Raw genomic sequence first — 60,948 nt, 5'->3', positions numbered from 1 at the left:
CTTATAAATTTATTTAAAAAATGTTAAACTCATAAAAACTGAAAAAATAAATAGTTCCCGTGAATTGTGAAGCTGTCTAACTTTCAAAATTTATCTAAAAATGATGATCACAAAAAAGTTGAAAAAATAAATGCTAAATAGGATGAAGAAATTAAGCAAAAATGGAAAGAAAAAAAAAAGTTAAGCAAAAATGGAAAGAAAAAAAAATGCTAAATAGGATGAGTGATTGTCTAACTTATAAATTTATTTAAAAAATGTTAAACTCATAAAAACTGAAAAAATAAATAGTTCCCGTGAATTGTGAAGCTGTCTAACTTTCAAAATTTATCTAAAAATGATGATCACAAAAAAGTTGAAAAAATAAATGCTAAATAGGATGAAGAAATTAAGCAAAAAGGGAAAGAAAAAAAAAGTTAAGCAAAAATGGAAAGAAAAAAAAAATGCTAAATAGGATGAAGAAATTAAGCAAAAATGGAAAGAAAAAAAAAGTTAAGCAAAAATGGAAAGAAAAAAAAAAGTTAAGCAAAAATGGAAAGGAAAAAAAAAGTCGACCACAGTGGAGTCGAACTCGCAACCTTTTGATCCGAAGTCAAACGCGCTAATCCACTGCGTCATGCGGTCTTATTGTGTACGTTCCTACAAACTTTATATCTATTGGTATATACATTATCTAACTAAGTTACACTGATACAGTCGGATAGTGAGGGCCCAAAACCATTTGTGGCCCAACATAAATTCTTATTTGGATGATAAAATGTTCAAACGACAAAAATCTATCCCATTTTAGGGCCTACAAAATTTCATCTTTCAATCAATTTTCCACACAAGTTGAACTGAATCCCACCACTAATTTCATTTTCAACATATTGATATGCACAAAAGAAAATGTCAATTTGTATGCACAAAAGGGAAGTAGAATCATACGTATTTCAGAACTTCTGAGTCAAATGGTACAAGATCTCTAAAATAAGCTTATAATCTACTTAAACAGGAAACTCTAAATGTCAACTATGAATCTTTTTGCTGGGATCTATCCTTTCTCCTTCGTTGGGTATTCCTTCTACCTGAAGCTGCAGCTTTTCTCCCCTGTTGGGCATCAACTGCCGGTTTCGAAGAGTTCATTCGACTCATCAGCCTCAGTATCTCTCCCTTTGCAGAGGCCAGCTCTTCCTCTAGTCTCTTTCCTCTCTTTGTCAAACTCTCCCTTTCTTTCCCGAGTTTCATGACCAGGTTGTGGGCATCTTCCAAGTTCACCCGAGATTCTTCGGAAACCTGTTTCTGCACAGCAATGAAATTATATAGCTTATCTTTCTCAACTTCCAGGCTAGAAATCTGAGAATGTGCAAGCTCTAACTCTCTGGAAAGCATCAATGCGTGCCGATTCACATCATTGAGGAACTTAGTAGCCTCTTCTAAATCTGATTCAAGACTTTTTCGTGCTTGTTTATCTCTCGAAATTTGGGTCTCGAGATCCATCAACTCTTTCTTCAGAGAAGATATAGTTTTCCTTTCGTTATCCAGATCAACAGTTGTGCTTTCTGCTTTCCTAAGGGCATCAGTGAGTTCCACCTCCAAGCTATTGCATTTCTGCAATGCGGCAGATAATTCTGCGGACATAATTTGCAGTTCTTCGCTTGATTTACTGAAAAGATCATTTGCAGAACTTAGTTCTTCGGACAAGATTTCTGCACCACGTTTAGCTTCCTCTAGTTTCATGTGTAATGATTCTCTTGCTTCCCTAAAATCGGCCTGGACTTTACAGACCTCTTCTTCAAGCTCCAAACAAAATCTTCTCAACTCTTGCAATTGTTTAGCAAGGTCAGAAGTTTCATATTTTGATTCCTCCAAAGTAGCATGTGTGATTCTAAGCTCCTCTTCCAGAATCTTCATATTTCCTAATTCTATGTTCAACATTTCTTTTAAAGTGTCCCTCTCCTGCGTCAAAGCAGATATTAATACTTCATCTTTCTTCTTGCCATCCAACAAGATCGTAAGTTGTTCTTCAAGCAGATGAATCTTTCCTTCTCTTTCTCCCAAAAGCTTTGCATCCGAAGTTGACTTCTTTTCCATGGAGGACTTGAAGTTGTTATGCTCCATTAAAATGGCATCAAGCTTCTTTTCAGATTCATCTTTCTCAGCCAGTAAAAGGGATAATTCTGCATCCAATTCCTGCACGATCTCATACTTCAGTTCCAGCTCCTCTTGATTTCTCTGAATTACATCCTTCAATTGCTTGTTCTCGGACTCCAAACTAGGTAGATGATCCTCCAATTGCTGATATATGGAGCTGAGTTGATCCAGCTCTCTATCTTTGTCAGCAAGTCTACAGCTAAGATGCAAAATAGTATCTTCTTTATCCTTGATATCCAGTAAAAGCAAGTCGATCCTTTCTTGCAAGAATCCTACAGAATGCAGCTTCTCCTTTAGCTGTTGTTGGAGTTGCGTTTTCTCACTCCCAGCATTTTGAACACAGTGTTCTAGGTTATCAACTTCGATGGTAAGCTCTTCGACTATGTTTTGCTCCTTTTGCAATTCTTGACCAAGGTTTGTTATGGTATATGATGCCATTTCCAGTTGATTAACTAAAGACTGCTGCTCAGCTTTCACTTTTCCAAGTTCCTTATTTAGACATTCTTTCTCATTTATTAGTTCTGCCTTAAACTTTTTCTCCAGAGAAATAATAGCAGCTTCTTTTTCCTTGAGCATATTTTTCATCTGCACCCCAGAGAGAGAGAGAGAGAGAGAGAGAGAAGCATATAAACCAACAAAAATCTGAATTATGGATAGCACAACATTCAGGAACGTAAAATCTGAATTATGGTGCTCGAACAAGGAAGGCCAGTGAATCATAAAAAAGAATCTAACTAAAAAATTAGTGGGCTTAGAACAAGACACATGAGGTCAGTACAGTGATTGGGACACAGAAACTAAGAGAGCTCATGTAGAAAGATTCCCAATCTTAATGGGGGAGAACGACGACACTAGAAGAGTCTAATCATTTCTGGCGTCTTGAGGCAATGCTAGACATGGAAACATGAATATGATATGTGCATTTTATCTCAGTATGATGAATTGATGATTATTCCTTATCAGTTTTAATTAATAGGGATTATGACATAATGAGTTAATTGTTTCTTGATTTTGAGCTCTGTAGCTTGGGACATAAAGTTTCTTCAAGGAAGGAAAACTCCTGGCTGTAAACCTTTATCGACTCTTAGTTTCACTTTGATGATGTAGGTTCTTGAAGATGAAGTTCCATTTAATATATTAACGAACATATCTCAAGCCTTTTATCTCTACCTCTCTAAATCTATGTCATAAAAAATAACAATATAAATCTATTAAAATTACTTACGTGTTCTATAGTAGCATCTGAAATGGCCTTTTCCTTCCTCTTTGATGCAAAAAGGGCAGCAAGAATTCCAGATCCCAGAATACCGAGTACATTGAGAATGGAGAAGAAGGGGTGACCTGATGGACGTTCCTGCCCCGATAGCTGTGCACGTGAAATGTGCACATTAGCATGCATGATAGTATATAGATGACATACAAAAACGAGAATCAGATACCAAACCAGCAGTGCATAATCATTTTCATTTTATAGTTGGATGCAGACCTCTTCATTTTGATTCAGATGTGCTGCCGCCAATTCATTACTTTCTGAAATAGAAAAGCTGAAATTATCAGTGATGGCTCAAGAAAAGGGTTTACACTTTAGCATTATCTGAATTTACAGTATTAAACATTGTTAATTGTTTAAGCATAGGTAAGCAGTACGGTGAATAGGAAGAAGAGAATCCTGAGTAAAGAAAGATTTTAAGAAGGATGCAAAATCTTTGTAGTTGGCTACATTAATTTTCCTAGCATGCTACTGTAGCTCAGGCATAAAGAACTACGGGTGTCGAGAGTGTCTTTACATAGCTCCGCAGCTATATGGTCTCTACCAATCACTGAAACGTAACCATAATAACATAGGCCAACTGCATATATATGAGTAAATATCAAATACAATTAGAAGCTGCTTAAATGCAGTTGGAACAAATTTAACTGCCTCAATACTGTATATGCCTACGAGCCCATCTTTAACCATTGATTCTCTGATTGGCTTAAAAGGGAAAATTTCAAAATGGTGTAGTGAATATAATACTATCAGTTCTACTTGATTTGAGGGAAGATTTTCAGGTAATAATCTTTCACACACACTCTCCAATCAAGCAGAGCACTCTTGGCTTTCTTTTTGCTGGGACTATGGTGATTGATTATACATGAAAACTGACAAGAAATTATGCTGACGAGCTATTTTCTATGAATGTTAGAGTTTATTTGAGTATTGAACTAAGAATGGACTTTCTAGCTAGAGTGTCAAACTGTTTTCTACTTGGTTGAAACTCGAAAGCTGCTTGGTTATCACAAACAAAAGGAAAAGACCAAAACAATCGGAAGGGAGGGACAGAGTAGGTTGAATTAGACAGAGCACAAACCAGATGATAGGAAAGCATCAAATTGCTTCACACAAGCAGCTATAAGTGTGTACCAACCAATACCGTATAGCAGGCATTTTTATAACATGTCTCTAAGTATCCAAAAATGGCTATAACAACGCAGGCATTTTTACAATACCGTATAGGCAGTTAAAGTGGCTGAGATGTATAGTGTGCAAAGGGAAAAATGTTGTATCGAAGGATGAATTAATTACACTTAAAGCGTTTATTGAGCTGCAACTCGGAACCATCTAAATTGAGCATAACATGAAACATGGATAATTGAAAGCTAAAACAAACGCACTCAGGCTATAGTTAGGTCACCTTCCTCTCCTACAAATCAGCGATATTACCACCTTCACCAATCAGTATGAACAGAAAGCACAATAAGTAGCAATTAAGTAAAGCAAAAGCATAGCCATAAAAAAACATTAATAACTTGACAAAGAAAATCAAACTAAGTGTTAGTGTTACATAAGAAAGAGGGAAACGAAGAAACACAGAGAGAGACACCTGCATCGATTGCGTGAGCCCTGAATTTGAGAAGGCGGATAACGGCAAAACCCATGACAAGGGCCACTCTCCTGGAGCAGGAATGGGAATGGGCTCTCTGTAGATGAGCCGTGGGCATCGCATTCTTTCCTCGAGAGGGGGCGATTCTCAACGAGCAACATTTGGAAGAAGATGGGGTGGTGTGGCGGAATTGGTAGGGTGCAAAGCTAGAATTCCCGGCTGCGGAGCTCATTGTTTTGGTGTTGAGCGATCAGCAAACAAATATGAATATCTACTTCCACATTTGAATTTGAGTGAGAAGAGAATCAAACACTATTTTTGGGGTTTGAGTGAAGTTGGTAAATCAAGGTTTGACTTTCCCTTATTTCGTGCTTCCAAATATTCCAATTTCATAGCTTCCAACCTATATTACTAAAAACAGTGCATAGTGATGATATCTTCATTTTTGGAATATCAAAGCGTATTTTGAGTGTCTAAATGTTAGATATGTCGGTAATTGCATGGAATCCGTGAGAATTTAAAGTTTTTGTATATTTACAATGTATACTTTGTCACGATGCATATATGTGATCTCTATACTAGCAACAATATATAGGGGTCACAAATATGTGTCACACAACTATAGTTTCTAAATATGTAGTTCACTCTTTTATAAATAAAGATAAATTGATGGAAGAATAATGAAGTTTGATAAAATTCTGGTCCGTCCATCAATTTTAAAAATCAGTCATGCTTTTAGTTAGTCATGACGAAAAATTTAGATGAAATTATACTCCCCCTGTCCCTGAAATTTTGTCATATTTTTCCATTTCCGTCCGTCCCACAAAATTTGTCAAATTTCACTTTTTACCATTTTTGGTAGTGGACCCCACATTCCATCAACTTAGTCTCACTCACATTTCATTATAAAACTAATACTTTAAAAGTAGGATCCACGTCCTACCAACTTTTTCAACTCACTTTCCATTACATTTCTTAAAACTAATGTCCGGTCAAACTATGACAAAATTTGGGGGACGGAGGAAGTATATGACATTAATTTAAAGAAATTATTCATAGATGTCATCACCAGTGAGTTAAATGACACCACCTATTCATAAATAAAGTAGTGTTTGTTTGATAGAAAACATCATGTATCCGACTACACTTTTTTGTCAAAAAATAATTTTCATTTTTTTAATTGTGGAATACTAAAATTCACTGATACTACTATACTACATCAGTGTCACTAATCATTCCAAGGTTAGCGTCTTTATCCTTGACCCCGCAATAGTTCACAATAGATGGTCCATTTTCTATTTGGTTGTGAATATTTATTACTTTTACATGAAAATTGAGTAAGAGACCTTGAGTGATGATACAATCACATGTAAGTGAGAATATTTGGACACTTTTATTCATATCAATTAAAGAGCAAAAACAATATAATGAAAAAAAAATCAACCAAAATTAGGAAATAAGGTTATATAGATACACACAACTAGAATCATGTTTTTAGTATCTACCCTAACAAGTACATTATGAGACAAATGAAAATGGTAATTAAGTAAAAAATGAGATTCATTAATTATTCGATTTAAATTTTGAGAAAACACTAAATTTTTTAAAAATATGTGACCATTAACTCAATTGTCAATGCAAGTAAAGTAATTGAATACTCCCTCCGTCCCACTTTATGAATCTCGGTTTTACATTTTAGTTCGTCCTACCTAGAATAATTCGTAAATGATACTAATAGACCTCATATTCTACTATCCACATTCTACTCATATTCTATTATAAAACTAATGTATAAAAATAAAATTCACATTCCACCATTTTTTTACTAACTTTCCTTTTACATTTCTTAAAGTTGTGCCCACTCAGTAGGTCTTATTTGAATAGTCGCCAAAGTCAATGGATCGGAGAGCAAGAAAGCTTCTTAACAATGAATTAACTTTACACAAAAAATACTCTAAGGTGCAAAAATGAAGTTGCATATGCAATGAGGCATGAGCTACATTGCTCAGATAAAATAGTGAAATCTACATTCTTCTCCATTTCAAAGATTGAATACTCACCAAAATCAATCTGCTCTTCAGCACACTTCATCACCTTCTTGTACCAATCCCTCGTCACGCAAGCTTTCAAACGACACTCATTGCAGCAGAATAGATCATCCCTAAATCAACAAAAAAAATCCCTAAATAATATTAACACATAGATTGAAAACTAGGGTTTCCTCTAATCCAACAATATAAATTAAATACATATATATTAAATAATCTTGTGTTAGGTTACATACATGTGCATGTAGGTCGTTCCCCGATCCCAGAGCGAGGTGGTGCATTCGTAGCAAATCTTGGAGTAGTCTAGCTCGGAAGATTGTTCTTCCGAGCTACCAATAGGAGGAGGATTGGGGAATTCGAGGATGCAGTCGTTGAAGCGGTGAACCACTTCTAAGGTAGGGTGATTGTAAGTTGTGCGCGTGTATTCCCCCATTCTTTGCACATAATCTAGGGGTAGGAAGCTCGCGGTGTCGTGCACACGGTCATGGGGAGTGGACTTAGGGTTTGGTGTTGCGGGGACGTGCTCCCACGCCCACGGCAGCAAAAGCCGTGGGTGGAGAGGAGGCACGGTGGTACTAATCCAATCGTTGGATTGCTTCCACGTGCGGGTGAATTGTCGCCGGACGCGTATACGTTGCTCGAGGGCATTTTGGTAATTTTGGCGATGGATTGCATCAAATTCCGAGTGCTGAAAACAATGTGATCTTCGTCGAATGGTGTGTCATCGAAAGCCAATAGCCCTTCTTTTTTCTGCGTTGATATGGAATCCGTTGAAGAAGATGATTCATTGTTGTGCACGAGATTCATTCAAGGCTGGATGTATTGAACTTGAAACCATCCGAGAATTGGTTGCTACGAGTGCAGCTGGAATGCAAGACCACCAAAGATCGTACAGAGACGTGGTGGCACAAGGAAGAGTGAAGCAGATTTGATTATGCTTTCCGTTATGATTAAGAGGTTAAACTTAGATTAAAGATTAGTTTTAGATTGTTCAAATGGAGTGTATAAATATGGAATGTTGTTTGGATAGAATTAAGGAATGAATACACTGCTCTATCCCTTTCTATTCGGAGTAATCCAGTTATACACTTTCTTCTAAATGAATTCTTGCGTTTCCTTTCAACTTCTAACAATTCTCTCTAAAAAATATTTGTATTTATGAGTTTATCTGCATAAATGAATTTTCTCTTCTGATATCTCAAAATGGTTCACAAATTGCATCTTTTATAGCTGAATGCAAAGTGAAATAACTGCATTAGTATTATTTTTCAATAAAAAGAAGAAAATAAAATGAGAAGAAACCAAGGAATCTTCTTTTTGTGGGGGATGGCATGTTTAATTACAAACTGCCTAAATTAAAGCACCATATATTTATGAGAGGGAGTTGATTTTTGTGATGTGTGAAGGAATACTCACATGGTTAGCATGAGAGAGGAACTATTTTGGTTGATAATCATTATGCGTCTAAACGAAGAAGACCTAAGCACGAGTTCATTTTATTTTATTTTATTTTTTAATTTAAATGAAGTGAATGAGGAATTATTTTATAATTTAAATGAAGTGAATGAGGAATTTGAGTGACAGGTAATTTCAGGATTATTCTGCTGATCTGTTTTGCAGAAATGGAGATAAGTGCAGATAGTGAAAGTTGAAACTTTGCCGTATAAAGACAGAAATTAAATATGCAAATTCATGCGACAAAGCATTCTAATGAGCATCCTATGCAATTGAATAGTATAATAAATATACAATTTAAATTTATTTTCAAAAAGTTATTGTGCATCATATTATACTCCCTCCGTCCCCTAATAGGAGTCGTTGTTTGACCGGGCACGAGTTTTAAGAAATGTAAAAAAAAGTTGGTTGAAAAAGTTAAAGGAATGTGGGACCCACTTTTTTATATTGATTTTATAATAAAATGTGAGTGGAGTGAGTTAGTGGAATGTGGAACCTACTACCATTTATGGTAAAAATGAAGAGTGACTCTTAATGGGGGACGACCCAAAAAGGAAATTAGCGACTCTTATTCGGGGACGGAGGGAGTATAACTTTCAAAAAATTTAATTTTTCAATAAACTTTGAACTTGATAAATTGGATTTCAAGTCATCAACACTGTCATTTTAATGTTTCGATAAAATAAAAATGGGAGGCACCTCCAGACACTCAGCACAAGCCCTTTTTTAAGAGTCAAAACGAGTGTACAACGTCTCGCACCTATAAAATAAAATAATATAATTGAAAATATATCTATCAAGCATTTTCCATGCAGATAGATCAAATCTTAACCCACCACCAACTCCCAAATCCGCAGATACAAAAATACTGCTAACAAAAAGAATGTTTGCTGATGATTTATGCAGAGCTTGGTCCGTTCTCAGGGTTATCTGTTTCCATGGGCTCCGCATCAGGCTGTGGTGCTTCGTTTTCAGATCCAGCTTGGCCGTTCTCTGTCCCTTGTGGGGATTCACCTCCAGAAGGTGATGCGGGTGTTGGCTCAGGAGTGGATGGTTTGGCCGCTGGCTTTGGCTTCATCATTATCGGCCTGCAAAACCTGTCAACAGCGCATATCGTTTTCTTCAGAAACCATAAATCAAAGACACTGTATCCACCAACTATTTATGACTTCATTCTCTCAAGGTACCTGTCAAGAGAGTCGGCCTTCTTCCTAACATCAGCAGACAAAAGAACAGGCGGCATGTGCTTTGCAAGTGTGTCCTGGTGTTGTTGCTTCTCTCTGATCCAAGCTTCAGCTTCGACACATTCACTCAGAACCTGGAGAGTGGAAACACAAACTGAGTCGAGTGTTCACACCACAGCTTCCAAAAAAGCACATGGGCGTGTGGGGAAAGGGAAACACACCTTTTGTCTCTCAGCCAGGTCAATGTGATCAAACTTGGAGTCATTCGACATTGCAGCTTCCCTGTAACTGTTGATGCAATTAATAAACTGGTCGATCACAGTTCCTCTCTCTGAATGCTCCTTGAAGCGCTCCTCGATGGGATCACCTTGCTAAAGGAGGAGACACCCAAAAAATTGTAATTTTCATCTTCTAGATGTAGGAGAAAAGAGGGGGAAAGAACAGATTAACTACACAAAACCCACCTTCTTGAGCTCATCCAGCTTAGCAATATATACTCCTTTTGTTTCGTCCTCACCATCCTCATACAACCAATCTTCTACCTCCTGGAGTCTAGAAATAAGCTGCTCTCTATCAGACTCTGTCACAAACTCGTGATATTTGTCATGAAGCTGCAGTCAGAAAGAATGGTTAGAATCAGAATGTTGTGGTTGTCAGCAAAGATGAAGATTCCTGCATACCTTGTTCCGCATGTCATAAACATAGGCCTCTACAGCATTCTTTTTATCTTTAGTTTCTTCCATAACTCGATCCTGCAATGCCATCTCGAACTCCTTCTCCACAGCTTTTTGCACATCAGAAGCAGCAAGACCTCCATATATAATTTCTGATACAGGCACGGTAGTTTTCTTAACCTTCTTCTTTGGTGCCTCCACCTGATGAAATAAAATCAGGGGTAATGGTATCACTCTACAACCACTTGCGTATAATAGGGCGATGGATACCAACAATAGTTATTAACAAGGTGCCTAGGTAGCGGGAATAAAGCTTGGGTGTCGTGAGCTAAATGCAAAACAAAAATCGAAGCATTTCCATGGATATCTCAATGCAATCTGCTAGCATATGGACACATCAACTATGACTTAGTTAACCCAAATCAACCGTACTCAGATATCAACTATCTTTTAAATTTGTTTATTGAGAACCCGTTCCATAAGTACCATAAAAAATATATCTATTGAAAAACCTAAATATATTTCACAGTTTATTGAGAACCCGTTCCAAAAGTACCATAAAAAAATATATCTATTGAAAAACCTAAATATATTTCACAGTTTATGAACATATGCTCAATCATCATCACTAGGAAAATTATCATTCAAAGCTAACCTTATCCGTTTCCATTTGAGATGTCTTATCTCCTGATTCTGAGACACCATTTTCAGCTCCAGGGCCATCCATCTTAGCATCTTGCATATTTACATCAGTTTCTGTGCTGCTGGGATGAGTATCATCTGTTTCCATCTTGGTCCCCTCTTTAGCTGGCTCTTTCACAACTGGAACCTCCACCTCTTCCTCTTCTAAGAGCTGCAGCAAGGTATACCGATTAATATTTCAAGGTTAATAAGGACATTCTCTTCCCCACAGGAACTAGAATCGAAGGGGTGACCTTAAGCTTAAATATCACAGTAGACCAATTGTCAATTGTCTTTCCCCCATGTCTTTGTGATATAAGAAAATAAGTGCAAGAAATAGAAAGCACAATAGTTTGATCTACAACATAAAATCGACAAAAATTCCGAGCTTGTGATATCAATATATATGGAAGGATATACTGAGATAAACATTGGAATCTTACCAACGCAGACTCAACAGAGACGATGCCATGAAGATTCAGACGCACTTTGACCTTCAACTTTGCCCTTTCACCTTTTGCAGACTGGAAAGGTCCAATCTGCACCCCAGTAAGAGGATATGTCATATGCTGAATGCTAAGTAAAGGAAACACATGTAATAGTATGGAAAGAATTCATAACAAGCTACCGTGTAGGTACTAATTTTTGCAGGTGCCTGCAATTCACTGGCATCAGCATATTGTACGTCTATAGTAAAGGTGCCAGATCTGTAGAAAGTCAACGCCTTAACACTAGGTAGGGGATTACCCTTGGGGAATACGACAGTGCTCTGCTGGTTATCAGCTGCTCCATTTTGTGTATCAGGAGCAGTTCCTTTCCATGACAAAGCAATGGAAAATGGAAAATTCTCATTAACCTACACAAGGGAAGAGCATACATAAGTAGTCCATTTATGTGACAATTGTCCAGAGATCATCCCACCCTGCAAAGCTAGTAAGAACCCAGACATTTCAAAAGCATAAGATAAATGTTAGGGTACTACAGAATCATATCACCAAAATTGTTTAACAAGTTGTTGATGACAAGTACAATGATGAGCCATGTGAAAGAGGACTAAGGAAATATTCTTGACTATTCAACATAACCCCAGACCCCAATAGATGGAGTGAAGTTGCAGGATCATTGAATCACCCAATGTCATATTCCCCAGTGTTGCATTTCGTCAGCATATAAAATAAAGCTCTCAAAACGATTAACGGCAGCCATATTACCAATTCATTTCTCTCAAACTTTTTCCTTTTAAATTAGGCTTCAAAAAAGTTGTTTTGGATCCGCATTAAAGTTTATAGAATGTGAGGTAAAGAAAAGGAGAAATACATAAAGATCTTCAGTATAATGGCAAGCAGATTCCTACAGAAATATTTACCTGGAAATCTCTAACTTTAAATGTGGGGCTGAGAATAGCACATTGCAGAGCACTGCCTTTCGCCACACATTCACTAGCATTCATTGTTCTCCTAGGCTCCTTTCCAAAATACTCAGTCAAAATTTTAATAATAGCAGGAACTCGAGAGCCTGAACCAACAACTTCAACAGAATGTATATCCTGGGTGGTCAGTCCAGCATCAGCAAGAGCCTTCTCCAATGGCTGTTTCACACGTTCCAAAATTGGAATGCTAATCTGCTCAAACTCATCTCGCATGATAAAACCTCTGACATCCTTCTCTTCCATTAAGCATTCAATGTTCAGAGGTGCCTCAGGATTTGCACTAAGGACCTTCTTCAACTTCTCGCAAGCAGCACGCAATCTTAGGCAAGCCCTTGCATTTTGATAGACATCAATCTTGTATTCATCCTTGAATTTTGCAGCAAAATGTTGGAAAAGCACTTCGTCAAAATCCCTTCCACCCAAACACCGATCATAAGAATGAGCCAGTATCTTCAGCTGACCCTTCTTGAAGGCAGCAATACATACTTGCATACTGGCATGACCAACATCGACAAATGCAACATTCATTGGTTCATTTTCAGGTAGGTCAGTCTTGTAAATGCCATAAGCTAAGGCAGTAGCCGTTGTCTCATGAATGAGATGAAGAGGGTGCAAACCAGCAATCGTTGCAGCATCTATAACAGCTCTTCTCTGCAGGTCGGTGAAGTAAACAGGTATCCCAATGCAGCAGTCTACGACAGCAGCATTCAAGTTCTTTTCAGCAATGATCTTCAAATCAGAGAGTACCATTCCTAATAGCTGAGTAGGTGTGAAGGTCCTTTTTTCCCCCAAATACTGAGCATGAATCAAGGGATATCCATCAGGCCCTTCGGAGACTGAAAAAGGCAGCGATTTGATATCCTTCTGCAACTCGGGATCTGAAAATTTACGTCCAATGAAACGCTTTATCTGCGATATTGTATTTTTAGGATTCATCATACTTGATGCAGCTCCTGCTGTACCAAGGAATCGTTGCTTCTCGCCAAAACATACGATAGCAGGAGTTTCACGCTTGGACTCATCGTTAAGCACGACATCGATTCCTCTTTGCCTTGCAACCGCAACAACACCACTTTCGTTCCCAACATCAAAACCTACCACACTCATGTTTGCGTTAAAACTTGAAGTTTCAGCAAAGTCCTTCCGCAGCACGACACGTGTTCACCTGGATCATTATTCATTAAAATTTAAATTTGGAGTCACCACCATAAACGACAACAACACGTATGTACCAGCATTAATTACCACGAACCCTTGGTATTTATTAATCGAAAAGTTGCAATAATCTGATAGCCAACGAATAACAAACAAAAACTATACTAACAGTATGTAGCAATCAATCTAAAAATAGCAATAATCTGAAACCACTAACAGCAAACATTAAAAGAATCGCAAACAAGTTTACCTTTTCCACTCTTGGCCCGATCAACATTTCATGCACACATTGACGTATCAGACAACTTAATTTATATATTAATCAGCAGATATACCACTCAATCAAACAAAAAAACAAACAAACAGAACGCGATTAAGGCCACTATACATCGTAAAGACAATCTCAAGCTCTAGAGCCTAAAAACCAATCACTCCATCCAAATTGAACTAAAACAACCCCACAGCAAACGAAAACGCCATAGAAATGACACAAACTCAATCGAACCTAATGAAGTGAATCCACAAATACACATTTTCACTAAACATAATAACATAACATATGCGCCAAAAAGAAAACAAGAAAATCGATTAGATCTAAAAATAAACAACGATGCAACATCAGCTATCACAATTCAATGGGGAAAAGTACCTGAGAGCAGATCGAGGCTCCGCGCAGAGAAATTTGAGGGATTTTCTCTTTCTAAAAGATACTGTGAGAGAAGAAGAGCATAAAAATAGAAAATAGAAAATAGAAAATAGAAAATAGAAAATAGAAAAACATATATAGGTGGAAAATAAGAGAGAAGGTTCGAGGGTTTGCGTCATTTCTCAAGTAATTAAATTAAATCAAAAAACAAAAATGTCTTCGTGATACTGCCGCTTCTAGAAACATCTACTCCATGCTTTATTTTTATGAAACACGTAAATAGAAATTGACCTCCGTTGGGCTATATTTTTTGGGCTTCGAGTTTGAACGCATAAAACGTGATTCATGTTTGCGAATAAATAAAAACTTAATTAAAATGTTTTACTACTTGTTAACATGCAATTTTTCATATAAATATATTTAACACACTAATTTATTTAATTAGGGTTATGATTTAGGGTCTAGGATATTATATATGTGAAAATACTCCATTAATGAGTTTTTGCATGTTTTAGGTTGGGGATATAGGAGTTGTATTATGTATATTAGTATTAATTATGTCCATGAGCTTTAATTGTGGTTTATACTACGATTTATTAGGATGCATTTACTTTGAGTTATTAAACATGTAAGGGATGGATAATTTATCACTTTATAAGAAAAAATTAGAAATTTAAATACTGTTGTATAAAATTTTGAGCAACGTTTTTTCATTGGGTAATTAAGTATTATACATAAGGAAGGTATTATAATTTTATACTGTAAGTCTGTAACATTTTTAACCTATAATATTTTTAACCTATCGGTAATTTCAATTACTATATTGTTGAGGGCTATAATATTTTTAACCTATCGGTAATGCACGACGAGTCCTGGGTATATAATATTTCAAAACGATAATTATATTTATATCACATTTCCATTTATTTCATGTACTTTTATACTGAAACAAAATTGCAGCCATATCATCATATAAGATTGCATGAGCAATAAATAGTCGCACGACGTAATACCCAAAAATGGATTTTTCTACGATATTAAACCTTAGGAAATTATGAGTTATCGAATTATAAGGATATTTAGATTATGTTATTTTTATAACCAAATAGAGGTTTTAGAATCATATTAGAGTAAGACATAATTTGATTTTAGTAATATTGACAAATTGATTTATATAACATAATACGATTAATTTAGCATATAAATTAATCTTGTGCTATATATATGTCACGCATAATTAATTTAGGCATATTACTTGAGGTAAATAAATATTTGATGTTTAGAGGCTAATTATGAGATTAAGTTTCACTACAAGGGATAAGTTAGTGATTTTAGAGATTAATTAACTTTATTAAATCTTTTATTTAAAATATTTGCTACACACACAAAATATCATAGGTATTTGGCAGGTAATATTAATTAGATGAATGAATATATGGTCAATAGAATCTGAAATCTTATACGTAAAACACAAAAGATTTGATTGGACACATTCAACGTAACAAGGATAAATATAAAATTAATATAGAAATCTCAAATATATCATACTCAATACCCGACCCGTATGTGAATTCGGGTACCCTAATACCCGATGCGGGTACGGGTACCAAAATATCATAAACCCGAAATTATTATATTTCAAATTTATTCTTTTATATAAATTATATTGTGATGAGAATAGAAATTATTAAAAATAACACAATATTAGTACTATTTATTGACTATTATTGAAAGTCTAAACTTCAATTCTAAACTTCTAATATTTTAGCTTTCTCTATATAAAATAGACATTAGACAAATAGACACTACTTAATTTTAAAATAAAGAATTTTTTGGCATAAATTGAAACATAAAAGAGATTAAAATAATTTTTTAAGAAATTAAATGAACATGTAAATAAAATGTAGAAAGCATAACTATAAATTTTCAAAAGATGAAAAGTAAGAATATAAATAATGCAACATGAACATAACACATATGTAAAGAACTATTAAAGTCGAGATAATAGAACAATAAAATGTCAAAGCAACCTATACTAAATAAAATTATTTATCACAAATACATAATTATTCGGGTTTAATCGGGTACCCTAAATCCAAAAAATTCTAACATTAACAACCCAAACCCGTACCCAAACCCATAATTTCGGGTTTCAGGTCCGTCGGGTATTGGGTCGGGGTCGGGGTCGGGTATACCCGAAACCCGCTGATAAAATTTGCAGGGCCTATCATTTATACTCGCTGCGTTCATTGAAAAAAAAACATTTTTGTGATTTTATTTCGTCAACAAACATTTTTCAATTATGTTAGCTATAATTAAGAAGAGCCAATTTTCCATTCACAGTAGTATTAATAATATACAAAGAAATCTCCGTCATTCAGCGGAGGCAGACTAGCCGGAGAATCGCCGAGTTCTGTTTCAAAAACACGATGACATCCACGAAAGCTTGCAGAATACGCCTATGAGATTCCTTATCGTTCATATCGAAATAACAAAACATCAGCTCTTCTAGAAACTTCCAATCCACACTCCGATTAAGCTCGATCCTCGCCTCCACCATCTCCAGAATCGACTGCCGCAACACATCGTACGGATCCGGCGAGTCGATCAGCAGCATGATCAAATCCTCCGGCGCCAAGTCACCTCCCTCCGACGTCGACGTAGGGGAGGCGGAGACCATGTCGTCAGTTTTAATTTGCGAGCCGGATTGGTCGCAAATCTGCCCCGATCCGCTGAGATTGTTCTGTAGCAGCGGAAGTGAGCTTCCTTCTTCGTACTCCTCTCGGTAGAGCGATATGAAATTCTCGAATAGGATTTCGTCGCCGTCGTCTTCCTTCTCCTTTACGGAGGTGATCTTCGGTTTGATAGGGCTTGTGAGTTTTGAGAGGTAGTTTTGCAGCGTTTTAGGGAATGGCTTTCGCATTTTATCCTTCTTACAAAAAATAACATATGGAAGTAACATTTTTTCCATTTTTACAAAAATAATAACATTAATTTAGGTTAAGAAAGAGTTTGGAATTAGAGAGTCGTCATAGACTCATATATATAGTGAGATCTTTTTCGATGATGAATAATCAAAATTAATTAAGACTTAAGAGGGGATAATACTGTCAGCGGCACTAAATTATGAAGTAAGTAAGCAACTGTAATGAGAATTTATACTGTATATCTATTGTGAGAATTTCGTCAATACTCCTTTTCTGCTTTTTATACAATTATGAATACCTATAACTGTATTATTTGAGAAACTGAATTAATTTACAAACATACATACAATGAGCTAGTTAAAATTTAATCATGACAATTTAAAATTATGGAGTATATTTATATGCATCTGATTTATATGTTTTAAATGATTATAGCTATCTAAATCACTGGATTTCAAAATAATGCGCCCATTCTTTGAAATAAGTAGTACTATAATAAAGTACAATTATTTACTATTTATTTCTACTAGCATATAGTATACCCATAATGTTAATTAGGGATAATAGCCATTTAAATCATGAAGTTTGGCAAATTTTATCCTATTACTTTTAAAATTAAAATATTAAATTATAAATTTTAATTTTTCTTTATTGTCCTATTTGAAAAATATAGCTTGAAAACTAATTTGAAGGCGTATTTGAAATTACATTGATTCGAAATTGATAATTGATGGATCTAGTCCGGAAATGCTATACTATTTTTATGCATGTTAATATATAGTATTTGTGAATGATGACATTCACATTAGCGAAAGATCATTAACCAAGGATGGAACCACAAGTAAGCTGATGCTAAGATTAAATTAATAATAATATTATTATAATTTTAGTTTTAATTATAATATCTTTATTAAGGTTGCATTCTCAAAAAAACACATGCATGATATCTTTATTTTTTAATCTCTTAGTATTTCTTAGACTTTTAGTCTATAGGCGTACGGAGTAGGAGTACTAGTTTGTGATAATTTTTTAAAATCAATTCATTTTGTTTATATTTTAACTGCCCATATATACAATACTATTAATTTATGTGTATTTAATTGCCAACATACCATACTTATAGCTCGAAATGGCCTTCAAATTAGCATAAAATGATTTATATACAACTATAAATGACATTCTAAATAAGAGATGTTATAGTATGTTATTTTATGACATTATTTTCGAATAAAGATGACATTCACATTAGCGAAAGATGCCATTTTTTTCTTACACGAAGTCGTTACAATTTTTTTCTTAACTTAATTTTTAACTTAGACTCTTCACCACATTTCATGCATGCATTACATCTCCTCATCCAAATCTCCATTATCCACCGGCGGCAGACTTTCCGCAGATTCGCCGGAGATCTGTCTCAAAAACACGACCACATCAACGAAAGCACGCAGAATATGCCTACGAGATTTCCTTTTATTCATATCGAAATAGCAAAACAGCAGCTCTTCTAGAAACTTCCAATCCACACTCCGATTAAGATCGATCCTCGCCTCCACCATCTCCAGCATCGACTGCCGGAAGGCATCGTACGGATCCGCCGCGTCCATATGCAGCACCGCGAAATCCTCCGGCGCCAAGTCACCGCCCGCCTGCTCCTCCGATGTCGACGAGGCCTCGTTCGTAGGGGATGCGGCGGCGGAGGAGGAGAACATGTCGTCGGTTATCCGCGAGCTCCTCGACGAGCCGGTTTCCACGAAAAACCGCCCCGATCCGCGGAGCGAATCCAGCGGAACCGACCTTCCTTCTTCGTACTCCTCTCGGTAGAGCGATCCGAAGTCCTCGAATAGGCTTTTGTCGACATCCGACAGATCACCGCCGTCGCCGGCGGTGATCGACGGCGTTTTCTGCCGTCTCAGGGGGGATTGTTTGCTAGGGCTTGTGATTTTTGAGAGGTAATTTTTCAGCGATTTTGGGAATGGCGATGACATTTTTTCTTTCTCCCAAAAAAAAATTAAATTATAAAAACTAAAAGAGTTTGGAATTAGAGACTAGTCGTCATATTTATAGTTAGATTTTTGGAGATGGTGAATAAAAACAATTAAGAAGATATAATATTGTCAGCGGCATTAAATTATGAATGAATTACACTACATAATAATAATTGACGTTTTTCTATTGACCAAAAATATAGATAGGTAAGTAATTGTAATAGTAATATTTACTGTAAATGATTTGTTAAAATTTCGGAAATATTCCTTTGAATATCTATGAATATCTATTTTATTGTTTGAGAATTTGAAATAATATACGGAGACACATACAATGTGAAATTTAATTATGTCAATTTAACACTCTATGCATGTGATATTATATGTTTTGAATGATTATAGCTATCAATCTGATTTCTGAATGTGCTCACTGGATTTCAAAATAATGCCCATTCTTTGAAATAAGAATCATATGCTATACAATAATAAAAGAAATTATTATTTATTTCTACCAATGTACCCGTAATATTTATAACCCCCCGAGGCCACGAATGGTATTGGGGGTGGTACCCTGGGTACCCGTACCCGATTTAAGCCAAATTTGTTTTTCCAATACCCGCCCCATAACATATCGGGATTACTCGATACCCGTGTCGGATATCCCGCCCCATAACTTGACTTGTTAACAATTATAACATCCTTTTAAAGTCTTAGTTATGTTATTTTGGTATGTTCGTCAATAAATATTTTATTTTATTTTTATTATAAGTAGTAAGTAAATTTTATATTCTATAAATTTATTTTTCTCATATTCTCATAAATAGTAAGTAAACGTCTCACTAATATTTTCAATTCCCATTTCCCACATTTCTTAAACATATGCTACTCACTTCTGTTTGCATGGGCTTGGTCCCTTAATAGAGTTTTTTTGTCCTGACGATTTGGGATTTTCCCAATAATTTATAGGTCCAATATTACTTCAGTTGGAAATTGTTGAGGAATAGACTTTGTTTTCTTATTTCCATTATAACTTCAAAATCTAATCAAATGAGAATCGGTAAGGATCCTAATCCACTGATCCTAATTCATTCCTACTTCACACTCCAACAAAATAAAATAATCTTAAAAATATGAACAATTTAATAAGTGATGGTGGGTCCATTTTAGTTTGTTGTGAGTGTGGAGTATGAATGAATTAGGATTAGTGGATTAGGTGATCCTCACCAGAATACTGCTCCCTTAATGGCTAATGCCCTATTTTAACTTGGTGTTTGTATTCAAACATTGAAACACATGTTACATAACTACGTCCAAATATTTGGTTCATTGATACTGAAATAACTAAACCTCAAGTCGATAACCTCAAAAACAAAGTATCATCATACGTTTATAAACAGCAGTTGTAGATACTTGCAATTAATTTAATTTTAAAATACGTGATACCCAATTTCCCATATTAAAATTAGAAAATCTGTGGACGTATTTGGAATCACAATTATTCGAATGTGATAACTGATAATCGATCGATCTAGGAATACTAATTTGTTTGATTTCATTTCATGAAACAACCGATTAATTCCGCCAATTTAATTTAATTAAACCAATATCAATTTGCAGAGGTAACGGGTCGGATCCAGAATCTGGACACAACCATATCCAAATCTTCTTCATTTTCCGACGTGATTCATTTAATTTTTAAATCAAATTAAAAATTATTTGATAGTCACGAAACTTAATCCTAATTTTAATTTTTAACTAATCTCAAATCAAGCATTTAAATACACGGTACACCCTAGCTCTCGCTCTATGCGTGGTGATAGCCTAACAAGTTTGTTGTAACCCATTAAACTTAAGATTAACGCATCTACTCCCTCCCACAATAATTGTCAATCTTCTTCATTTCAGTCCGTCCCACAATAATTGTTACACTTCATTTTTACCACATTCCACTAACTCACTTCACTCACATTTTATTATAAAACCAATATAAAAAAATGGGTCTCACATCCCACTAACTTTTCCAATCAACTTTTTTTTATATTTCTTAAAACCTGTGTGCATAATAAGAATGACAATTATTATAGGATGGAGGGAATAACTAATAACAATAATAAATAGAACCACAACAACAAAACTGAATATGTGGTCACATTTCACCGATAACCATAAAGACAATAACACAAAAAGTAGTACTCCCTATTGATGTGGATCCATTTCTTTCTTCTTGTTGTTTTTTTCTTCTTAAGTTCGTGAGAATGTGAACTTCGCCAACTACTACTATAGTATAGTAGTTGTGTAATGATAATTTTGTCGGTGAATCCTAGCAGCAAAGATGGTTTTTTTAGATGTAACTTGTAAAAGAGTAGGGGTAGTGCAGTTCATGACTTCATGGTGCTGAAAAGAATTCTAAAGTGATGGTCCATTTTAAGTGTTTGTTAATACAGTTTTGTTGGAAAGTTTGATGCTACTAATTAATGTATTAGGAGTTAGCCTTTCTCTACTTGATGGTTTGGTATGATTTGACATAAATTCTTTCTTGTCTAAAACTTGCAATTTGGGTCCTCTTACAGTGTGTGTGGCACTAACTTCACTCATTGCTTTCCACCACAATTTGTTGGATTTGGGGCATAATACATAAAATCTTATCCTCAATGTGGTGCGTGCTTCAGAGAATGTTCTTTGCCTATTCACCATTATAGAATTCATGGGTTCCATCTTAAAACCAATTGGTGATAAGAGGAGAGACTCATGAAACTTATATAGTGGATTAAACTCTTTGTGTACATCAATGTGAGATATTATTATATTCATTTTTTATATTTCAATTGCCAACACCCTCCCTCAAACCCTTCAAGGTGAATCTTGGAGGGGTTGGATTTTTTTATGATCGATTGGACAATCGGCCCAATCCACCCTCCCTCAAACCCTTCAAGGTGAATCTTGGAGGGGTTGGACTTTTTTATGATCGATTGGACAATCGGCCCAATCTTTTTTTCGATCGGTTGGACCACTGGCCCAAATTTTCAGCACAGTTATACTGCTGGGTCAATCATTTTTTTCGGTTTCAGCCCAGATCTACTGCTGGGTCAGTTAAATATGACCCACAGTCGGCGACCCGCTCTGATACCATGATAGAAATCCATGGGTTTCATCTTAAAACCAATTGGTGATAAGAAGAGAGGTCCATGAGAATTATATAGTGGATTAAGCTCTTTGTGTACGCCAATGTGAGATATTATTATATTTATTTTTTATGTTTCAATTGCCAACCCACCATAATGCCAATTAGGTAAATTGAGCCAAAATTAGCATAGTTAGTGTTTGATTACAGTCTTAAATGCAAAATATCAAGTCATCAATAAAACTGCAAATCGGTTGAGCATTTAATCCTACAGAACATGCCACCAATTCATCCTCTTTGATTTTGACAATGGCACATCACCAGTTTTTGATAAAGACACATTGAAGAATAAAAATTCAGTGATCCAGTCTAACTAATTGTAGTTGCAAAAACCACTTCTCTCTATTTCTTTCTTTTTCTTTTTCGACTATTGTGATTGGTTGATTCTAACCTTATACTATAAAAATACTAGTTTAAGGAACAGTAAGATCCAAATTAATCCAAATAAAAAATTCAAAATATAAGAATTATATTTTGGTAACCGTAACAGTAGGATGTCCCAATAGGATATTACATTGAAATGACATTATAAATAACACAAACATAATAATATAATTAACCTTTTCAGCCATCCACAAAAACAACAAGTTGAAAAGGAGTAATGAAATTTCAATCAAATATAGTACTCCCTCCGTCCCAAGGCAGATGACCCCTTCCTTGGATGGCATAAAGTTTTATGCAATTTTATTTTGTGTGTTGAGTGGAGAGAGTAAAATAAGAGAGAAAGAATAAAGTAGAGATAAATGTGTTTCCATTTATAAAAATGAGTCATCTTGGATGGGACAAACAAAAAAAGAAAGTGTCATCTTTAATGGGACGAAGGGAGTATATAATTATCTCATTTATGATAGCTTGACTTCTAACAAGACAACTTGCATTCATATCTGATACTATGATTTACTCCCTCCGTCCCGTGCTACTCGCACGTTTGCTTTTCGACTCATCACAAAGTCCTTACACTATTTATAATTTAAGTTAGAATTAATGCATTTAATTAATATGTTAGTTTAAGTTAAGAGCTCTTTTATTAAATGATGTCTCATTACACCTAAAATTCTTTTTTAATTACACAAAAAAATCAATCCCAAATTTACGACCTAAAATGAAAAGTGCGAGTAGTATGGGACGGAGGGAGTACTATAATTATGAATCTCCTGATTTTCTTGAGTTCCACATGGAAGGTACATGGTTGTGTATAAACATGGATTCAGTCTGCAGACCGATAAAAAAACACATTTATATAGCTACTTGTTATCTATATTATGCAAAATGATCCTAATAAACTAATTAAGCTCATAATTTTGTAATTCAATTATATGTATTATATATAGTCCATATTCTTCACCATATATTTAATTCCTCCACATGTATTTGTTTGCAAAATCCTGCCACCAACTTACAAGTTTAATATAAACCCATGTTTAATGATTCTCAATCATTGAAAGGAATGATTAAGACAAGAAAATGCAGGGTTTACTTACATATATCAATAGACAGGAAAATATTTACCTAGATTTACATAGATTAGTGACGAAAGTGCAGCAAGTAAAAAAGATGTATCGATGTATTGATGAACATATGCATGAGTAAATATAAAATTTTTATTAGCCAATACATGATTCCAACAGACAAGTCCTTTGGTGATGCAATTAGAGCATCAGCAATGGAGGAGTCAAAACCGCGACCCCGATTTTTCGCCGACGCAGGTTCTGACGCCGAACCATTGCGACCGGCGTCGGCGAAATCGGCGTCAATTTCGGCGTACCCATGCCGATTCGTGTGGTGACGCCGGTTCTAACGCCGATCCTCACGGCGCCATTGTAGGCCCCGGATCGGCGTCAGAATTTAATTTTTTTTTTCGAAGACACTATATATACCGCTCTGGACGTCATTTTTGAGGCTCATATTCGACTCCAAAAGGATTTAATTGAAGAGTTGTGGGCGCGGATGATTGGAAGACATTAGTTTTTATTTAAATTTATGTAATTTTTTTAAATGTATTTTTTTAAAAATTATTGTACTTTTTGAAATTTTAATAGTATTATTCAATTTTCCTGTATTTATCTCGTACATTAAATTCCGTATGTTGCTACAATTGTAAATTAAATTTATATAATTGTTATTAGTGATGTGGATAGGCTATGTGAGGGCTATTTGATGTCCAGTTGCATGTCCAGATGATGTGACAAGAGGATTTTAGTGCTTGATGATGTGGCAGTGAGAATGCTATGTGAGGGCTATGGGAGGTCCTAGACCATTGTGGATGCTCTTAGCAATCAAAGGATTTTGATCGCAAAGCATTTTATTCAAAAACTATAACATTAATTTCTTTAATAAAATATTGTCACAGAATTTATCATTGACGACCATCCATCTATTATCTATCTATCAATAAACACTATTTTAATTCAAATCTCATATGGTATTTAAACCTCACCCACTCCCAACAACCTAAACGGAAAATTAAATTGCATACAATGAACCAACTTTCAATCACCGAATTCTTAAAAAGGGAAAAATTATGATCAGCATTTAAATGGACTAACCAACACTAATTAATTAATTCGACAAAAAGGGAATCCAATGTGAATAATAATAGTACTATAAATTTAATTTTCCATTACCGTTACCACCCAATTAACAATTCAGTTTCAATACTATTTAAGTCAATCGTTTCGGCTGATTTCACTCTCTTGTCTGCAAACGCCCCACTAATATTCAGTAATTGCAGATCGACCCCTCTGAAATTTAATCAACCATTCCTAATTGAATTTCTATTATAAAAAACATTACTATGAATAAAGATCCAATATCTAATTTGGTTGGTTTATTCTTTACACATTTTCATATCCTTTCAATTCCTTTTGATGAACAAAAAAACTATTAATAAATACGAGATCTTAATTACCTTATACTTGAGTTTTAATCAATTATTAACAAAGAAATTTTAGTATACAAAAAAGTTTTTAGTAAATTATTTACATTTCATACAAAATTAGTTAACTCTAATATCTTGCCCCCTAATTAAGATGAATTAAATCCACAAGCGAAAACTAAAATCCCAATCCCAATCCCAATCCAAACTTTCTCCACATTACGCAAAACTTAGATGATTCGATACTCAATTAATTAATCATTTAAAAACTCACTTAGTTTAATCACAATTTTTTAAATCCAGCAACATACTTTAATCTTGATTCGATCTGCCTGTGTAAAACACTTGGTTGCATCAACATCAACACAATTATAAAACGTCAACATGGTTCCAAATAATCAAGGAATATCAAATTAAAGCATGTAATATAACACAAAAAAACAAGAAAAATGTAGATTCCCATACCAAACTTTTTTTTTATTATTATTATTTCTTGGATGGAAAAGTGATGAAACTAAACCATGAATCTAGGATTATGAAGGATTCTTGATGGAACGGCAAAACGAGCGGAGAAGGATGTAAAAAGAAGGTGATGATCATCGGCGGAAAGAGGGCCTTGATCAAAGTTTTGTGAGTAAGAATGTGGATCATAGGTGAACCTCATTGAGTTAGAACAACCAAAGATTCTCTTCTTCTCTTTCCTGAACTTCCTCCAAATCTGCCTCCAAATGGGAGCTTTTGATCTTCTTGCACCAGCGTTGTAGTGCGCGAACCGGTCGTATTTTAGGCTCGAGTGGGTTCTCGGCCAGCAGGCATTTTCATGGCTCAACCAGGGCTCTTCATCCATTCTTGAATAGTCTCTCTGTGTGTGTGTGTGTGTGTTTAGTGAGTGGGGAATATATAGTGAGTGATGAGTGTGGAGATAGGAATTTGGCTCTTTTTCTTGTTACTATGTATATGTGATCCTTGGTATTCAATGAATCTTATGTTTGGTTGGTTATGTGCAATATAACATTAATGGATGAGAGTGGCACATGACAACTTTTGAGGGGTAAAATTGGCAATTACTCAAGCTATCTCATGCCTTGAGTGAACTTTGAGCATGATCAAATCTTGTATTGGTGTATCCATTTTTAACACATGGAGATTTTTTTTTGTGTGTTACATCTTGAATTCTATAATGATCGTTCTCGTAGTTAGTATTTTCTATATAAATAGATTGTTTTCTTTATACGTAGGTGAAGGGTTTTTGGAGTTAACAAACACATTTCATTTTAAGGCAATTTTACAAAAAAAATGGTGTAAAGTATCAATCTATGTGACTCTTACTGGGGTCCATTTTCCTTATTGCAACAGATCAATTAATATTGTGAATGACTAATTGTTAATCAAAATTTGATTTTAAATGTTAATTTTTTTTCCATTTTTATCATTTTTAAGAAAGTTGAATTGTTCAAAAAAAAAAGGTTGAATTATATATGATTTTGATTTTATTATGTTAATAACATACAATAAATTCTAAATTGACTCATTTGTTTTTAATCATTTATCGAAAGTTGACTCATTTGTTGACGAATTACTAATGTTTTGGGGTATGAATAAAAAGATGAGTGGAATTAAATGAGAGGTTGTCTCACCATTGACCAATCATGATATATATAATTATAACTTTTGTAAATATTGTAAAATTAAATGTAGACAATTTCGCTGTTGTAAATTTGTAATCACGACATTAGACGGTTAGAGAGAGACAGAGGGGAAGGATACTTTGTCCATTTTTACAGCAAAAATTGGTATATAAATTAATGTATCAACATGTGACTCTTATTGGGGTCCATTTTGCTTACAGATCAATTAATGTTGCGAATGACTAATGGATAAAAAATTGGTTTTAAGTGTTAATTTTTTCCATTTTCACAAAAGTTAACCTTTTCCATTTTGACCATTTTTGCAAAAGTTCAATTATATGTAAGAATTGTTATGATTTTGATTATATTACGTTAATAAACAGAATAATTTCTAAATCGCATTTGGCATTAAGTTGGCTTTGATTGTTTAGACAACTCATCTCCATTTATGTGCTGGAAAATTTGTTGCCAATCATCTGCTTCGAAAGTTGACTCATTTTTTGACGAATTACTATTTTGGTGCATATACAATGATTAGAAATACAAAGACGAATGGAATTAAATAAGAGGTTGTCTTGCCATACACCTATCCTTACTTCAAATAAATTATGTCTATATAGCATAACTGAATAAATACATAACTAAACAACAGCATACAGGTCTTTCCTTGCAGCAAATAATTTAGCAACATACATTGCATATATATGAATGAATCAACGCACAATACTATCTCTTGGCTATACACTCAAGGAGTAAATAAATAGGATGTAACAATATTTCACAACAAAACACATCTAAGTGGTTAATTATTTGTAAAATACATGAGGAAAAGTTGCATGTGCAGGAAGGGGGCTCACAGCAGAAAGAAAGAGACGAAGTCGTCGTTAGGATACACCATTCCTGCTTCGCGAATGCGCAATGCCACTCAAATGACTGTACATATCCGAGGAGACAAGAGAAAAATCGGAAAGTGCCCTAAAGAGTTCGGGCAATTGGCTCTTCAGACTCATGAAGGACTTATCTCTAACTTGAACACATTGCTTCTGATAAGATTCTTCTGCATCCTCCAATTTCTGCTTTGCAGCTTCAACTGCGAGTTGCCTGTCAGCAATATGATTCTGATCCATTGCCCTCTCTGGATCCATGTCATCAGCAGGTGATCTCTTCTGCATTTGCTTGTTGTACCAACTCTCAAAATCTCGGGTTTTTCTGATGAGGTCCTTTCGGGCTTCTGCACATTTGTTTTTGTAGTCCAGCTCTTCCACTTGATACTGCCATATAGTCTTTATTGTGGCTGCAAAGTTGTTGATAGTCGCTCTTGCTGGCTCATCGGGGAGCTTGTCTAGGTATTCTTGCCAGGCTTGGAGGAGCGTCTGAATAGGGGGGTTTTGAGGTCGACCGGGAGATGAGACTTTCTCCTTCCAGTTTGTGTCTATTGGAATGAGGTTTAGCTTCAACCAGTGGTTGAGTGCTTTGATATATTCTTTTTGCTGGCCCATGAGTTCACTGAAATTTGTAAACCATTCCTGAACCACACCACCTAATTGGCGCGTGCACTCATGGTGGTGTTCAGTCGTTTCTTTTGGAGCTTGGGAGATGTCAAGATACCTCAATGCTTGAACAATCTTGGATTGGTTCTCATTGTGTATTCTGATTGTCTCCCACATTGTAGCCATCCTGAAAAAAACAATTCAGATTGTTAAGTCATTAAGAAAGAAGACGAAAATTTAACTGTCACATTTGATGACAGTCTCACACAACAAAAGCTAACGACAGTCTCTCAAATGAGCATGGACAGACACAGAGATCATTAGTTTCTACAACGAAATGGTTGAGAACTCACGCATCAACAAGGGCAACAAGTTTTGGATAGAGTTGTTCATCACGTAGACGATTAATTTCTGAAACAGTGGAATCCATGGACTGCATGTCAACTATATATCTAGTATGCAGATGGCTAACCGATGCCTTCATTCTCTCCAATCCATCTGTGTTTGAACTGCGTTTCTTCAACTTATTCAATGAGGCCACCTTTCTTTGATATTCAAGTTTCATCTGCTCTCCTGCCTATTATCACCAAACAAAAAGGACAACAAATAATTCCAGATTGGATTAAACATAAAAAAGGAAAATGGAGTAATTCTATCCGTCTACAAACTGCAAGAACTTAATTATTTTGATTCCATCAATAAGTAATACTACTGTAGAGTTTTCTGCTCACAGTTTTGTTTCAGGTTATGGGGTTTACTGCAAGTAATGGCAAGTCAAAAATATATACATATATCATTGCAGTTTGTATTTAGAATCTAAATGTGAAACCACAAATGTAAGTTTTATTCCATTACCAAATGAACAAGGTCATGCTACACAACTGCTTCCGCATCTTAATGTTTAAACAAACAATTTCCACAGTCAGCTGAATTATCATAAGATTGCCATTTACTCAGGAGTTAGGACCACAAGCCAAGACAAAGCCAATTTCCACAGTCAGCTGAAACTCTGGCAGTTGATTTATTTTTAAAAGGCATAAACCTAGGATGTGAATACATAAGGACCATATCAAGAGAAACCAGTCAAACCAGCAATGATGTTCCTAGTAAAAAAGAACTGAACTTCGGTCAGCAAAGAAAAACCAGATACTTTTTTCCCACAGAAACAAATTCACAAACTCAATACCTACAAAATGACGGAAAATTAGTAACAAGATGGAAGCAAGATGATACCTTCACTTCATCATAAAGCTTTTTCTCCCATGCCAGCATCTTGTCCAACACTGTTGCATGAGTTTCATGCTCCTCCGAATCAAAATCATCTAAACCATCATCAGGATTTGCCAAACCTCTAAAGGACCGATTCCAAGTAATAACACGCATCACTCTTTCTGAATGATTAATGTTCCCTGCCAATGAAGAAACACATACTTAATACTTGCTTGAATAATTTAGGATTCATGTGTACAAACAAAACACTACTACTAAGGTGAGACTGTCATCACTATAAGCTCTTGTAGCAAGAACAAAAAGTCCACAATCATGAATTCATCAAAGCAGAACTATTCTTGTACAAAGAACATTAAATTCCAACTATAATGACCCTTAATACCTCTTTTATCTGCAAAATTTGAGTGATAATGCAAGCGGGTTGCCTCAAGCATTCGAGAAACATCATGTGCACTCTCAGAAGCCTTAAGAAAACAATCATCAAGATCAACAAAAATCTGAACGAGGCTCATGATAGCCCCGCTCTTCTTCTTTCCCTCAGCCGGTAGAACCACTTGTTTTGCTCTCTTCCCAGCCGTGGCTGCTGCCATTGCAGCTTCTGGTGGCGGTGGCTGCAGAGGAAGATCACTCACCTTCTCCACCGGCTCTGCTTTGGAAGCAGCCTTCGCCATTTCCATTTCCTTTCTTCTTGCCCTTTCTGAAAGCATATTCCTTTCCATCTCCTCTCTCTCAACACTGTTCTCCTCCACATCCGCTAACGTTGGTCCTGGAATGTTGTCAGTTCCGAAAAAGTAATCCCAAGACATCGAATTCGGCGGAGGAGGAGGCGGCCGCTGCTGCTGCTGCTGATGTAAAACCTTGTCTTGTACATCCTCAGGAGGTGAGGTCCCACCTCCACCCGCACTCTTACTACTCTTACTACGCCGTTTCAAGCTATGGCTACTCTCCAATTCGTCATCCTCTTCGTTTTCTTCCTCCATTATCGGATCCTCGTAATTGTGATTGTTGCCGGGGCGGGGGATCACGAATTCCGGCATGGTAGCGGCGCGCTGGAGCGGCGAATTGTTTGGGAACGAATCGAGCGGCGGAGGTGGTGGAGGGGCGAAATTCTCGTAAGAGTGAGGCAGTGGCGGAGGCGGCGGCGGGGCGGCACTCCCGATTGCGGCGGAGGGCGAAGCGGCGGCGGCGGCGGCAGTGGAGGAGGGGTAAATTGCCTCGCCCTGAGCGAAATCGCTGAGGGCGGCGCCGGTATTCTTCAAGGACATGACGTGAGCAGAATGCGCGGCGGCGAACTTGTTCCTCGCCGTGACGGCGCGCTCCATGTGCTGCTTGCGCTCCTTGCATCGGTTGACAGCCTCTTCGTTTTCGATCTTCGACTGCGTGCAACCCATTGCGATCTCCGGCTAGTCGAATAACACACAAAAAAGCAATGCGAGTGAAAAACGGCTGAAATTGGGGAGGAAATTGGGGGTTTTATGGATGCAGATCAACTGTTTGCGCTTTTTTCCCCTGCTTTTGTTTTCCCAGTTGAGCGAATCAAAATTGGGATGAGTGTGAAGCTGAAGCAAAGGAGAGCAGGAAACGACGACGTTGGAGTGGAATAAAGCAGTAAAAAAGGAGTGGAATAAAGCAGTAATAAAGCTGTAGCTACAAATCTGAGCTGTGGCTGCCTCCGCCGTAGTAATCTGTGTTTATTACAGCAATTAGGAGTAATTAACTGTGTCATCATTGAGTCATCATTGATGTTTTAGAACAGTTAATAATGAGTCATCATTGAAATGTTTTAGGAATGTTGTAAAATGTGTAGAATGTTAAGTAATTTTACATTTTGCTTCATTAATTCTTTTAAATTTAAAAAGATGTGTATATTATCATTTAAACTGTCTAGGTTTCTTTCCTTTAAACGTTACGTTGAAATTTAGAATATTTTCATATCATATAACTAAAGAAATGGTTTTTTGTTAATATAATAACCGGCCTAGAATGATAAACGTAGACGCAAATTTCAATAATAGGAATCACTAAAAATACTATGTACTCCCTTTAACCGGGGCTAGGCGCACAATTTAGAGGGTAGTGTGAATTAGTAATAAAACAGATAAATAATTAAATGTACCATATTTTACTTAAACTAATCAGCCTAATTTTAAGATTAGGTGATCGTGGATTAATAACAAAACAGATAAATAATTAAATTTATTATTTATAATTTATGATACATTAAATTAGTAATTAGTTAAACTAATCAGCCTAATTAAAGATTAGCCAAATTTGATATTGATTAATCTTTTGAGGGTTAGTCTATTATTATTGATTTTCAGGAAATTCAAGCCAGATCATATTGATTTTTCATAAAATTTTGAATTTTTCGCATTGGATCATCAAATTGGAAAAATTTTCAATTCGGAAATTGAATGCTCTGCCCTACATTTCATGCCCTTCTCCATTCTATAGGATACAACATTTCCTCGATAGCACCTCCTCATTGTTTGCTAGAGTGTGAGCGAGCATATAGATATAATTGTTCGAATTTAAATCAAATACATGGTTGAAACACATGTAGTTTGTGGCCATTCCCAAATCTTTCTATCTAAAGATTCTAAACAAACTCCTATTAATATTCATGTACTCACCAACAATTTCAATCTCTTTTTGAAGACAAAAAGCAAACAAAGAAAAGGCATCAATGTCCTTTTGATGCTGAAATAAAGTGACTTTTTGAGCCGACCTTCTAAGGCTTGCATTGCATGTGACAGCCACAACCCACCATTTCTCTATTATGCTTTTCTATAACATGCCAAGCTTTCTAGGAATAGAATAGCAAGTGTGACATTATAGAATTACCAGATAGATTCAACGCTTGGGCCCAGTATATCTAATCTTCCAAATCTCTACGTCGTTTCCACGTTCGTACTCGTGCACGTACTGAGGAATCTCTTCCAGGTTTATCGGCCTACCGACAAATCTCTGTGGAAATTCAGTTTCAAGAGCATCCCCCTCCTCTGCATCAACAATCGCAAAGTGAGAATTTCGGGTTGACGAGTGGGGCGGAAGAGGATAGAAAACGATTCTCACCTTCCTCGACTTTAAGATAACTTCGAAAGTGTGAGTAGCCATTTGCAACAACATCAAGATCATCGATGGAGAAGTTGTATCGCTTCTCCAGAGCAAGGAATAGCACCTATACAATATATTCCTTCAATTTTCATATAGGCCCCAGAAACACCAGTATACAAAGTTTGGCAACTAATTTTAAAATTAAGAGAAACAAATGTCACTCATTAACAGATATAATCATAGTTATATTGGTGCAAATAATAATCTGAAACATGTTCATGATGACAGCTTAACGTAACACATTTCAGTATTATATCTTTCCTAACTCAATCTCATTTCTAATGCACAAAAACATTTACATTCTTATCTGAACTCAGAGATTATACCTGAAGCATTAGTATTAGAGAATTTCAGATTTTGAATTTAGAGGATTTCTTTTATTATAAAATAACCTCCGTTTCAGGAAGTCCTCTAGAATAAAGAGGCTCGTCATCTTACTGCTTATGAATGAAAACAATGTCTACAGTCGCTATACGACCTTCTGAAACGGCCATTCCCCACAGTTCAATTTACCTTTTCTGAACCACTGGACATGATTGCTTCTAAACAACTGAAGAAGGCATCAGTTAAGTCGTCACTGTAGATAACATCAGCAGCTAAGAGCAAAGAAGCACTCTGAAGCTTTTCCAGCTCTGATGAGATCCAACCAAAGCTGCACAAGATAAGTCATTTGCTTTATGAGATATTGATAAAATCAGTTATAGACAAGATAAGCGGAAAAAAAGAATGTGAAGCAATAATACAACTAAACCTCAGTCGGTCAGTCCTCACAATTCCATTAGACTTTCAAATATAACTGCTTGCTACCTCTGTTTAGATGGAGGATCCGCCACAACCACTGGTGGCCAGGGATGGTTCCAATCCAGTTCACGTACATAGATAGAAGCCTCGTGGTGGAAGTTTCCAGCATTAAGATTAACATTCTTGGCACAGTTTTCAAGTACTTCATCACCTTTATCTATAATAGAGAGGTAATAACAGTTTACCAACAAATCACATCCAAAACATTTATAACTTAAATCAGATAACAAGAAATGTGCACCCACATGCTGATGCAACCAAGAACGTGACAACTAACCTAATGTGTCCAAGCCATCTACTGTGTATATTTTCTCTTCCATTCTAAACATAAGGCGACTCCACATCTTATACACTACCCATTTCACCTTGAGCAGTACAGCTTAGCATATATACAACCAACCCTTACTCCCTCCCTTCATTAAATTTGAATGAAATCATCAGTATGTGAAACTGTGATTCCCAGAAAACGAGCACACAGTCTAGTCGCTTATATCATGTCAATATTCTTAAACACTAGTCCAATATAAAGAACAGATGTCATAGGAAAGAAACGGGTATTAGTAGTTCAAGTCTCATACCAGTTATGAATACAGTATTAGCAGCACGGGAAAGTAACATTCCGACTAACCCTGGCAAAGAAACGAAAGAAAATCCAGTCAAACAAGCAGCAATACAATCTCCTTATCCGACGTCCAACTCGCGTTCAGAGATGGCCCCGCAAACAACACAAGACAAGACAAGTACTCTCTACAACTCACCAAAACTAAGCATAAGAAACTTTACCAGTGCCAGAACCAAGCTCGACTGCAACAACCCCATCAAAACCGGATGACTTATTATATGTCATATGCAGCACAAAGTCAGCTAGAACCAATTCTGCTCTCCAAACCTAAATTAGGAGAAACTCGTATTAGAATGACGTAAAAAATGTACAAGCATCATATATCCGTGAAGATGCCAATGGCTTTGTTACCTGGAGTCCAACTCTTGGTATTGAAGAAGTGATGCTATGCTGTACAAAGATAACAAAAGAATCCTTCAAAGGTTCTGCAAATTAAAGACTAAATTAACACAATCAATTTTTAGCATCCTCTATTCTTTTACCTATCAGTCAATTATTCTGGCTGGAGCTGTAAGTACAAAGTAGTAGGTAAAATGAAATGAACTAAAAATTACAGTCGAGCAAAATGAATGAACAGAAAAAAACATAGATTGAGATTGGAAAAGAAAGCATACTTCGTCGAGTTACAACCAAATCTCCATCTTCATCAACTTCATAGACTTTCCCGCGCACTAAATTCATACGATCGTCAATCGCTTCAACTCCTGCATAATTGCAAAAAGAATCAAAAAGGAAAAAAACGCTCAATCAACATAGTTGCAGATAAAGTTGAAATTTTAAGATGCACCACCTTGTTATCCTATTTAAGAGAACAAATTGAAGAGAAACGTAGAAAAACCCTAACGAGGTGGAAGAGAGATGGTGAAGCGGGAAATGTGAGGCCCGGAGTGATTTGGTGGGCACCCAAGGTGAACCTCACTCATTACTTGCTCCTCCTGTAAATTGCCGCCTTCTTCTTCCGCCGCTACCGGCGGCGCTACGCTTTCTCCGCCTTCCATTTTGTTTTCTGTTTCTTTGCTTTCTTTCTTTGCTTTCTTTCTTTTCTTTATTGCTTTGCTTTTATAATTAGTTTAAAATTTAATTTATATAGGAACTCAGTTATTACTACTACTTATAATTTTTCTCAAATGACTAATTAATTTAAGAATTAAGATCATTATTCATCTCAGGTTTTAAAGTTAGAAATACTACAAACCAGAGAAAACCATATAAAAACATATTAATCTAAAAAAATTGTTCTGATTGAGGGTGCCAACATGATAAAAATGTTATAATAGCTCCAAAAGTTGATAAAGAATATGAATATGAAAGGTGAAGAAGGTGAATGAGATATATCACCAGAACCTTAACCTCAAACAAGAAAGAATGATATGAATGCTTCACACACGGCTCATTTTTCTCTAAAAGCAGCAAGCCGAGCCACAAATTCATCGTAGTCGGGCAGCTTGGGGTGCACATGAACGTTGGCATTCATTAGGTCCAGATGGCATGATGCAGCCCGAGGATGCTCAGTGTCCGTGGGACCCATTGGCTCGACAGGAAGAGACGATGCTCTGGTTGGACCATCTTGACTCCTTAGCTTTGCCTCTTTTTCTGATTTGTCAGTTTTATTTGATCCCTTTTTCATACTGTAGTGCCTTAGAAGCCTGTCCATCGTCTTCTCTTCTTCGTCTCTATGGCCGCCACCACCATTAAAGAATCTCAAGGTCCTTCGACCTTGTGCCACGTTTTCTATGTTCACCACCTTCTCATTCTCATCACCTACAGCAACCTCCTGCACTGGTGGAGGCTTAGTGAGTCTTGTCCTCGCTGATTTCCCCATCGGCTTATTACCTGTAAGCACATTGTCAACCACACTCTCGTCTTCATCATCCTCCTTAGGCTTCGCAGCTGTCCTAACTTTATCCACACTCTGCAACCGAGTTGGAGATTTCACCAAAGAGAGATGGTTAGGTTTCAAATCTTAAAAATGCAGCCAACCTCAGCACAATCACAGGTGCATAAAGCAAGACTCCACACAAATTATTGTTGGATTTTATGAGTGTTATTACTTCAGAATGATACCTTATCATATGCATTTAAGCCAGCTTCTGCAGCTATTTCTTGCAATAACTGAAGCTTCATATCATTTGAGGGAGGATGCGCCGTCAACATCTCAGTGAACTAAACAAAACACATTCAGTTTTACTTTGCTGAGTAAAGGAAGTCTGTCAAATGGTGAACCAGATATGAATAAGCCATCTGTTAAATACCTGTTTGTTGACGTAATAGTCCAAGGACTTCACATATCTCTCAGCAAACAACGTCCTCAGCTCACGCAGCTCTGGCAGATCAGCAAATCTTGCTGCTGCAAACGCCAACGACGCTGCAGCTTCTCTGCACTCTTCGGGGCATTCACTGCTCAGAATGATCCTTTATTCAGTTCCGTGATACATAGAAACTTAAAAATGTCTATAGAAGAACATGTGGCTTAACGGCATTTCACTAATCATACCTCTGTTTGTTCATGGCAGGAAGATTATTCGAGAGATGTTCACAATACTCATCAATTAACTTGTAACACTGAGACTTGTTCATATCAGCAAGCAGCCCTCCAACCTGTTTACACGTCGAAAACAGCTCTATCAATCATAAGAATGTCTATGTAAATTGACATATCGATCATTCATTATTAAGATTAGGAACCTCACATTCCCTACATGATTTATACTTAATGTAGTCGCATAAGGTTCTCACAACCAACAACTACTAAGAAAAATCACTGTCCTTATCCTAAAACTAACTTATGATTAAGGACAAGTTAAACAATGAGCTTTATCAAAAGTGGATCAAATCTCAAACCAAATCCAATTTACTTGATCAAAAGAGTTGCTCTATCAAACTCTCATCTTTCTTTCATCACCTTTTTCAAATTTTCTCACAGAAATTCTTTGTTAAATTCCCATCATTCATATCACCAGCAGAGGACAGTATGCACCAAACTTTTCTGCACAGCAAACTCTCTAACAGCCATACTTGCAACCAAATCCTCCAAAAGTTGCAAATCCCTTATTTGGGGAAATATTCAGCAATTTGTTTTTATCAAGAACAAGATCATAGTTCACACTGAAATAGGAAAATTTCTTTGAGAATTTCTTTCAAGATTGTAGCTAGAAACCCATCTTCAGTCAGAATCCAAGATGATGCAAGAACCAAAAATTGATCAAATAAACAAAATCAAAGCTACTAAACACACACACACACACACAGAGAGAGAGAGAGAGAGAGATTATTACCCTGTTAAAGGCGTTAGTATCCAATCCATTTCTAAGCAGATCAGCAACATCATTCCTCAGATATTTCTGTGTTGCATTTCTCTTTTTCGTTATAATCGCGATTCGTGTCCGTGTCAGCTTAATATCCGACTTGCTACATTTTTCCAAGAAAAAAAAAACAACACAAAAAATTGTTATCAGAAAATTCACACACACACACACACAAACCAAAATCGGCATAAAAACTAATCTTACCATTTGGAAAAAAACTTGCTTTTCAACAACCCGTCAAACATTGTGATACGAGTGGAAAAGGGAATGGTTGAAGAAAGTTGTGAAGAAACGTTAATTTGTAGGGCATGAATAATTGAGATTCAAGAGCTGGAGAGAAAAGAAAAGAAGGTCAAGGGACGAAGAAGAAGAAGTTGGTTAACGAATGAAAAAAAGGGTTTTTCATGCAAGCAAAATGCATTTATTGATCAAGATCAAAATTCGGTAATTGTGTATTTTTGGCGCAAATAATGTGCTTAAAATAGGCACCTTTACGTATGCAGTTAGATTGAAAATGTGTTGTGTTATCGTCTGATTCTGCCACTGTTTTTAATTTTCTCCTACATCACTACTTAATTTGTAACTTTCAGCATATATTGTTAAATTAGTATTATTTGCTAACAAAATTTATTAGTTTGGGCTGAATTGATTTTAAACACTTTTTATAAATTGTTGCAATATATAAAGCGGGACAATCTAAGGCCATGATAATACATAAATTTATTATTCATATTTTGGTATAATGGGCTATTTTTGGTCAGAATAAAATGGAAAAATATGATTATTAGTTATATATGGAGGGAATATATATTACTCTGAGAATCGAGATGGAAAATGATATTGTCGAAATATATAGAACATGCCTATTTATTTTATTATTAAAACAAAAAATATGTTATTTTATTATTATGGAGTACTATAAGTCTTACGAAATTGTATAATGCGTCGTGAAAGATAACCATATCAGTTTGAAGTTTGCTACTAACTTGGTTAGACAGATGACATTGGTATCGATAATATTGAATGTCTAAATGGATTTACATTGAAAAAATTCTTTATTGTTGACTACTGAAAATAAAATTTTGACAATTATTCTTTTCTTAATCTTTTTACATGACATTAAACATACAATAATGAGAAAATCTTGGTATACTAAGTTGTGGAAATTAATCTCCTAGAGGTGCTAATATTGGCAATACATTGAATTTTGTCCCAAAAGAGTTCGAATTGATAATGTTGGAAGGAACGATTTTGGGGAATCAATTGACCGATTTCCTGCAATCACAATAAGTAGGAGAATTAGTAATTGATTTAATTTGATTCTTACCTTGTATAGGAGATTAGGTTTAGGGGAATAAACTTACCATAAGATTGTATCCTTAAACCTATAAATGGCATGTATATGTGTATCGTTTGGTGTGAATGAGAAAAATAACATTCCCAAAACCTGTTTTATCATGGCTTCAGAGCAGGAGTCGAACTAGGGCTCAGATTTTACATTCATCACTGCCCACTGATACCAATCTCGGCCAATTCACAAAAATCAGAGAGCAAACAAATTCAAATCAGTATCCCAGAATGTCAGACGACAAGAAACCAACCGAACCAGAATCAGAATCATCAAGCAGTAAAATACGAGCGAGTAAGAACGTAACTGTTGCGTTCAAACTCAATGGAGGGAATTACCCACTTTGGTCGAGGCTAATGAAGGTTGCAATAGGGAGCAGAGGAGGCTACTCCCACATAACCGGCAAACCGGCTCCACCACTTCCGGAAAGCAAGGAGTATGACGATTGGGAAGAGACGGATCTGATCGTCTTCTCATGGATAGTAGATAATATCGAAAACGATATTATTGCAGATTTCGCCCACCATCAATCGGCCAAGGCTATATGGGATAGCCTAGCCACCACATACGAGAGCGAGGCCGATCTCTACCTCGTATATGACCTGGAAGATCAAGCAAACACAATTAAACAGGGTAATATGGATCTGGAGACGTACTACCGCAAAATCCACGGGATGTGGACCAATATCGACCGGTGTCAGAAACAACCGATCGATTGTTGCGAGAAATGAGTCAATCAGTTCAGAAACTACTCCAACACCAAGCGACTGCTCCGATTTCTAGCAGGGCTGAATGAGGAACACGAGGGAGTCCGGCGAGACATCCTTAAGGAGGTACCCCCTCCCCCGATGGAAACCGCCTACGGGTGGGTTAAAAGGGAGGCGGGCCGACGGCGATTAGGGCCACCAGAATCCCCAAAAGCCAACACCCACGGCGGAGGAGACCCACAAGGAATCGGGCATGGACTGGCAGCGCAAGGGCAGCGACCAGGCTACTGGAGTGGATCCCCGCGCCAAAACACCACCGCTCACCGCCCGAGGAACAAACCGGTGGACAAATCGAAGCTTTAGTGCTCCCACTGTGGGATGCAGAAGCATACTCGAGAAACTTGCTTCCAATTGCACGGATATCCCGAATGGTGGGAGGAAAGGCAAGTGACGAAAGCCGAAATGGCGGCCGGAATTTCAGTCGGGAGCGAGGAGACCAAAATGGCGACCGAAAATCGGGACACGGTATCTAGTTGAGGAAAACAGAAGGAAGAGCCAGAGGTCCCCAGCGGAGGCGGGAACGGAGTGATCGGCGCCGGCAATTTTGCCGGAAAAGCTTGGAATCTGAATGGGGGAGGCGGCGCAAGTCAAGGAGGTAAGGGTTAGGGAATGAAAACCCTAACCCTAATATTCCTAACATAGCATCAATTTTTCGTGATTTGCAAAATAACCCCCCAGATCCTATGAAATTAAGACACAGACCTCGGATATTGCATGACAGCCATCTCACTTATAATAAATTGCATTATGAGCCCCAGATTATGAATTATTGTGAGAAAACCCCAGATTGTCTGAAAATTGAGCAGTTTAGTCCTATCCAACTTAGAAATTAATTTGAGCCCTTGGACCATATTTCCGCTGCATTTACTGTAAAAAGGGGGAATGAGGGTGACAAAAAGGGTTGGATATTTGATTGTGGAGCCATCGACACCATGACTCCCAACAAAGATGATTTTGTTAGTTTTAGAAATATTACTAAGACTTATATACAGACCGCGAGTGGGGAATTAATTACCGTGGTTGGGGCGGGCACTATTGAAAAATCCCCAACCCTGAGACTATCGAACTGTCTTTATGTCCCTACTCTATCCCAGAGATTGATGTCTATAAGCCATGTAACGAAGGAGTTAAATTGCACCTTGCTAATGCACCCCAACTTCTGTATTTTGCAGGATATTCGGACGAGGAAGATACTTGGGCGTGGCACTGAGAGCCAAGGACTGTACTATGTGGACAAGATAGCTCAACAAGGCAGTGCGATGCTGGCTCACGGGTCCACAAAAAGAGAAATTTGGCTTTGGCACCAACGGCTGGGACACCCTTCCCCTAGTTATTTTAGATTGTTTTTTCAAACTCTCTATTCCAAAAGACTTTTCTTGTGAAACTTGCGTTTTGGCCAAGAGCCACAGACAATCATTTAAATCTACAAATACTCGTATGAATTCTGTTTTTTTCCCTTGTCCATGCTGATGTTTGGGGGCCTGCACCTATTGTTGGGGGGAACAATTTTAGATATTTTGTGATTTTTGTAGATGATTGCACTAGGATGACATGGATATACTTTTTGAAACACAAATCCGAGGTGATTGACAAATTTATCCTCTTATTTAACCTTATCCAAACCCAATTTCAGACCACAACAAAGACCCTTCGATCCGACAATGGGAGGGAATTCGTGAACCAAAGAATGACAGACTTCTTTACCAAAAAGGGCCTAATCCATTAGACCTCATGCCCTTACACACCAGAATAAAATGAGGTAGCTGAAAGAAAAAACCGAATCATCCTCGAAATCACCCGAGCCTTGATACTCGAATCTAAAGTTCTTAACCACTTCTGGCCGGAAGTTGTTGCTACCTCTATTTACCTAATAAACTGACTTTCCACCAAAATTCTGAACAAAAAAACCCCTCTTGATACCCTCTCCAAACTAGCCAAGATACCCGAACACCTTAGCCTCCAACCCAAAGTATTCGGATGTACCGTTTATGTCCATGTCCCAAAGCATGAAAGAACAAAGCTATCACCTTGTGCTACAAAATGTGTCTTTGTGGGGTACGGGATTAACCAAAAAGGATATAGATGCTTTGACCCAACTACAAAACGGGTAGTTACCACAATGAATTGCAATTTTTTAGAAACATAGTTCTATTACCACACCCATCTTAGTAGTCAGGGGGAGAGTGAGTCACGCAACACAATAGACTACCTAAACTGGTTTTTGCCTGGGTCAAATCTCTCTAATGAGGACCCAACAGAAAAAGTTAGCACTGTCGCCGAGCAGATCTCAACCACAACAGAGTCCTCTCAACCGCCTTCGAGTGTCTCTCTTCAACCGATACCCGAGGCAAATGAGGTAATTCCCGACTCACCTCAAGAAAATATTCCTGCCACTGATCCTGCTGATGCAGAAATAGCAGATTCGACCCTGGATGAGAGCACATGTCGATATATACTCCCACCACGGAGTACTCGTGGGATACCACCGAAACGGTTTTCACCAGAAAAAATTGGAAAAAATAGCCAGTATGCTGTGGCAAACTTTGTGAAAGGGAACCTGACCAAGATGGCTAGAGCATTTGAAGCCGCTCTCTACGAGGAAAAGGAGATTCCATATACAGCCGAGGAGGCGATGCGGGTTAAACATTGGAGAGATGTGATGATGGTAGAGATGAATGCTCTATTGAAAAACAAGACTTGGGAAGTCAGTGAACTGCCAAAAGGAGCTTCTACTGTGGGATGCAGATGGGTGTTTACGATCAAAAGAAGACCCGATGGATCTATTGACCGGTATAAGGCGAGACTGGTGGCAAAAGGGTATACCCAGACTTACGGCGTCGACTATGCAGAAACCTTCTCACCAGTTGCCAAGATCAACACAGTAAGAGTGTTATTTTCGATAGCAGCTAATCGTGAATGGCCCATACACCAGTTCGACGTGGCGAATGCTTTCCTACATGGAGAACTGTCCAAACCTGTCTATATGGTACCCCCACCAGGTTTTTCCGGAGACTTCTAGAATGGAGACGTCTGCAAGCTCAAAAAGACGTTGTATGGCCTCAAACAATCCCCAAGAGCGTGGTTCGAAAGGTTTACTGAAGTAATGAAGAAGTATGACTATCATCAAAGCAATTCGGATCACACCTTGTTCCCAGTGGCGGACGCATAAATATTTTCTTTGAGGGGCTGTACAGTAAATTTTTTTAGTTAATACTCATTTCGTCCTACAAGAATATGTACTATTTTCTTTTTAGCCCGTCCCACAAAAATATACACTTTCTAATTTTGGAAACACTTTTATCTTTAATGAGGTGGGACCGATTCTCCGCCAACAATACTTTAATTTATTTTTCTTTCTATATCTCTCTTACTTTACTAATTTTGCATTAAAACCCTTGCCGAATCCAAATTGCATATTCTTTAGGGACAAGGGGGGTATATACTTCTTTCGTCATTTAAAAATAGAGATTTCTGCAGCTACACGAGTTTTATAGTGAAATTGATATAGTATGAAACATAAATTGATAAACTAGTTGAAATAGTATTAGTTGTAGTGGATGGAATCCAAGTCATTAATAATATAATATATGATAAAAATGTTATCAAATTTTAAAATGACTAATGAATCAAAAGATAAATATATGAACTAACCATATTTAACTGTATTTATAATAAGAGTAGTGAAAATATGTACTCCCTTAGTCTCAACTAAGTTGAGTCGTATCCCTCAGTCATAACTAAGTTGAATCATTTTATTTTTTTAACAAAAAATAAAATATTCAATCAGTTTACTTTATTCCATTATCTACTTTACTCTTTATTTATATTTCCTACTTTATTCTTTATCTTCTACTTTTCAACACAATTTTCTTAATCTTCGTATCCAAAAGTTTTGTCTCAACTTAGTTCAGACGGTGGGACTAATATTTTTAAATTACAGTGCAACAATTAAACATATGTAAAACACTAAAACGTACTAATAAATGTAGAACACGTGATATAGGTGTAGCCTATAGGTAGGGGACTTGATATTTGCAAATTTTACTATTATTATTAATTTAATTAGCCTTGGTTATCTCATTTTCTTCTCCAAGCGGCAACGACAGCCATTTTTTTAAAACTTTCTTCTGCAATTTCAAGTTTCAGCCCCTCCTCCTTATTCAATCTTTTACATTTTATACTTCAGATATAGTAGTTTGGTGAGGGCTAAAAATATTTTTTTCAAATATTTTTAACTTTTTTGAAGTATAAAATATAAAAAAATATAATTTGGGGAGGGCTTAAGCCCTTCCTCCCTTGGCTGTGTGTCCGCCACTGCTTGTTCCTAAAGATGAGGGAAGGTAAAATTACATGCCTTATTATTTATGTTGATGATATGATTATCACGGGTGATGATGAAGAAAAGATAGGCCAGCTAAAGAAGAACCTATCCAAGGAGTTTGAGATGAAGGACCTTGGCCACTTGAAATACTTCATAGGAATAGAAGTGTTCAGATCAAAACAGGGGATCTTTATCAACCAAAGGAAATATGTGCTTGATATCCTAGCAGAAACAAGGATGATAGATTGTAAACCAGCAGACACTCCAATGGTCCAAAATCATGGACTACAGATTCGAGAAGGAGCCAAACTCGCTGACCGAGGGAGGTATCAGCGATTGGTCGGGAAACTCATTTATTTGTCCCACACCAGGCCAGATCTTGCCTATGCCGTTGGAGTTGTGAGTCAGTTTATGCATGCACCACAAGAAGAACACTGGGAGGCAGTATTGAGGATAGTACGGTACTTGAAGGGCACGCCAGGGCATGGAGTACTGTTCAAAAAACACGGGCATCTAGAAATACATGGTTACACGGATGCAGATTGGGCAGGAAATCCAAATGACAGGAAATCAACCGCGGGATACTTTACCTTTGTAGGAGGTAACTTGGTGACATGGAGGAGTAAGAAGCAAAATGTGGTAGCCTTATCGAGTGCCGAGGCTGAATTTCGAGGGATTAAGAGTGGATTGACTGAAGTACTGTGGCTTAGGAAACTCATGACCGAACTTGATCTCAAGTCCACTCAACCATGTCGACTGTTATGCGATAACAAGGTTGCCATTAGTATCTCAGAGAATCCAGTTCAACATGACCGAACCAAGCATGTGGAGGTGGATCGACACTTCATAAAAGATACGATTGATGCAAAGGTGGTGGAATTGCCTTATGTCAAGTCAGAAGATCAACTGGCGGACATCTTAACAAAAGCAGTGAGTTCGCACTCGTTTCGAAGTGTATTGGACAAGTTAAGCATTGGTGATCCCATTACTTAATTTGAGGGGGAGTGTTGGAATGGAAGATTTTGGGGAATCAATTGACCGATTTCCTGCAATCACAATAAGTAGGAGAATTAGTAATTGGTTTAATTTGATTCTTACCTTGTATAGGAGATTAGGTTTAGGGGAATAAACTTACCATAAGATTGTATCCTTAAACCTATAAAGGGGCATGTATATGTGTATCGTTTGATGTGAATGAGAAAAATAACATTCCCAAAACCTGTTTTATCAGATAATACTATATCTTTAAGAAATATTTCGAGAAAAAGTGTTATTATAAGAAGCACAATCAATCGACTGGAATTCATTTCATTATAATAAATAATTTCGTTAAACTTATAAACGACCGTTGGATAAAAAAAAATTGTTAATTAATTAGACTAAGCAACAAACTTAAATTAAATGAATTAATGGCAGTGTCATCAAATTTTAGAGAAAGTCAAAATTAAATAGGAATAAATTAGTAACAGACGATATCATTAAATGGCTGTGTCATCAACTTTTATCAAAATCATTAAAGTTTCCATAACACAACCGGACCTGATAAATTATGGCCATTTTTAATTAAGGCAATTATTATCAGAATTTGTTGGCCAGAAACTAAAGGCCAATAAATAAGAATGGAATGCAGTCACAAGAATTTAATTATAAAGAAGATTAAGCCTCCAGTAAGATAGGGTTATTAGGATAAAACAAGATGTTGGAGTGCAATAGTGTGCGTAAGGTAGCTGTGATTGCGGTGTTGATGCTAATATGTGCTGGGTGTGCACAGGCTTCTTTCGGCAAATGCGCTATGAAAATTGCGAGGCTGCGAGCAAAGAGGTAACATCGTGCATCACAAAATGCATTTTCAAGTGCATAGGCAACTCAACCAACTCTTGCAATGTCCGGTGTGCCGCTGATCGCTGCTCTCGGTTCGGAAACTGTAAGATTACCTCTTTGCCCTTGCTCCGTGCTTTTATATTCGTGGGTGTGAGAGTATTTAATGTTGAGTGTGTAAACATAGGTGGCGTTCGGTTGCCATGACTAATATCATGAGACTATCCATCTAGGATTAAGTTGTGGGATTATTTTAGTTGGAGGGGGAAGGCTATGACTAATTATCATGAGACTATTCATCTAGGATTAAGTTGAAGGATTTAATCTTATGAACCAAACATGATGCATATTTAATCATGAGATTTAATCTTGCCAACCGAACACCCCTATAAAGTTCACCTCAATTCATGAGTTACGATTTAGGGTAATACTAGAAATATTTTGGTTGTGAGTTTTTTAAGGGTGTAATTAAGTTTCATTTTTTAAATGAAGTCTATCAAATCTTAGAGCATCCGCAACGCGGTGCCGTCGCCGTTCCTATGCCGTTCCGGAGGAACGGTTTCGCGGCGGCACGCGTTGCAGCGTGCGTTCCGTCGCCATTCCGTGCCGCCACCGTTCCCATGCCGTGCCGCGTTTCGTTCCTCCGGAACGCGGAACGAAACGTTCCGCCACGCGCCGAGGCGACGTGGCGGACTCCCATTCGACGCGTGAAGCCCACTCGCTGCCCCGCGAGTGGGCTTCGTCCCGATGACGCAATAATTCATTATTTTTAAAAAAAAATTCGAATTTAATAAAAAAAAAAATTTTTTTTTTTTATTAACGGTAATGAGACCGTTAATTTTATAGCCGTTTTTTTTTTTAATTTATTTATTTACTCTATAAATACTCCTATTTCATACTCATTTCAATCACAAACACACATCTATTTCTCTCTATTTCCACCCCAATTTTCATCTCAAATCAACTCTATTTTCCTTCTCCCAAATTTAATCAAACTAATGGATCCTTATGAACAAATGCGTCAAATATTGGAACAATCACTTGAAGAAGATCGACGACGGGAGGCGGAAGAAGCCGCTCCGCCCCAACGTCGCTCCCGTACGTACATCCATCGTAACCGGGAGGAAGCCGCCGCAAGGTTAGTACGCGACTACTTCTGCGATAACCCGGTTTGGGGAGATACGTACTTCCGTCGCCGTTTCCGCATGGGGAAACCGTTATTTCTCCACATCGCGAATACTTTGGCAGCCCGGGAAGAGTTCTTCCAGGAAGGGTTCGACGCGGTCGGACGTCCCAGCCACACGACGCTGCAGAAATGTACTGCAGCAATCCGCCAGCTTGCGACTGGACAAACGGCCGACATGTTCGACGAATACCTCCACATCGGAGATAGCACTGGGCGAATGTGCTTGCTCAAATTCTGCAAAGGCATCCGGGCAGCCTTCACCGACGAATTTCTCCGGAGGCCAAGCACGGCCGATTGTCAGTTCCTTCTCGACCTTCACGAAACAGTGCACGGATTCCCAGGGATGCTCGGCAGCGTCGATTGCATGCACTGGCAATGGAAGAATTGCCCGGTGGCGTGGAAGGGGTCCTACACGAGCGGCCACAAAGGTACCCACCCAACCGTTATACTCGAGGCTGTTGCCGACTACCGCCTTTGGATCTGGCACGCGTACTTCGGGGTCCCCGGGTCGAACAACGACGTAAACGTGCTCAACCAGTCCGACCTCTTGACCGAAGTTTTGGATGGTAAAGCGCCGGCCATCAACTTCGTCGCCAACAATCGGCTTTATAAAATGGGGTACTATCTCGCCGATGGCATCTACCCGAAGTGGCCTACCTTCGTGAAGACGTGCAGTGGGTCTGCGAACCCAAAGCAGGCTCTTTTTGCGCAGAAGCAGGAGGCTGCTCGCAAGGATGTGGAGAGGGCGTTCGGGGTTCTCCAAGCGCGCTTCAACATCATCAAAGCCCCGGCTCGTACGTGGTTCATGGAGAACATGGTCGACATCATGTATACGTGCATAATCTTGCACAACATGATTGTCCAAGACGAAGGACCCGAGGCGGGAAATTGGTTCGACCCCGAATCCCCCGGAAGCTCAACCGCAAGTAGTCCGCCTCGAAGTGGAGCGCATCCGTCTATACAAGAACGGTTATCTATTCGTGCAAGGACACGCGACTCTAGCGCCCACACCCAACTCCAACATGATCTAATTGAGCACATTTGGGCAAACTTTGGCGGATGAAATTATTAAAATTGTGTACTTTTATTTTTTTATGATTTTAATTGTGTGCTTTTTATTTTTTTAAGTTTAAGTTGTAACTTTGTTTTAATGTTGTGTGTTTTTTAATAAAATGTGTTTGTTTTTTTAATTGAATTGAGTTGAAATTAAAAAAAAATGAAATTGAATGAATAGTAATTTAAGGAACGGTTAAGGAACGGTTAAGGAACGAGGGTTGCAGGTTCCGTTCCTTAGTTAAGGAATGGAGTAAAAAAGTACAGTGGGGCCCTCAAATAGTGGTTTAAGGAACGGTTTAGGAACGGTATAGGAACAGCGTTGTGGATGGCCTTAAAGGTGATGGATAGGTTTATTTAAATAGATTTGTAAATTTAAATAATTTGTTTTTTTGAGAGGTGTATTAATATGTGGTTTTAAAGATCAAATGCAGATGCTGATAGAGTGGAGGATTGCGTCAATAAGGCCATCCACAACGCTGTTCCTATACCGTTCCTATACCGTTCCTTAAACCACTATTTGAGGGCCCCACTGTACTTTTTTACTCCATTCCTTAACTAAGGAACGTAACCTGCAACCCTCCGTTCCTTAACCGTTCCTTAACCGTTCCTTAAATTACTATTCATTCAATTTCATTTTTTTTATTTCCAACCCAATTCAATTTAAATAAACACACTTTAAAAAACAAACACACTTTATTAAAAAAACACACAACATTAAAAAAAATTTCAACTTAAACGTAAAAAAATAAAAAAGCACACAATTAAAATCCTAAAAAAATAAAAGTACACAATTTTAATAATTTCATCCGCCAAAATTTGCCCAAATGTGCTCAATTAGATCATGTTGGAGTTGGGTGTGGGCACTAGAGTCGCGTGTCCTTGCACGAATAGATAACCGTTCTTGTATAGAGTCGCGGATTGCTGCAGTACATTTCTGCAGCGTCGTGTGGCTGGGACGGCCGATCGCGTCGAACCCTTCCTGGAAGAACTCTTCCCGGGCTGCCAAAGTATTCGCGATGTGGAGAAATAACGGTTTCCCCATGCGGAAACGGCGACGGAAGTACGTATCTCCCCAAACCGGGTTATCGCAGAAGTAGTCGCGTACTAACCTTGCGGCGGCTTCCTCCCGGTTACGATGGATGTACGTACGGGAGCGTCGTTGGGGTGGCGCGGCTTCTTCCGCCTCCCGTCGTCGATCTTCTTCAAGTGATTGTTCCAATATTTGACGCATTTGTTCATAAGGATCCATTAGTTTGATTAAATTTGGGAGAAGGAAAATATAGTTGATTTGAGATGAAAATTGGGGTGAAATAGAGAGGAATAGATGTGTGTTTGTGATTGAAATGAGTATGAAATAGGAGTATTTATAGAGTAAATAAATAAAATAAAAATTAAAAAAAAATAAAAAACGGATATAAAAAAAACGGTCTCATTACCGTTGCAAATATTTTTATTTATTTTTTTTATTAAATTCGAATTTTAAAAAAAATTAATTATTGCGTCACCGGACGAAGCCCACTCGCGGGGCAGCGAGTGGGCTGCACGCGTCGAATGGGAGGCCGCCACGTCGCCTCGGCGCGTGGCGGAACGTTCCGTTCCGCGTTCCTCCGGAACGGAACGCGGCACGGCATAGGAACGGCGACGGAACGCACCCCGCAACGCGTGCCGCCGCGGAACCGTTCCGCCGGAACGGCATAGGAACCGCAACGGCACAGCGTTGCGGGTGCCCTAAGTGTGACAACAATAGTTGTACTACTCAGTAGTTTCCTTTATATATATGTATTTCCTATTAATATTCCATGTATATCAAAGATCCTTCAAGATTTGATGAGTTATTGGGCTTAATTGGCCGAGCTTAGTTAATTTCATTTATGTTAGGGTCAATTACATATTTAACTCCAAGTCTTTTCGGATCCATTACCACAGATCTCTAGTAAAAAATATATCAAATTAAAATATTTTATATTTTTATCCCTATTATGATTATGATAGAAAAGCTCATCTTGTATGCTTTCCAAACTCAGTAAATAATATTAACCCACTTGGAGTTAAATTTATTGTGACATAAACTTTTTCAATACATGATAATAATATATTTAGCTTAGAGAATTAAATAATATGCTCATAGGATATGCATCCTATATTTCTTCTCATTCATAAACTCATTCACTCTAATTAAAACGAGAAATTTAATTCTTGGCGTTATTAATCAAATTAATCCGAGAATTTTATTGAATCAAATTATGCAAGCTTGCATTTTAAATTTAATTCAAGGAAACTTACGCCTAAAAGTAATTAATCTAATTTATCCTTAATAATTAATTAATATCCAAAAATTAATTAAATATAAGTCAAGAATAATTAAAAGAGCCGAATAACTTAATTCCTTCAGACCGAAAGAATTACTCAAATTGACATGGGCCTAGCTATCTTTTATTCTAAGAGTCCAACCCACTTAAAAATTTGTGGCCCAAACAAAAGAACAAATTATTAGAATTATTAAATTATTAGTATTATATAGGGATTACTACAATTATTTATGTAATTAATTACTAGTGTTAACTCTCGTACGATGCACAATCCAGTTTATTTTCATCATACTATTTCATATTGTTATTTAATTAGTTAAAGCAAAAAAATGTTATTACGTAGAGTGTAGTAAATAAATAATAATAATATTTATTTATTATAAAACTATAATATAAAACTGAATAAGTTTAAAACTAAACCAATAAGAACACATATGATATGACGATTAAAGCCCTTCGGATCTCTATTACAAATAGAGCAATCGCACTTTAAAAACAAAAAAGTTCTATACCGAAACATAATCTAATGTGTCTATAAAACTATCAAATAAAATAAATTACTAATACTTACAGATGGAAAAATTAGTGACAAAATTCTTACATTTCCAAACGTGAGCAATACATTAGTTACATTTCCAAATTCTTACATGTAATTGTATTGACCAATATGTTTTGTTTTTTGTTCTAACCAATAAATGGCGTGTCATCAATTTAGTTCCGCATTAGCAAAATGAATGACTGCTTTCACATTATAAGATTAAGAAATTATATCCAAATTATCACATTGCCCTTTCGATATAATAAAAAACAGCCAATGTTTAACTGAGACACTTATCCGTTTTTATTATAAAGCCAGAAAATAAACGCTTATAAATAAGAATGGAAGAGAAACATAATAATTCAAGTATTGAGAAGATTAACCATCCAATAAGAGATCATAATTAGATATTAGAAGATGTTGGAGTGCTATAATATGCGTAGGTTAATTATGATTGCGGCGTTGGTGCTAAGGATATATTAGTCCATATTTAAATTAAGCTTATGGCATGGAGACATAAAGGTCTTATGGCATTGAGACATTACGTCGCTAAATCACTACTTTTTTAATTATATCAGGACAGACATTTGGGGACTGATTAAGTGATTAGTGCGCGCTATTAAATACCAAACTGCCCAAAACTTTATTGATTATTTATTCTAATTAATTGGCTGTTTGTTTGGGAGCCGAAGTCAATTTATGTTAGTGAAATTCCAACTTTAGGGAAATAGAAAAGCTAAATGAAACAATATAGGTAGCATTCACATTTAGGGTTGGGAAAATATACCGAAATACTGCACTTACCGTATCGAAAAAATACCAAAAATACCGAATTTTCGGTATACCGTACTTTTCGCATTTTGTATATACCGCGGTATACCGCATCATACCGCAAATAACACGGTATACCGCAATTGCGGTATATAACGGAAATCACGGTACGGTATACCGACAAAAGCGGTACTGTAACGATATCTAAATTTTGGTATACCGACTTTTCGGTATACCGCAATTTTGGTATACCGACAAAAGCGGTACGGTAAAGGTATGGTTTTTGGTCATACCGCACGGTATGGTACGGTATGTGGTATGACCATCTCAGCGCGGTATACCGTACCATTCCAACTCTATTCACATTTAAGTTGTTTGAAACTCACTTAATTATTTGAACAAGCAAAGGTAGTCAATATTTTCGATCGCTTTGTTGGAAGATTTGGGGTGGAGGAATGAAGAATGTATGGGAAGAAGTGAAGAATGTATGGGAAATAGGATCCATTGATAAGGGAGCTAGTGTTGTTATTTAACAATCAACACTATTACTCAATATCAGGTCTCATATTTCACTAACAAATTATTATTCATATTTTATTATATAGAAAAAATGGACTCGCATTTCACTAATTTTATTAACCCACATCAGATTATATTTCTTAAAACTCGTGTTGGGTTAAAGTCAGGCCCGGTCCTGAGTTTTTATTGGCCCGGGGAGGAACTAAAAGAGGAGCCCCATAATAATACTATAAACTAATAGTAACAATAACAACAGTAGTAATAAAACACTTCAATACATCCAAGACAATATTTATAGCATACAATTTATATTATTACCTTAAAAGTTTGGACCTGGCCCAGTAGCATGTATATACTCATGTATGTATTTGGATTTTGGAGGCCCCAACGTTTTGGGGGCCCGGGGCGGGGGCACTGCTCGACCCCCCAGGGCCGGGCCTGGTTAAAATGTAACAAACTTTACCAGACGAATGTAATACAAACCAAGGAAAAAGAATTATATTGTTGTGTTATTCAATACTACTCCCGTGAACATGCAAATATAACAGTCGTTGCGTTATTTGTTTCTAGCTGGCCGAAACTAATTAGTTGAATTCTTGATATGCTACATACATGTAATGTGATATGTAGTGTTACTATTTGCATATTCTTAAAATTGTGAAGAATTTGATGTTGAGGTTGTTGGCGTGACTTGTGAAAAAATGACACACATATGGATATAAAATTATCATACAAATTAAACTTACCCAAATGCGTTGAAGTTGTCATAAAAACTTACCGATGACTATTTTTAGTGCAGTTAATTTATGTTCATAAAATTAAACTTTTAGAGACATAGCATACCCAAAAAGCATCAACTTATGTAGCATTCACATTTCAATTAGTTTGATTCAATCGATACATGTTACACAATGTACGTAGACCGTAGTTTAATTAAAACGCTCCAAGTAAATTGTGCATTCAAATCTAGAAAGTTTTTAATCGTTTCTCGGAGCCAACTTCAATTTTTTCTACAGTTTTTGCTCTTGGCTAGGAGCCTTTCTTCAACATTTTTGCTCCTATCTAGGAGTCTTTCTTCTTGTCACCAATGATTTTTCCTTCTCGGGAGGCTTTCGTCGCAGTCTCATTGTTCTTAAGTTATAGGTAACTATTCTGGATGCCACCAATAATTTTTCTAAAGTTTCCTAGTTTTTCTATATTCAAAAATCGAGATTTTATATATAAATTTATTAATTACAAATATCTCATTCGTCAACTATCTATAGTTTTAATTGTAAATAATATGAGTTTTAGTGTCAAATTAATAAATTAAGAGTAAAAACATATGGAATGTTGTAATTAACTGAATTAGATGAATAAGAAAGAAAGCATCAGACGCACACAAAAAAAAAGGTAAATGAGATTAAAGGAAGAGTGACCAAATTCTGTATTGCATTAGCAAAATTGGAATTAAGGAATCGAATTATCAAATTTGCCCATTCAAAATATAAAAACAGCCAGTTTTTAACTAAGGCACTTATTCATTTTTATTAGAAGGCCAGAAAATAAGCGCCTATAAATAAGAATGGAAGAGAGTCACAATAATTCAAATATTAAGAAAATTAAGCATCACATAAGAGAGTATTATTATTAGATAAAAGAGGATGTTGGGGTGCAATAGTATGCGAAGGGTAGCTGTGATTGCGGTGTTGATGCTAATATGCGCAGGGCATGCCCATGCTGCTTTTGACGATGTTAGCTACAAAAACTGCAGACCGCCTTGCAATTAATTCTCTACGGGGTGCATCATATATTACATGGCCAAGTGCGCAGGCAGGCCAGCCAACTCTTGCAACCTCCAATGTACCATTGCTCGCTGCACATGGTTCGGAAATGGTAACATAGCATATATAAAATGCAAACCATAGACGAAAACCAAAGCAAATGATTAAATATAGAATCTCTACAATCAATTCATCCTACTAGTGTTAGGAGTAATGAAGAAAAACTAGCCACACATGCTAAAGAAGAAAAATCGTAAGACAAATGGTGTTCTCCGATAACCGGCGGTAGTCCGTCTCCGAGATGATGAAGATTGGATGCCGGATCCTCCTCCCTTCTTCTTCCTCTTCTCTCTTCTTTTCTCCAATTTCGTCTCCAAAAAAACGTCCCCCCCGGTCGTCTGCCCCCTCTCCAATCTTATGCATCCAAACTGCCGAGAAACTGCAAGTTTGCAGTTACAAATGAACTACCCGGCCGGGTGGAATTTTAACTCCACAAAATCACCCCGTCTAGACTCTTTATGTGTTCCGAATCACACCCGGCCGGGTGCTGGAGTGTCTACCCGGGCGGGTCAGCTGCTTTGCCGAGTGTAGCAGCAATTAGTGCCTCATTTCGGAGCATGGGGCGTCATTTCCGGTGGATTTCTGGCGGGTTTCTGTCCTCTACGCTGCTGCACACCAAGTGTTGTTTGAGTGAGCTCCAATCTGCTTTTTACATCCTAAATAATGATGAAAACACGATTTGATGAGTCGTAATTTACGTATAAATGCCTAGTCTAAGGGGACAAAATGTAGGACATATGCTTCGCATCAGGTAACATTACCCTTTTGCCCTTGATCTGAGCTATAATGTGTGTGTGTGTGGGTGTTTCAAATTGAGGATGTAAATATAACAGCAGTTGCTTTATTCATTTCTACCTGGAGAAATCTAATTAGGCAAAATTTTGATATATGTGATGAATTTGGTCTTAAGTTTGTTGGTGTGAGTTATATAAATATGATAAATAGTAAGTAAGTATAAAGACATAAAATTCGTCACACTCCACACATCATGATTTAGTATGTCATTTGGAGACTGGATTGAAGATATTTATTTTTGGAAATATTAGAAATATCTTGGTTTTGTGTGATTTTACGGTTCTAAGTTTAAGATTTTTAAATGAACCGTATCGAATCTTTTGCAATCGTTTTGCAGGTTGCGTCGCAAATGCATTTTTTAGTGCATAGGCAAGCTACCCAACTCTTGCAACGTCCAGTGCACCATTGATCGCAACACTGGGTACGGAAACGATAACATTACCCTTTTGCCCCTGTTCCAAGCTTGATACGTACAATCTCATCCCTCGTCGGGAGTCTTTGGGAAGTTGGAAGGTGTATATGATTCATGTCCAACCCCAATTAGTTTGAGGCCTTTTGGGAGTGATCAAAAACAAATCCGTGCGGGCTTAACCCAAAGCGGACAATCAAACTGTTGTTGTAGTCGACAATCCGAATAAGTGGTATTAGAGCTAGGATCGAGTGGGGCCCAGGTTGACTCAAGTTCGAGTCGGGCCCATAATGTCTCGATGTGTCGATTGCATCTGTCTGTTCCCGATGTGATCTGGTTTGAGGGGGAGGTTTGTTGAGTACAAACTCATCCCACATCGGGAGTCTAAGGGAAGTTGGAAGGTGTACATAATTCATGTCCAACCCCAATTAGTTTGAGGCCTTTTGGGCGTGACCCAAAAATAAATCCGTACGAACTTGACCCAAAGCAGACAATATCAAACTGTTGTTGCAGTCGACGATCCGAACGGTTTAAAATGATCAAATGGTGATTCTAACAAAGTGTAGGCGTGCTTCAAAATGTGTTGTTAGTATCCGGGTGTGATCAATTGCTAACTTACTAACTCATCAACGCAATGTATTAAAAATGTCTAACACATAATTTTGTTGAACTTATTAAATTTAATTTTGTTGAACATCAATAGTATCCCATTTATAAATGTACTATGTACTTATTATTATCTCATTTCCTTCGAGATTTATGAGTTTGCTTGGTGTTATTAAAATAAATAAAATCTTTTAGACTAACTCAAAGCGAGTATAAGTGATGTATCGCGCAAGGAATAGCAAGCCACTTTTATCTTTGAATCGATCAAAACTGCCTTGATCTTGAAAAAACATATCCCAAGCAGATTTAGGATTTTGCATTAAAACTGGGCTTTAGTGAAAGTGAAAAGTGTTGCTTTGACAGAGGAATTTCTTTCCATTGACCTCCTTGTGAGGTTAAATCTAGTTCCGAATTTTAGAGCATCCACAACCGTGCTCTTGCCAGCGGCACGGTTATGGGCCCGGGCGGTACTATTCATGCCTGCTCTCTGGCAAGAGCACAACACCCACAACTGTGCTCTTCCGCAAGGACGAGCACAATTAATATAAAATTCAATTACACAAAAACATTTCCATAATATTAAAATTCATTTAAAACCCACAATAAATATTACAAATGACAAATAAAATTAAACATTGCATAATTAAAATCCTAAAAATTAAAAATTACATAATTAAAATCCTAAAAATTAAAAATTACATAATTAAAATCCTAAAAATTAAAAATGACACTACTCGTTGCCGAATTTCGCCCACATGTGGTTGATTAGGTCTTCTTGTAGTTGATTGTGGATTCGAGTATCGCGCATTGTGTGTCTTGTCTCGATCCTCTGGCCAACCGTCGTATGCTCGCCTCGGCGTAGGGGAGACCTCGCTGTTGAGCTTCCGGCTTCGTCCTCGTCGTAGAAGCTAGCCGCCCTCGGCCCTTCGTCGGCTATAATCATGTTGTGTAATATAATACACGTGAACATGATGTCGGCGATATTATTCACGTACCACAGCCAAGCCGGGGCCTTCACAATGTTGAATCGAGCTTGAAGGACCCCGAAGGCTCTTTCGACATCTTTCCGCGCTGACTCTTGACGCTGCGCAAAAAGAACCCGTCTCGGGTCGTGCGGGTTGTGGAGCGTCTTCACGAACGTCGACCACCTTGGGTAGATACCATCGGCGAGATAGTAACCCATGCGGTATATATTTCCGTTGATGGTGAAGTCGATCGCCGGTGCTACACCATTCATCACATCATTGAAGAGTGGTGACGAATATAGCACATTCAAGTCGTTGTTGGATCCAGCAACGCCGAAATATGCATGCCAAATCCATAGGCGGTAGTCGGCGACCGCCTCAAGGATAAGCGTTGGGCCGCCGCCTTTGTGACCGCTCAAGTGTTGCCCCCTCCAAGCAGTCGGACAATTCTTCCACCTCCAATGCATGCAGTCAATGCTGCCAAGCATTCCGGGAAAGCCATGGATTGATTCATGAAGACGAAGCAACCGTTGGCAATCATCAGTGGTGGGTGCTCGAAGGAATTCATCCCCAAAAGCAGAACGAACGCCCTCGCAAAAATTCTTTAAACATAGGATTCCAGTGGACTCACCGATATGCAAATACTCGTCGAACATGTCGGCCGTTTGCCCAGTAGCGAGTTGTCGGATGGCACACGTACACTTCTGCAACGCCGTGATACTTTGCCGGCCGGCTGCATCTACACCTGTTTGAAAGTATTCAACACGTGCGGACAATGTGTTGACAATTCGCATGAACAAGCGCTTTGACATGCGAAAACGGCGCCTGAAGTAATCTGCCGGAAACCGCGGCTGGTCGGCAAAGTAGTCGGCAACGAGCCTTTCGTGGGCTCCCTCCCGGTCACGATGGATGTACCGTCGATTTGATCTGGTTCGTTGAGGAGGAGGAGCAGGGGTATTCGCCGCGACATATGCTTCGTAAGCGGCACGATGTTGTTCGTAGTATTCTTGTTCTTCGCGTTCCGCTTCCGCCATAATATGGGTGAAATCCATTTGAGATTTTGAGTGGGTGATGAATGTGTTGATAGTTTGTATGAGAATTATGAATGAGAGATGAATGAGAGATGATTTGATGTGATAAATGGATGATGAATGTGTGTATTTATAGATGATTTTGGGGAAAAAAAAAATAAAAAAAATCAAAAAAATTAAGAAAAAACGGGAAAAAAACGGCCATATTTTTGGGATTTGGAAAATATTTTTTTTTTATTTTTTAGCATTATTTATAATTAAATACCGATTTTTAAAAATAAAAAATAAAAAAAAGTTTAAACACAACGGCTATGCCGTTGACGAATGGGAGCGCGCCACGTGTGCGTCCGCTGGCACGGACGTGCTCGATACATCGAGCAGCGCCGTGCCAGCGGCGCGGCTGCAGCGGCGGCGGTCCTGCGCCTTGCCAACGGCGCGGACGGCGGTGGCGTCTTTCGCCACCGCTGCGGATGCTCTTAATATCAAGACACACAATTGAGTCTTAATCCAAGTGATTAACGTGTGCTGTTAAATGCTAAACAATCCAATACTTATTCATGTTAAGTATTATATTTATTAAATAATACTGTATTAAATAAAATTGTACTCCTAGTTTATTTTTCTTTAAGTTTCCTAGTTTTTCTATATTCAATAATCGAGATATTTTATATACTCCATCAGTCCACAATAATATGCAATTTGAATTGGGCACGGGTTTTAATATACAATTGAAAAAGTAAGAGATGGATAAAAGAAAAATTAATTAAATTATTGTTAGCGGATAATGAGTCTCATCTCAATAGAGAGGAAAGAGATTCCAAAATAGAAAAATACATATTCTTGTGGAACGGACTTAAAAGGAAAGCGTGCATATTTTTGTTGGACGAAGAAAGTATAAATTAATTAATTACAAATATCTCATTCGTCAAATATCTATAGTTTTAATAGTAAATGACATGGGTTTTAATGTCAAATTAATAAATTAAGAGTGAAAACACATGGAATTAGGGATGAGCAAAAAAACCATTAACCGAATATCCGAACCAAACCAAATGAAATTTAGAAATTTAGTTCGGCTTTTTCGGTTAAGTTCGGTTCTAAAAATACAAAAAGAATTGGTTTTTCGGTTCAGTTCAGTTTCGGCAAAATAAAAAAAACAAATTATATTGTAATAGTACTTTATATATATATATATATATATATATATATATAGGGTTTTGATCTATGCAAAACTAGATTTAAATACAGAAACGCAGAACAATATCATAATTAGGTCACTTTTAGGTCATAATTAGGTAATTTTTAGGTCATGCTAACAAAGCATGACCTAAAACGATCTTAGCATGACATTAAACCCAAATATTATAATATGACCTAAAATTGCTTAATTATGACCTTCCGTGTTTTTGGTTAATTATTGACCATTAGATCATCTAATCCTAGGGCCAAGATTTGGTCTGCATTTCTGGATTTAAACACATACTTATTTTGATCATCTCCCTATATATATATATATATATATATATATATATTCTATTAATTTAATATATAATATTGTATATATATAGGGAGATGGTCCAAACAAGAATGCATCTAAATCTAGAAATGCATCCCAAATATTATATATACAACATTTAATATTGTATGTATATTCTTTTAATATATTCTATATATTATGTAATATATATATATATATATATATATTCTATTTATTTTATATTTTACACACATATATAATGTACATATAAAAAAAATATTATATGGATATATTATTTTTTTTTAAATCTGTTTCTCGGTTATTTCATACAATTTTGGTTTTTCGGCTTAGTTTTGTTTTTGAAGTTCGGTTTTCGATTTTTTCGGTTTTGATTTTTCGGATTCAGTTCGGTTTGGGTTTTGATCTAAATTCGATTTTTCGGGTTTGGTTCGGTTTGGGGAAAAAACCGAACCGAAACCCAAATACTCACCTCTATATGAAATGCTGTAATTAATTGAATTTGATGAATAAAAAAGAAAGCATAAGACGCACAGAAAAAATGGTAAATGAGATTAATGGAAAAGTCACCAAATTCTGTTCTGCATTAGCAAAATTGGAATTAAGGAATCGAATTACAAAATTTGCCCTATCCAAATATAAAAACATTTATATTTAATTAAGGCACTTATCCATTTTGTATTAGAAGGCTAGAAAATAAGTGTGTATAAATAAGAATGGAAGAGAGTCATAATAATTCAAATATTAAGAAAATTAAGCATCACATAAGAGAGTATTATTATTAGATAAAAGAGGATGTTGGGGTGCAATAGTATGCGAAGGGTAGCTGTGATTGCGGTGCTGATGCTAATATGCGCAGGGCATGCCCATGCTGCTTTCGACGATGTTTGCTACAAAAACTGCAGACCTCCTTGCAATTCTCTACCTCCGGGCCTACAGCAGGCAGGGTGCATCATAAATTGCATGGCCAAGTGCGCAGGCAAGCAAGCCAACTCTTGCAACCACAAGTGCCTTGATCGCTGCACCGGGTTCGGAAATGGTAACCTTACCCTTTTTCCCTTGCTCCGAGCTTTAGTTTGTGTTAAATTCTCTAAATTTTGTCCCACATCGACTTGGTGAAGATCCCATTTAATCTATATAAGTGTGGATAACCCTCCCCCTTATGAGGCCTTTTTAGGGGTGAGTGACCCATTTCTAATATGGTATCAGAGCGGACCCAAGTCGATGATGGTTTCTCTTGCATTGCCTACCCACGTGATGGAAGACCGATGTCCTTTCCGGCCCACACGTGAGGGGGCGTGTTAACTTAGTGTGACTGTTGGTGTTTCAAATTGAGAATGTAATTATAACAGCCGTTGCGTTACTCATTTCTTCCTGGAGGAATCTAATTAGCTGAAATTTTGATATATGTGTAGTGTAACTATTTGAAATTTCTTGAAATTGTGATGAAATTCGTCTTAAGTTTGTTGGCGTGAGTTATATAAATATGATACTAGTAATTATAAAGATATAAAATTCATCACACTCCACATGTTATGATTTAGTATGTCATTTGGAGACTGGATTGAAGATATTTATTTTTAAAAATATGAGAAATGTCTTGTTTCGGACTTATGTGTGATTTTATGGTTCTCAGTTTAAGATTTTTAAATGAACCGTATCAAATCTTCTTAGTTTATTTCATGATTCTATAAAAGGATTTGCTAGTTTGAATAATTTATTTCTTGGGGAGATGCTAATATGTTTTGAATGATCAAATGCAGA

General features: G+C 37.0%; 7 protein-coding genes across 8 annotated transcripts; all 7 read right to left on the bottom strand.

The window, feature by feature from the left end:
• Window positions 1-909: 909 nt before the first annotated feature.
• LOC121807026 (MAR-binding filament-like protein 1-1) lies at window positions 910-5,373 on the bottom strand. The gene is made up of 4 exons (XM_042207210.1): window positions 4,995-5,373; window positions 3,617-3,660; window positions 3,356-3,496; window positions 910-2,715 (listed from the first exon to the last, which is right to left on the bottom strand). Exons 1-4 carry the CDS (start codon window positions 5,224-5,226, stop codon window positions 1,009-1,011), a joined length of 2,124 nt encoding a protein of 707 aa, XP_042063144.1. The 5' UTR covers window positions 5,227-5,373; the 3' UTR covers window positions 910-1,008.
• A 3,728-nt stretch (window positions 5,374-9,101) lies between these two features.
• On the bottom strand, window positions 9,102-14,401 carry LOC121809245 (heat shock 70 kDa protein 15-like). Its single transcript, XM_042209774.1, has 10 exons — window positions 14,270-14,401; window positions 12,403-13,630; window positions 11,665-11,892; window positions 11,480-11,575; window positions 11,011-11,208; window positions 10,362-10,556; window positions 10,146-10,292; window positions 9,903-10,052; window positions 9,685-9,815; window positions 9,102-9,594 (listed from the first exon to the last, which is right to left on the bottom strand). Exons 2-10 carry the CDS (start codon window positions 13,570-13,572, stop codon window positions 9,396-9,398), a joined length of 2,514 nt encoding a protein of 837 aa, XP_042065708.1. The 5' UTR covers window positions 13,573-13,630; window positions 14,270-14,401; the 3' UTR covers window positions 9,102-9,395.
• A 2,242-nt stretch (window positions 14,402-16,643) lies between these two features.
• Window positions 16,644-17,189, bottom strand: LOC121809189 (transcription repressor OFP14-like). Its single transcript, XM_042209730.1, has one exon. The coding sequence runs from the start codon at window positions 17,187-17,189 to the stop codon at window positions 16,644-16,646; it is 546 nt and encodes a 181-aa protein (XP_042065664.1).
• Window positions 17,190-18,536: 1,347 nt separating this feature from the next.
• Window positions 18,537-19,178, bottom strand: LOC121809188 (transcription repressor OFP13-like). Its single transcript, XM_042209729.1, has one exon. It carries the CDS (start codon window positions 19,176-19,178, stop codon window positions 18,537-18,539), a length of 642 nt encoding a protein of 213 aa, XP_042065663.1.
• An 8,301-nt stretch (window positions 19,179-27,479) lies between these two features.
• LOC121806689 (protein ROLLING AND ERECT LEAF 2-like) lies at window positions 27,480-31,213 on the bottom strand. The gene is made up of 4 exons (XM_042206810.1): window positions 29,965-31,213; window positions 29,586-29,761; window positions 28,706-28,929; window positions 27,480-28,539 (listed from the first exon to the last, which is right to left on the bottom strand). The coding sequence occupies exons 1-4, from the start codon at window positions 30,971-30,973 to the stop codon at window positions 27,747-27,749; spliced, it is 2,202 nt and encodes a 733-aa protein (XP_042062744.1). The 5' UTR covers window positions 30,974-31,213; the 3' UTR covers window positions 27,480-27,746.
• An 881-nt stretch (window positions 31,214-32,094) lies between these two features.
• LOC121806348 (methyltransferase-like protein 22) lies at window positions 32,095-35,153 on the bottom strand. Of its 2 annotated transcripts, none has more exons than XM_042206355.1 (9): window positions 34,967-35,153; window positions 34,737-34,826; window positions 34,474-34,547; window positions 34,284-34,389; window positions 34,079-34,129; window positions 33,507-33,657; window positions 33,213-33,351; window positions 32,658-32,763; window positions 32,095-32,584 (listed from the first exon to the last, which is right to left on the bottom strand). In XM_042206355.1, the coding sequence occupies exons 1-9, from the start codon at window positions 35,118-35,120 to the stop codon at window positions 32,436-32,438; spliced, it is 1,020 nt and encodes a 339-aa protein (XP_042062289.1). In that variant the 5' UTR covers window positions 35,121-35,153; the 3' UTR covers window positions 32,095-32,435. The 2 variants fall into 2 exon arrangements, with proteins under 2 accessions (XP_042062289.1, XP_042062290.1); XM_042206356.1 differs by having other exon boundaries at window positions 34,913-35,104.
• A 213-nt stretch (window positions 35,154-35,366) lies between these two features.
• LOC121807573 lies at window positions 35,367-37,747 on the bottom strand. Its single transcript, XM_042207842.1, has 6 exons — window positions 37,632-37,747; window positions 37,398-37,530; window positions 36,617-36,720; window positions 36,375-36,519; window positions 36,187-36,285; window positions 35,367-36,034 (listed from the first exon to the last, which is right to left on the bottom strand). The coding sequence occupies exons 1-6, from the start codon at window positions 37,670-37,672 to the stop codon at window positions 35,513-35,515; spliced, it is 1,044 nt and encodes a 347-aa protein (XP_042063776.1). The 5' UTR covers window positions 37,673-37,747; the 3' UTR covers window positions 35,367-35,512.
• Between the last annotated feature and the right edge of the window lie 23,201 nt (window positions 37,748-60,948).

Source organism: Salvia splendens, chromosome 6 (genome assembly GCF_004379255.2).
Source record: "Salvia splendens isolate huo1 chromosome 6, SspV2, whole genome shotgun sequence".
Classification (NCBI taxonomy): domain Eukaryota; kingdom Viridiplantae; phylum Streptophyta; class Magnoliopsida; order Lamiales; family Lamiaceae; genus Salvia; species Salvia splendens.
Note: the sequence above shows the minus strand (reverse complement) of the source record. Positions and strands in the feature narration are given on the sequence as shown.

Excerpts from the sequence above, each read along its gene's own strand:
- LOC121807026 (XM_042207210.1), bottom strand. The coding sequence starts at position 5,226 with ATGAGCTCCGCAGCCGGGAATTCTAGCTTTGCACCCTACCAATTCCGC. Across the intron at positions 3,661-4,994 it reads GGCTCACGCAATCGATGCAG|AAAGTAATGAATTGGCGGCA; the intron begins GTGTCTCTCTCT and ends TTTCTATTTCAG. Across the intron at positions 2,716-3,355 it reads CAGATGCTACTATAGAACAC|ATGAAAAATATGCTCAAGGA; the intron begins GTAAGTAATTTT and ends TCTGGGGTGCAG.
- LOC121809245 (XM_042209774.1), bottom strand. The coding sequence starts at position 13,572 with ATGAGTGTGGTAGGTTTTGATGTTGGGAACGAAAGTGGTGTTGTTGCG. Across the intron at positions 11,893-12,402 it reads TTAAAGTTAGAGATTTCCAG|GTTAATGAGAATTTTCCATT; the intron begins GTAAATATTTCT and ends TCCCTTGTGTAG. Across the intron at positions 9,816-9,902 it reads ACCTGGCTGAGAGACAAAAG|GTTCTGAGTGAATGTGTCGA; the intron begins GTGTGTTTCCCT and ends TCCACTCTCCAG.
- LOC121809189 (XM_042209730.1), bottom strand. The coding sequence starts at position 17,189 with ATGCGAAAGCCATTCCCTAAAACGCTGCAAAACTACCTCTCAAAACTC.
- LOC121809188 (XM_042209729.1), bottom strand. The coding sequence starts at position 19,178 with ATGTCATCGCCATTCCCAAAATCGCTGAAAAATTACCTCTCAAAAATC.
- LOC121806689 (XM_042206810.1), bottom strand. The coding sequence starts at position 30,973 with ATGGGTTGCACGCAGTCGAAGATCGAAAACGAAGAGGCTGTCAACCGA. Across the intron at positions 29,762-29,964 it reads AAATTTTGCAGATAAAAGAG|GGAACATTAATCATTCAGAA; the intron begins GTATTAAGGGTC and ends CTTCATTGGCAG. Across the intron at positions 28,540-28,705 it reads CTTGTTGCCCTTGTTGATGC|GATGGCTACAATGTGGGAGA; the intron begins GTGAGTTCTCAA and ends TGTTTTTTTCAG.
- LOC121806348 (XM_042206355.1), bottom strand. The coding sequence starts at position 35,120 with ATGGAAGGCGGAGAAAGCGTAGCGCCGCCGGTAGCGGCGGAAGAAGAA. Across the intron at positions 34,827-34,966 it reads CACCATCTCTCTTCCACCTC|GAGTTGAAGCGATTGACGAT; the intron begins GTTAGGGTTTTT and ends GCAATTATGCAG. Across the intron at positions 34,130-34,283 it reads CGAGCTTGGTTCTGGCACTG|GGTTAGTCGGAATGTTACTT; the intron begins GTAAAGTTTCTT and ends TTTCTTTGCCAG.
- LOC121807573 (XM_042207842.1), bottom strand. The coding sequence starts at position 37,672 with ATGTTTGACGGGTTGTTGAAAAGCAAGTTTTTTTCCAAATG. Across the intron at positions 36,520-36,616 it reads CCTGCCATGAACAAACAGAG|TGAATGCCCCGAAGAGTGCA; the intron begins GTATGATTAGTG and ends CATTCTGAGCAG. Across the intron at positions 36,286-36,374 it reads ACTATTACGTCAACAAACAG|TTCACTGAGATGTTGACGGC; the intron begins GTATTTAACAGA and ends TGTTTTGTTTAG.